The sequence below is a fragment of the Anticarsia gemmatalis genome, chromosome 6 (genome assembly GCF_050436995.1).
Source record: "Anticarsia gemmatalis isolate Benzon Research Colony breed Stoneville strain chromosome 6, ilAntGemm2 primary, whole genome shotgun sequence".
In the NCBI taxonomy this organism is placed as follows: Eukaryota; Metazoa; Arthropoda; class Insecta; order Lepidoptera; family Erebidae; genus Anticarsia; species Anticarsia gemmatalis.
In genome coordinates, this window is record NC_134750.1 from 5,331,412 (window position 1) to 5,392,359 (window position 60,948).

Genomic DNA, 60,948 nt, shown 5'->3' on the forward strand with positions numbered 1-60,948 from the left:
CTGATTACCACAACAAAGAGTTAAGAAGTGTGCTCACAGACACGCACACGAATAACAATATAATTGTACCCCGCGTGGTAGTTGGCAAGATTCGAACCATTTACCTGAAAAGCTCTTTCCTCAAACGAGGTTCTGGCAAATATCCGACAACTTGAAAAGTGACAACCTCCCTGGAGAAAACTCAACAGACGACATAATAAAAAAATGTATAACGCAAGGTCCTTGAAAAGGGTACGAGTGTATGTAAAACTTTGGAATCTGTCGAGAAAGAGTACACAAAAACTAACATAAAATATGTATTGTGAACGAAAATATTTTTTAAAGTCAAAGTTTATAAGAAAACGCACAAAACAAATCTATAGTCAGTGTGAGCACATCTGTTTTTTGTTGAATTGCGTTGTGAAACAATTATTTTTGAACAAAGGGCGTTTATGTGGAATGTAATTTGCAGCGTAACAGTTTCTTATTAGAACGATACAAAAGTTGTTAATAGTATTTAGATCTAAATCGAAATCTGAAGAACGTGAAAATATAAAAAAGTAATTGAAAATCAGGGGTCACCAACATACCTTAGTGAGTCTTTTAAAAGTGTTTGTGTAAATATGTGAAGGATGTCTTAAACCACATGCATAGAGTGAGGTAGACGTACCCGTTATCTGAAAGAATCAAGTCTCGCGACAGTTTATGAGCAAGACTAATACAATATCACAGGGTCACAGGAATATCTACTGAAAAATCTGAAGAAAAATATAGAAGCTGAGTAACTAATCAAGTCCTTGTATATAAGAAACCAATTTATATACACTGAAACCTTGATACTGTACGTTTTTGTTTGAGTCAAAAATACATTTATGCAAGACCGTACCTAAGCCGGCTAAAATATTGTAACAAGTCTTTTATAGCGATTGCATCGATATCATTCTTAAGCATACGTATTAGCAAGCTATTCCTCAAGACCTAACACCACCCTCATTACGGGAGGAGACCTTTGTCAGCAGTAGATCATTAATGGGTTAAATTTAAATATTTTATTATCACAATTTTAAACAAATGTAATATACATTTTTACATATAACGTGCCATAGTCGTAAGAAAATAATAAATTATTTCAGTGATACAACTTTCTATCTCTATAAAAAGCAACACCTGCGTTACCGGATTACATAACGTCTATTTTCTTTTTACAAAACCAAAAACCTTTATCTGAACTGAAACACCTTTTAGACAATATAAATGCTAAAGTAACTTCAATCAGACAATTCGGTTTCGTCGGAATAAAACAATTAGGCTTAGAGCTCAGTTCGGCCTTCGCTTTAGTGTACACTGTCTAACCACCGGCGTTTATGAGATAAGTTTCCGACCTGTTTACAAAGTACTTGTGACGTAAATACCTTAATGCGTATTTCCGACGATTGACCGACGATGAAAGTCAATCAAAATAAAATAATCGGTGCCAAAATCAATTACTGAAGTATTTCAATGATGGTGTAGCTATTTTTATTGATAGCCAATACAATAATAGGAAGAGTGTTCGTGAAAATATGATTGAGTGTCGGTATTTTATTTGTAACTCTCCGCCAATTTTTCAATATAGGTTGGGCAGAGGCGTAACAAGACGCCTACACAAGCTCGCATTTTTTGGTTTATATTTCATTCCGTGTGTGATGATCAAATACCATACTACTATGACAAACGTGGTACGCAACGGACTACTCTTGTCATTCGTGCTGAACCGGGACTCGATCCTTCAATGTCATAAAGCGTAGTAGCACGATTCTCTACCACTATCGACAACCGGCTAACTACCGAATAATGTTGTAAGAAAATCTAATCAGCCTCTCTAGGGGATGCCATAGGAACTATTTTTGGAAAACATTTAAATGTCAAACTGTCGGGAACTCGATAGTACCGACTGTACGGAACTGATAATCCTCCTAAAGCACTAAAACATGATTTACTCCATCAAATTATTCAACATGCTAAAAAATTTCAGAGATGGCAAGCACGGTTGCGACGAATATTTAAACTGTACCGTATGTATATAAAAATTAAGTTCAATGTTGAATAAGACACTGTTTAACGTGGGCGGTACAAGCAAGGTCTGATTTAAGCTTAATAGTGTAACAGATTCTCACAGTCGTTTGCACGTGCATTTGTCCTACTTTTAGTTAGTATGTCTTTGTGAGGACGACATTGTCTTTATAAATACTATTTTGCCTTGTTAGTTTGAGGAAAATTCTATTAATTGTAGTTACGGTAGCTAGCACAATTATGCTAGCTATCTACCCTACCCTTACTTAAATTCTTTCTTTTAACCATTGTTAAAAGTAAGAATAAGAATAAAAAATTAAGATTGTGGTACACTGCAGTGGAATTCTAGCCTGACATGCTGTAGTTAAAGTCATGCCTAAAGAATACTGACTTTCGTCAATTATGAAATCCTATGTGGTTTACACGCGTGAAAAGAGCCGTACATATTTAGCTGGGCACCGAAATTCCATTTCAAACATTTCTTCTTCACGCTGCTATACGAAGAAATACACATTTCTTTAAGTATTTTGTGTTTGGTTCGATTTAAATTCAAAAGATACAATACATAGATATGGATATTAAACGGTCACAGTATTTGACTTGAACCTCGCAGTGAAAGTTTGTGACGGGTTTCATATAAGGACAATATTTGGTAGCCACTTTCATATTCAGTTGTTTCCCTCTCGTCTTCCGATTTGCTTAGGAAATTTAGTTTTGCCATATTTATAAAAAATATCAATTTTCTTTTTAGGAAAGTACACCAATGATTTATACCGGACATTAGACAATTACATCTAAATATGGTGGTAGTGTAAGAATGCACTATTCCCTTAAACATTTTTTTTAATAACGTCTACTTGATAAAACATAGAAACTAATTTCTTCACAAAGTACCACATCGTACCAATACAGAGCAAGTACGTTGAAATAGTTCCATTGCGCCAATTACAATCCAGACTTTATAGTATCTACCTTCACTTGTTTACCTTTCCTTTCTAATACAATTAATTTGTACAAAGAAACTTATTCTACTGTTTCGAAGAATAAAACGTATGAAAATTAAACGTTATGCAAAATGTCTGCAAACTGGGAATTATCAATTTATGAGCAGATTTGCATTTGTGTTATGACTGTGGATAATTGCGTGTCCACACATTAGATTATAATTTTAATTTTTAATGTTCTGAAACTCATGAAAACTTAAACTGATGAAAACACTTAAGCCGTATCCCCAAGGAAACATTTTTTGCATTCATTCATAAAAAAACAACACATCAAAAATACGCAACAAATACTATGATCAAGGAATCGTACGCCTTGCCACTTTTAACTAGTAGCGCGATTCTGTACAGTTGGTACTGTCGAGTATCGATGTTTTGACATTTAGATCGTACTGCCAAAATGTTTCCTACGACACCCGTCAGAGGCGCTGATCGGATTTTCATACAAAACTTCTCGATGACAGGTCGGTTGTCGGCAGTCAATAGCAGCAGAGAATTGAGCAACAGTAATCAAAGTCGAATGACATCTACAGAAATGCACACGTATGCTACGAACACCCAGCTACGACGTAGGCAACACGTAGGAGCGTAGACAAGCGGTTATAGTTACCGCCCTAATCCATAGCTCTTTAGAAACCCCCACACCCAATACACAGTTTTAGACTGAAGACAATTGCAGGAATTTCACCACATCTTAAGTAAATTTAGATCTACGTGTGGGTGATATATTTTAGTTCCACTTAAAGTATTAAGTGAAAAGTAAAGGCAATCATAAATATAACTAAAATTGCAGTGTAAGATCAAACTATCAAAATCCGTGTATCGGCTAAATATGTACGTACATGTATAAAACTGTATGCAACTTGAATCTACCAATCGACCAATGCCGATAGGAGCGCAATATGATACGCTCAAACTCACTGAACTAACTGGCCCGACTTCAGTTGATTCGTTTCTGTGGAAATCTCAATAACTCTATGTTTCTGACTTCACAGACTACTTAAGAATTGCAGTTCAGACACGTATTTGTATCAAGAATCTTTACCTAATAAAATACAGGCCTAGCCACGTGTGGGGACAAGCAGAGAGAAAGGAATACAGCTAATGACTTCTTAATAAAAATAATTAATTAACATTCGTGTCATATATGCCTGTTACAAAACAAACTCAATTTAGTTCTATATAAAGTAAAAAGCTAAATACTTAATACACCTACAAACTGTGTGGGTAGACACAGACTCATAATTGAAGTTTTAAATTCAGACGGCCACTAGGCGCCTGTAATACACGAACTCTTTAATATAACATGTTCCATTAAAGAGCACGGTTACCGCGGCCCCTCAACACCTATTTTGTTTCTTAAACACTCATACATCATATTTGATGTGCGTAAGTAAGATTTATGTTTTTGGAAGTACCTTTCACCCAATTAAGGTTATATTTAGATGACGAAGCTCTGACGCACATTCTCAAATCGCACACATTATATAGTTTCTACCTTCAAAGTTCGTAAAAAAAGTATCCTTTTCCACAGGCTATAAAACCGGTATAAAAAGTGCGTGCTGAATTTCATCAAAATTCGTTTACAGTTTTTAGTAAAAAATAATAAACATCCATCCAGGGTAACCAAACTTTAGCTTTTATAAAGGTACCAACAGTACATAAATATTCGCATGAACGCGAGTAAGTCTACAAAACAGCTCATTACTACAATGTTTAAAAGAATATAGCAAAGTTCGACAGTCACGTTACTATCTAAATTATGTTTAAAGCCTAAATTAAGAAAAAAACCTTCGAATAACAACGCTTTCCCAACTTTCATTCCATTACTAAGACTAATGACTAATTGGTTAATGCTACTAAGCTTACTAATCAACAAAATTTAATTACTAATCTTAAAATTATCGCTCATTAAAATATTATAACTGGAGATAAAAAGTGAAAAAATTTACATCAGTTTAAGAGCCTTAAAACTGAGAGAGCCCCTAATATTCGATTACAAGGTTATTGAATTAATTTTACTAGCACTAACGACAAGACTTAGAAACTGAAAAATCCTACTAATATAAAAAAGCGAAAGTTTTTGAGAAAGTATGTATGTATTTATGGATGTTTGTTACTCTTTCACGCAAATACTACTGAACCGATTACGATGAATTTAGTATATAGGGAACTGAAGACCCAGAATAACACAGAAGCTACTTTTTATCCCGGAGTTCTCGAGGGATCGGGATGTACACAGAATGGTTTCCACGCGGACGAAGTCGCGAGCGGTATTTCATATTATTAAATAGATACTAGTTTTACCGATGAACATAACCGTGATTAATTAAATCCACACTAGTATAAGTTGACCCGAAGGTCTGTCTGTCGCCTGTCTCTCTATTCTTCTAAACTACTAAACCAATTTTAGTGAAATTTTGCGGAGACATCGCTGGAAATCCAGGATCAAATATAGACAACGTACTTTTGTTCTCTGTCTAATTAGACGCTAGCGATGTCGCACGTTTTGTTAGTATAATATAAATAATGTACTTTAAGTCCATAAAGTCGCGCTATACACCCTACAAATATATCTTAACTAACGATTGTTTGTGTCAACACTTCTAAAACGAAAATAGTTCTGAACGTGGCATTTGAGCAGTAGGAGTCATCTATTCTTAAACAAGCGATTGATTTAAACACTTTCAACCTCTCTACTAACTAATTATTTACTCTTGCACTACTAGTATGTATTTTTCGTGTGTACGCCCTACGCGTTTATTAACCACAGAAATGTCTGTATAGATGCTTATTTAATACAAACAATATCAAAAATTATGAAGTTAAAGTCTACTGCAAACATTTTTTACTCTTAGCCCGTGTTATCCGCGGTAAGAAAATACGGTCACTGTGGCATCTTCACTTTGTCAATGTAACTTTACCAAATCATTTTTTAATTACAAATATGCATAAGTTTAATGATATAGCTGCTAAAACTAAGACTTTTATAAAACATATGACTTATGTAAAGGTACGACTTCACAATAAACACCTCTTGACAAAGACATCGAGTTATTCTCATTAACGTATGCAGTAATATGGAAAAGTTGTCCACCGGGAATGTTCCCGGAATGCTTGCAGCAACCAAGAATTAGTCTTGTATCACGGGACTTTTACAAACATACAAACAACTGAGACAAATGACAGCCAGACTTGGAACTGCAATTTGTAAATCACACAAATATTAATTTCGTTGTCTGAAATGAAACCAGAAATTTCGTATGTCTATCTTAACCATCGCGCCAGTGAAATTATAATGTTTTATCTTTATTTATATGGTCATAAAGTAATAACCGTACGGTATTTGAATAACATTGGCATCAGCCTAGCCGTTCTGACAGCAATGTTGTAGCCGGCTTCTAGTCTCACCGGATACGGCTGAATACCAGTATTTTATATGGAGCGGCTGCCTATCAAACCTCCACAACTGTGAATGAGTTATAACACGATACTCTTCGGTAAGGCTGGTCGTCAGATTTTCAAGCTTCTGACTACTGATACCGACTGTCAAAGATCATCAACCCACATAGTGCCTTCCGAAACAAGGAGGAACTATGTGTGTATGATATGGCTACCAATCCACTGACTGACCAACCTTGGCAAATGTATTTTAACTTGAGAGATTGATCCGCGCGGCGATTTGAATAATAGTCAAGTACAAAAAAAATATGTATTACAAATCACCGCAAATAAAACTCCGATTTTCCCGGAATCGTGATAGTTTATTCGTTGCTGTAAACAATCAATAAGCTTTTAATTTCAAACAATCAGTCTAGCCAGTTATCATTCCTCTTAGTTTCAGATACAAAGGATAACTAGTATTTATGCAATAAAGTTGAAAACGTAAAATACTCTCTGTCTGGATTCTCAGTAGCATCGACATTTTACATACTTTTCTACGAGCAACTAGCCTATTGCATTTTTCTAAGAAATGTTACCCTTTCTAAGCAACGGATTCTTTTATTTTTTCACGAATAACAATATTGTCTACCAACTTTATAACTCTAAAGAAAGTTCTTGAATATTTCTTTATTAAAATTTTGCAACACACATTTTTAATTAGACGTGAAAATTACGTATATTATCCAATGAAATCTGAATATAAATTCGACATTTCAGATAGTTTTAGAACATTATGTAACAAATGCGCGAAATAAAGTGATACGAGAAAATATATTATAGTTGAAAAAAACAGGTTAATGTCTAAATATGAGTAAATAATATTTATTGAATAACTAAGATAATATTAAAATATTAAACTTACCAAGCATATCAATTTGCAGTTGAAACTTTTATTAAGTTTCTCGAAATACTTTCTCGTCCGCACACAAACTAAACAGACACTCAACTTAATTGTTGTTTTCAACGAAGTTTTCACGATAATTTCGTTAAAGTTATAATGATAGTATCTTTAGTCCACTAAACTTTTGATAAAACTAACTTAGAATGTACTAGAGCCACTGGTTTTAGAACGTTTTCATTCATTCACTTTGCGTAGAAGTTGCGAAGTTATACGAGTGGCCGGCTGTTTCAGGTTCGCGCGCGTCGTTCGGCGAATGCGATGATTGTGAGATGAAACTGGCTTTGCTACTCGCGGCACAGCGCATGCCCGCTCAACAAACCATAGTTCCCGTGTCATTTCAACCTATTTTTATAATTAACTAGCTGACCCGCGCAACTTCGCTTGCGTCACATAAGAAAATCATAATTTTCCCCGTTTTTGTAACAATTTTCACTGGTACTCTGCTCCTATTAGTCGTAGCGTGATGATAATATATATACCCTATAACCTTTCTCGATAAATGGGCTATCTAACACTGAAAGAATTTTTCAAATCGGACCAGTAGTTCCCGAGATTAGCGCGTTCAAACAAACAAACAAACAAACTCTTCAGCTTTATAATATTATAGTATATAGTATAGATTTCAGTTTTCAGCATATTCAGGGTTTAAAAGATAAATGTACAGTGATAAACCGAATGCACTACAATTGTACATTTCTGTTTTAAAAGCGAATTGTACACAATCACTACATATACGCTATTTATAGGGACGCTGCCCCCGCCGCCGCGGCCGGCCCGTACCGTGCCGCAATACTAATATCGTGATATCTCCTAAACTATATGTCTAAATAACACACTGTAAACTGCAAAAATAATCTAAATTAAATGCTCGTGATGATGAACTTACTTATTTTGATAAGGATATATGTATTATTGGTTATATCACCAGTTAAACATCACCCAACGAATTAAATGTTTTTTTAATACAGAAAAGTAGTTTTTGTGACTTAAATAAAAAAGCTGGATATATGTCATCGCGGACTTTTTTGTAGAACTAATAAAGACCAATGTTTTTGCTATACATTGTTTTTACTTGTATCCAACGGTATAAGCGGCGCACGCACAAATGCAATCTTCAATTAGATTTTTTTTCTGACTTCTTGGACATAAATCGCTATAACTCAGCTAATATAGTTTCAATGTATTTCAATTATATATAAAAACCTGTCGGAGAAAATACTCTTTCTATTAGTGAAAACCGCATCAAAATCCGTTGCGTAGTTTTAAAGTTTTATGCATACGAAGGGACTACAGACAAAATGGGCGACTTTGTTTTATACTATGTAGTGATATGTACCTTCAAACCCTATGATTATAAGTTGTAGTAAGTATTCGTAAGTTTTGTTTAAAACCTCGTTAAAGCTACAAGTTACTATATTTTTAGACTTCTATATTTGCAAATTCATGTGTAAAAGGTTTTTAATTTAGTAATAAATTTATTGCATTACAACATTTTTATCATCATTCATAAGTAAAATTACATCGAAATTACCACGGGAATGGAATCAACGGGATTAAATTGTACTATACCCGGACGATGTCCGGCCAGTCCGCTAGTAAATATTTTGATCGTTACATCCCACTGTTGCCAGCATAGAAAATTCCTTATCAGGAGTCAATGCATTATATATTACTTTACTATGATACAAATCACCAAATTGATTGATCTATTATCACTAAAACTGCCATCGAGATAACGTACGGATTTGTTTTATCAAGGTCAGCTAGCGTTTTCGTAATCACGCACGAAACTACGCACGATAGGAAAGCATGGATGGATAAAATAGGATTAAGAAGGTTTAATTCAGAAATCAAGGCATTGTTTGCGGCAACGCATATTATTATCATTCCTTGATCGTAAAACCATTCATTACGCTATTTTGCCAAGTACGAGGCTTTTCTTCCGTTCCGCTTATTCGCCGCACGAAAAGATAGATATAGGAAAGATAGAATATAGCATTGATTTATAAATAATGCAATGCTTGGTTTACTTTATCATCACTATAATACGTACGTACATCTTTCGACAACAATCACATCGCAGTTCGAAGCAATGCTGGCTGCATTAACAAGTCAATAACATCGCGAACAGAAGACTTAAAATATTGGTATTTTTCATTTACTGAATATTGTGCTTTGACCTATTCTGAACTAATATAACGGTATCTATTAAATTCTGCCTTTGTGAAGACCGCGCGCAGAGATAGGTATGTCGGGGTAAATAGTATCCTATGTGATAATCTAATCAAAATCCGTTCTGTAGTTTTGGTCTAATTGAGTATATCGGCCTAGCTCTTCTTCCAACCATCTTGGAGTCGGCTTCCAGTCTCATTCCGGAACCCAAAATTTAGCGGGCCTCCCGAAACACGGAGGAATGTACGAATTAGTCTAACTTTTGCATTTATTATATTAGTAAGATAGTAGGTATATAGGTGTAGACGAGACAAAATCTATTTTCATCTCTATAAATACAATTGTATTGTACACCGCAGATGCATTAACGTTAGTGCCTTTGCTCTAGTTGAAGTAATGAATATGCAGAGGATAGAATAAAAAGCTCTCTCCTCTTAGTAATAATATCCGATTATCGTACGCGAACCGTCTGCAATGAAATGGCTGGTATCATGCAAATGCGATAGTAAATATTTCCATTTGGCCAATATTTATTTCGTGCAAATTATGCACGAATATCGTTTGAGGCGGCATATTTTTGTATTGCGACTGCTGTGGTCATTTACTTTGGTAAATGCCGCTCGTAGCCGGCTACCGTCACCAATCACACGATTTAATGGTTAAACAACCTTAGCGCGGTCATTTCATAGATGGGTGACCGTCAGTGGTACTTGTACTGGGCGTCGAACTTCGGAGGAAAAAAACATTTTGATTTAATCTTCAGAAATTACTAATCTTTTGATCTCCTAAAAATATCTACTTCAGCTCGAAAGACAAAAGCTGAACCTTCGAAACAGAATTACCATTATACTAAAAGCGGAGATTTGCTTCCTTGATTCCGATTTTAGCTATAATTGTGAACATTCCAATGCTATTAAGATCTACAAAATGGAAAAAGGATCCTGATAATTATTTTACAAATTTGACAAAAACCAGTCCACTCAGAAAGTTTCGATTCTACTTTATTTTCTCATTTTGAGACTGGTATTACTAAGATTTTATTTCAGCAGCAATAGCCTTAGGGCTAACGACGGAGTACGGATGCCCGAAATCAAATTGATTAGTTTATTTCTGAAAGGAAAATAAATTTACTACTATATTCTCAATTTTATTGTTGTTTAGGACCAGGCATACATATAGAATGTTGTTTTTGTCACAGTTGCTAAATCTTTTCTTTCGCGTACCCCCGTACAAAATAAAATCTTTTTTCTTTAGATTTTTTTCTTTTGGAAATCTATCACTATACATAATATTAGAATATATTTCGGAAGTAAGTAGAAACGCCGGGAGGGGACATACACTTATCATATCGTTGATGTAATGCAAAAGGTACTTGTAATCAGCGGTCTTGTATGACAAGATGTATGGATAATAATATGAATGAAACAATCAAAGTTTGTGAGGATCAAATCGAGTGGTTATGACTCTGCCTACCCGTATCGGAACAAGGCGTGATTTTAATTATGTACGTATGTGCATAATATTATAACGTGACCTATTCACATACAGGTTGTGATTAAAACAGTTTACCAGACCTTTAATCCAAAAGATTATCCTACTGTATCTGACTGATCTTGTCATTATGTCTGACAGATATTTTTACAACGACACAAACGTAACTGTTTTGTTTACAAAAAACAAAAACAACATGATGTATGTTCCCTTTGAGTGTATCATTTTTCGTTTGTTTGTGTTTTCTTGCGTGCGTAATCAACCTCGTGATGAAGCTAATGTACTTACTTACTCGTATACCTACGTGTATCTTCATGCATATTTTATATCATTTATTCTTGTATGTACTTTTCTTATTTTTTTCTTTTGCAAGTGCGTTTCTTCCCCTTTATGGTGTTCTAACAGAAATAAGCACATATTATTTATAGAAGTCCCCACTTGGTCAGCGTGGTGGACTCAAGCCCTAGGCCCTCCTTCATTACAAGACGCGAGCTTTGCCCAGCAGTAGCACAGTAATGGGTTATATTTATTTATAGGGTGTCCGGTGGCAGAATTTGGATTTCAAAATCAGATAATAAGAAAACTACAAAATATTTATTTTTATTTCAATGACAATAATAAAGCAGGGAAGTGCGGGTTTTATTTCTTAAAAATTATGTCGTCCAAATGTTGACCGTTACGACGGACACACTCTTGGAATCGTGCTTCAGTATTCCGCGCCACTCGCTGGAGAAGAGACGTCGGGATGCCATTCACCTCGCGAACGATATTTTCTTTTAATGCTGAGATGGTCGGCGGGGCTGACCTTTACTTTTGAGGTACCCCCACAGAAAAAAGTCCATCGGAGTAAGATCTGGCGACCTGGTGGGGGGTGGGGTGGGGGTACCTCAAAAGTAAAGTTTATGAAACAGCCCCGACCATCTCAGCATTAAAAGAAAATATCGTTCGCGAGGTGAATGGCATCCCGACGTCTCTTCTCCAGCGAGTGGCGCGGAATACTGAAGCACGATTCCAAGAATGTGTCCGTCGTAACGGTCAACATTTGGACGACATAATTTTTAAGAAATAAAACCCGCACTTCCCTGCTTTATTACTGTCATTGAAATAAAAATAAATATTTTGTAGTTTTCTTATTATCTGATTTTGAAATCCAAATTCTGCCACCGGACACCCTATATTTATACAGAGTAGGTTTGTGAATGACTATCTTTTGCCACCAGCAAATAGGTATGAAGCAAGATAAATGATTTTCGATTTAAAATCATTCTGTAGTTATACTCCAAATTATAAACTATTTATGTATGTAACAAATTTGATCCATTTAGCTATTTTGTTTAAAAGAGTAACAACCACACCTTCAAAAATTTATACATTCTCACGAACATTCCTGTTTATATTAGTATATAGTATACACACACACATAGTAGTGTAGTAGAATACCTAGCCATAGATATAGGAATATTTATGTGATACTAACAGATGCTGATACGTCTACGATAGGGTGAACGACCTCAGAGCTCTTTATTGAATGGCGTTCTACGTAACCAATATTTCTCTGAAGTCTCAATTGACATAATAGTTGTTAAAAACCTTATTATAAGGTTTAAAGTACTAGGAATTCATTTTAACATAAAATGCAGCGAGAATGACACAAAGGAATTTTTTAACCGACTGCAAAAATAGAGGGAGGAAATTCTTATCCGTATTTTTTTACGTTTGTTAATAAATTATTAGTGGATCAATTTCGATGACTCTATTTTTTTGAAAGGTTAGCTCAGTCAGTTAGCTTTGATTCAGGTTTGACGAGTATTTCTTTAAATATTCTGGTATATCCCAAGAAAGGTTTAAGTTTTTTGAGGCTAAAAGCTTAATATGAATAACTTATACTGAGACGCTTCACATTTTTTTATTTCTTATGATATTCGAAACTCTGTCTACACGAATGGTAAACGATTTGATCATTCTTCGTATTGCTTACAATGTGACAATTTGTACTACATATACATTATATTTAATACATTAAGTTAATATATATGACATACCTACATAATAACATAGCTATTATGTATTTTATTATGAAAATACAAGTATATCTTTCGTTTTTTTATCATTGTATGTTACTCATTTTTATTTGACATAAAATATTTCACAGAGATTGCTTTTCTACTTTTATTCATTTGAAAAAATCAAGCCGGTTTAGTACCTTTTTAGCCATTCGGTAAATTGCTTTTGCTTTTTTAAGAAGAAATTCGAAGACTAAAAATGATTTACTAGATCGTTCATTTATTTATCAATACAACTCTTGTAGTAAATAAAGTCTTCTTGATTAAAAACAACGTGATTTTTACGGTACATCTACGAATAATGAAAAAAAAATACTTACTCATTTACTCATTAAAATGTATGAAAAAATTTCTATAGTTTTTTACCCGTCCCGTCGCGTCGTGTACTTTGCTATTTTAGTAATGTAATTTTAAATGGTAATATAGATATGTGGTACCTCATCTATAAAAATTGAATTACCGTATAAACTCTTTACATATTCCGATGTACCGGCATCACTTACCGGTTTTATACTTTAACTTTTTCACGAAGAAACTACTTGACGGATTTTGATGAAATTTGGCACAGAGATAGTTTTTAACCAAGATTAAGGCATACTTTTCACTTCAGGAAATACTTTCACGCGGACGCAGTCGTGGGCAAAAGCTAGTATGTACATAATGGGGTAATTCCTCCAAATATTATAAAGCTCAAATATCAGTCGGCTACACAAAACACATAAGTACGTTAATGGAACTTACAGGCTGCAAAGAGGCTTGAAATAGGATAATGAGTGACTGCTGTTACCTTACATAATGAGTTATTTTCAACCTGTACGCAATATGCTAATAATTATAACATTATTAATTAAATACGTCATGTTATTGAATCGGTTACGTCGAAGTTGTGAAGTGGCTTTTCTTCGCTCACAAGTTGTATCGCGACAAATTCTTTAGTACAAATTAGTACTTATAATATGAAACTTTGTAGTCTATTTATATTATAATGATAAATGCGATATTTTGGATTATTGGATGAATGTATTTTAATGAAATTCAGTACACAAAAGTTTATAAGCTGAATTAACACTTATTTCTGTTGACTTTTTCCCAGGGAAATCTTTTTACGTGGACGAAGTCACGGGCTGACACTAGTTTTATTTTGTCTAATTTAGCCTTTTAGCAAAATAGTCAAGCTGTTTACAATTTTAGATTCGTACAACTTTCTACGATTGAACTACATACGTACTTTTTCATATTATTTGGAGGCAAATTAATTTAATAAATACGATTCTATTAAGAGTAAAAAATCACACAATTTACACTCATAATAATATCAATATAAACCCTAAAGGCTGTTGAAATTATTCAATATATTTGTCTCAATTTATTGATATAGAACCAACAACTTTATCTGGTTTATCAAATGTTGACTTAATATGTGCGCCAAAATTACATGTTCGTTTACTATACATATATAATATCCACCTGTATTTGTTTTATACTCTACATACACTCGTATGCTCTATATAAGCAGACAAATAATTGAGTAACAGAACCTTTATTAAATGTAGTATTTAGTTTAGTCTCTTCTTGAAAATTTTGCTTTTTTATAAGACTTTTAAGGAGAATTAATTTTATTACCATTTCAAACCAAAAGCACTAGTTATGGTTCGAAAACCGTTCCTCGATGTCTTATTGATAAAAAGTCAATGGGTTTTACAGTTCCAGCCTTGTCTAATCTTACTCATGGAATTTCGTGTTTTCCTGTTCAAAGTCATTAACAAAACATTTTCTTACCTCTAAAATGCCAGCGGTTACGGAACCACTAACCGAAAGGAAAATCACGAACACCGATTTGTGCTATTACCAATTCCTTACTTCTATCTTTTCTAATAAATCAGTCTGGTGAAGTATGCGGGTAAAATACAACGACAGGAGCTAAAATACGAAATGTAGAGAAAGGGACTGATTGGAATTGAGCTGCGAAATTGAGCTACGACTCTGACAATGAAATACAACGTGCCTTTCGACTGTAGCGGAAAGGAACCCTAATAATTTTGCCAAGACAAGAATGATCTTCACTTGCGGTGGAATGTGACGTAATATCACGCACGAGACGTCACAAGAGGCTTGAGGCCCGGACTAAATATAACATTGTTTACAATCGTAAAATATTTAAAGAAATAACCTATTTTTCTGCGTATCTGCCTACGTAGCGCAGTGGTTAATGTCGCCACGCCGCTACCATTACGTCGGAAGGTCGTGGGTTTGATTCCCACACGAAACAATTATTTGAGCGGTCCGCAGATAGTTGTTTTGAGTCTGGTTGTATTAGGGTTCATTTTCTTAGTGCCGGAGTACCTAGTCTTTTTTTATAAATAATAACAAAAATCTAGGCAGCTAGATCCTCAGTCATGTTTTTTGATAGAATTAGTAGTAGAGGTATATGTTATTTATTAAGGAATACCTACAATAATTAATTTCAAATCTATGAACATTAATTATGAACCATAAATCTCTTGGTACGTCGCCTAAATCCGCCTTTGATTACGTTAATCGCCGTCTCGCATTCAGTTAATAGGAACGCCTTATAAATTATGTTCTAATAATTACATTGAGATAATAATGCGTTAATGGAATGCTTACTTCTGAAGCACTTAAGCATCTGAAGAACACTTTAGAGCTGCACTTGAACTATTCCTCTTTGATACCTGTTGTGGAGGTCCCGCGATGGTATAACGGGAATTATAAAGTAAGTGGACTGTATAAAGATTTATTGATGTACTCAACAAGTACTGTACATGAACTCGATTTGTTAACCGCGAATTATATAATTTAAATATTTGCGAGAGCGTGCGATACGAGTATGCGTCGTAGGCTTGAACAGCTGACTGGTCTCGAATCACGGAGGTCGATGGCCTGAGCGGTGACGGCGCGCGCGCCCCTCCGTCGCACCTCTGTCGCACCGCTGCCGCGCCCTGCGGGCGCCGTGCCGAGTGTGTGTTAAGATGAATGTCTTAACATACTCCCCCCGTTGAAGTGTCTTCAACATTGCTGGTGGTGTCAACTGGAAGGGGACAAATTGTGTTAAAAGCCCGCCGAAGGACTCCCTTGCGCGTGCGGATGTCTGCGACCCTTGCGATGCCATCTTTGCCAGGTAGCACCCGAACTATGCGACCCAGAAGCCACATCAAGGGCGGCAAGCCCTTGTCCTTTATGACGACAAGTGTTCCTTCCTTCAACTCTCCCGTACTACTACGCCATTTCGTTCTCTCCTGTAGCCATAGGACGTAATCATTAGAGAACCGTGTCCAAAAATGCTGCTTCAACTGCTCGATGCGGCGAAATCGTTGTAGATTCGTGATCTTGAGGTGCTCAATCTGTGGATGTGGCGGCATGATTAAAGATCGTCCAATTAAAAAGTGGGCAGGAGTCAGAGGTGTTAGGTCAGTAGGGTCATGGGACAAAGGAGTAAGGGGTCTAGAGTTGAGAACGGCTTCAACTTGTATTAGGCATGTAGTCATCTCCTCAAAAGTTAAGTGAGTTAAACCTAAAATACGCCTGAGGTGGTGCTTTGTGGATTTTACTGCGGATTCCCACAATCCACCGAAGTGTGGGGTATAAGCAGGTATAAATGAGAAGTTGATGCCTGGATCAACATCGTGAAAGTTAAAATCTTGTGAAAGGAGGTTTGACAATTCATTGAAAGCGCCGACAAATGTAGTACCGTTGTCGGAGAAAATGTTACGAGGTTTACCTCTGCGAGCAATAAACCTACTTAAAGCTGCTATGAATGCCTCTTTTGTGAGGTCTGAGACGAGTTCCAAGTGGATGGCTCTCGTTGCTAAACACACGAACACGCAAATAAAACATTTTATTAGTCTACAGCCCCTCCCCTTTCGGTCAGCAATCAGGATTGGTCCAGCATAATCAACCCCTGTATCTAAAAAGGGAAATTCTAAATGTAGTCTCTGCTCTGGAAGGTTGCCCATGACAGGCTGAATAGTGCTAGCCTTTATTCTACAGCATTTGACGCACTGATGAACAACCCTTTTGGCTAAGTTTCTACCGCCGAGAGTATAATAATTATGACGAATCGTGGCGAGTAAGAGCTGTGGACCAGCATGTAAAAGACGAACATGAAACATTTGAAACAAACGGTTACAAATGGTGTGTTTACTGGATAATAGAATGGGGTGTTTAACATTGTAGTCGTAGAATGAATTGTCCAGTCTACCACCCACACGAATTAGGTCACTAGAAGTATCCATAAACGGAGATAGCGCTAAAAGCTTATTTTTTGAGGGCAATGGTTTGCCGAATAATAGTAATTTGTATTCTTCAGGAAATGATTCCTGTTGACTTAATCGTAACAAAAGATTTAATGAGTTGTCTAGTTCAGTATGTGTGAGTGCGCCACGTTGTGGTGATTGTCCTTTGCAATTGTGTATGAATCTCATGACATATGCCACCACACGCTGTAATTTATTAAAATTAGACAGCCTATTACCCAACAAAGAAATAGGGTTAGTGATAGGTTCTAAAATGTCTGTATGGAAGGCTGATATTATTTCTTGTGAATGTAATTCATTTTCACAATGTGAGTTGGGAAACAGCGGCCACGAGGACGAGTCTCTGTGAAGAAATTCAGGTCCTGTCCACCATATAGAAGAAGTTAATAATTTGTCGGCGCTTAGTCCGCGCGAAGCGAGGTCTGCGGGGTTTTCTTGAGACGGAACATAACGCCAAGGAACTCCTCCTACAGAATCCTGAATCTCAGACACGCGATGACGAACAAAGGTCTTCAGTTGTGTGGGTGGCATCGATAACCAACCTAGAACAATAGTAGAGTCGCTCCACATGAAGACATCATCGATACGTAATGTGAGCGACTGACGAACCTTGACATAAAGCCGTGTACCCAGTAATGCAGCGCATAACTCTAGTCGTGGTATAGTAGTCGGCTTGATGGGAGCTACTTTACTCTTTGCAGTTAAAAGATGTGCATGAACTTTACCGTCCCGAGACACACTGCGAACATACACACAGGCTCCGTAAGCTCTCTCAGAAGCATCAACAAAAACATGCAATTGTAAAGAGCTGGGTGACTCACACGTTATCCATCGAGGTATGTTGAATGTATTCAACATATGTAAAGAAGTTTGAAATATATTCCAAGCGATTTGAATGATTTCTGGGACAGGCTCATCCCAAGAACATTTGGTAAGCCAAAGTTTTTGCATAATAATTTTAGCCTCTACTATGCTAGGGACCACTAGACCAACTGGATCAAAAATTTGAGCTATTGTGGACAATATTTGACGTTTTGTGACTGTGCTACTTTGTGTAATGGGCAAATTAATAACAAATGAAAATGAATCACTTGAGCAGCGCCAATTAAGACCTAGAGTTTTTGACATTTCATCTAGACTCAAATGTACTACGTCAGAGTGATCAGAATCTATACATAAAGCTTGTAATACCTCTGGGGAGTTCGATTGCCACTTCCGCAGATTGTACTGGGCAGAATGAAGAATTTCTACGACTCGACGACATTTTTGCACCACTGCTGAAACAGATACATCACCTGATAAATAGTCGTCAACATAAAAATCATGCTCCAAACTATACCGTTCAACTGGGTCCGAACACTCTTTTGACAATTCAAATAAACATCGAACTGCAAGAAACGGCGCCGACGATGTGCCGTATGTCACCGTATTGAGCGTATAGCACTGCACAGGCAATTCGGGACTGGCTCTCCACAGAATTTTTTGTAGAGTTCGCTGATCTTCTCTAACAAGAGTTTGCCTGTACATTTTCTCAATATCTGCACTAACTACTATCTTGTGTTGACGGAATCGAAGCAGGATGGACAATAAATCGTCTTGAAGTGTCGGGCCAACCATTTGGATGTCGTTGAACGACTTCCCTGAGGTTGTTTTAGCGGAAGCGTCAAATACAACCCGAAGTTTCGTAGTAGAACGAGACTCTTTCAAAACTCCGTGATGGGGTAAGAAATATGAAGGAGTACTTGACTTACCAGAACATATCGACATGTGTCCTAACTTGATGTACTCGTTCATGAAGTCTACATACAGATCTTTATAATGAGAATCTTTGGAAAGACGTCGTTCAAGAGATAGAAATCTTTGTTTAGCCATGATGAGAGAGTCACCTAGTACATCAGGAGACTCTTTGAGCGGGATGTTCACCACAAATCGACCGTCTGGATTGCGAGTGGTGGTGTCCACAAAGGATTGTTCACAGGCTCGCTCCTCAGCTGTAAATTTATGCTTAGAGTCAATTGAATCCAGTTCCCAGAAACGTGTTAACTCAGTATGTAAACTGTCCGTTAACATGCACAACTGTGGGGCTGAACTATGTTGATAATACCCGCCTGATATGAGCCAACCCAACTTTGACTCGAACAAAGTTGGCATGTTTTTACCTAGATCGATACGATTCGCCCCTATAATGCCCCAGAATACCTCCGCGCCTACTAGAATGTCAACTGATGACGGAATGTAGTAATTGGGGTCAGCTAGACGAACGTTCTCAGGTATGTGTATAAGATTGGAATTAACAAAGGTACTTGGAACTGATGATGATACCTTTGGTAGGACAAAGCAGTCAATATCAATCTTAAAATCACTATAAAGCGATTTTAATGAAATTTGACAGCCTAAAGAAGAAGTAGAAGATATTTGATTAATACCTATAACTTTAGAATTGGCATTAAAAGTGGAAATTTGGAGCTTACGTACAAATCCTTCAGAGATGAAGTTTGCCGTACTACCATTGTCCAATAAAATCCGTGCTTGCCGGTGGTTTCCCCTGTCGTCCAGTACCTCCACGAGTGCTGTGGAAAGAAGAACAACTCGAGAAGTAGCGGAGTGATTTGCTGATAGTACAATGTTTTGGATATTAGGGCTAGTATCATGGTCATGTAGTAGAGTGTTGTGTTTTTTAGAACAATACTTGCAATGACCTGATTTACACTTACTGACGTCGTGATCTGATTTTAAGCAATTCACACAAATTTTGTAACTATTGACTTTCTTAAGTCGATCTTGCGGTGAAAGACTTCTGAAGTCTTTACATGAAAATATAAAATGATTTTGCTGACATAAAGGACAGGATATTTGTGTGGATTTATCCTCAGTATGTGTTAAAAAACTTTTACTTTTGGTACCAACACTATGTGTAGAATAGTTAGAGTTTGATGATCTTGACTCTTCAAGAGTTTCAAGCAAGTCAGCTCTACTGCTCAAAAACGTAATAAAAATATTTAGTGTTGGAGGGTCTGTCAGTGTGTTCCTATGCTCTTCCCACTCGCGGTTCGTCACCTGATCGAGTTTACTGGTAACTATATAAATAACAAGAGTATCCCAATGCTGCACCGGTTGACCTAGGGTTGACAATGCCCTGAGATTCTTATTAGTAGTGTCGATAACATAGCGTAATGACTTACTTGATTCATGTTTGATGGGCTGTATATTGAAAAGAGCTTGTACATGATTGTTAACAAGCAGTCTTTTATTGTCGTACCTGTCACACAACAACTTCCAGGCCGCATCATAGTTTTCTGACCTAAAGTCTAGGTTATCTACTACGAGAGAAGCACTACCTTTCAATGAAGCACGTAAATAATGTAATTTATTGATCTTATCGATGCTATCGTTTTTGTGAATAATTGATGTAAAAGTGTCCCTAAATTCTAACCAATCCTGATAACTGCCGGAAAATTTAGGTAAATCAATTTTTGGTAAGCGTATAGTGTTTTGTTTGTGTGTGTGATTAGAACAAGAAACATCGACCTCAGAATCCGTGCGGCGACTCCGAACGCTGCTTATTAGGTGCCGAGCAGAAGCCACCAAACCGTAGTACTGCTTTTCGAATTCCTCGCGTTCAGCATATTGCTCGCTCGGGTCGTCCACTAAAGCTTCCAGGTCCATCTGTAAGGCGTCATATTTTTCGTATAACGTTTCAATTAAGTTAAGGCGATGTTCGACTTCAATGACTTGCACATCACTCAACCGTTCACAAGTTTTTGAAATAAGTAAAAATGCCGAAAATTGCGTAAGCTTAGCTTTAATCGAAGCACGCTTCTTGATTAATGCTTTTGTATCAGACATGTTAATTAAGTATGAAGAATGGAAGTTTAAAGCTTGAAATTTAGAAAAGAAAAAGTATAATGAACCGCTTATATTTGCCTTATGGAAATATACCTATATTAATTTAAGCTAAAAGTGCTTGATTTTAATGAAATCAACGCTTAACAACAGCGAAATGCAGCAGAATACTAGCCTGTGTATTGCAAATATTGACAAATTATCACTACTTACCTGTAATAATAAGCTAAAATGCAAAATTTAATTAAATGGGATGATTAAATGACAGTGAAATCGAGTACTAACTAACTGAATGAACGAATGAATCAATGAAATGTGTCTAATACAAGGTTCAAAGTCCGTGATGACTCAGTTGACAAATGACTTGCAACTTTGACAGAAATGAAATTAGCTGATTCACGTTATAATAACGAAAAATAATGGCACTGATGGGATGAATAAGTGATTGGGTGATAAAATGGGTATGGAATAATGAGAATGAAGGAATTGAAACGATCTTACGGCCTCCTGGAGCAAACCACTATGTAATGTTGATGTGACGCGGAGATGTTGTTGAACTTCTCTTGCACGACGACTATCTGATGTACATAGGTATGTACGTAGATCGCTTCCGATGAGGATTCCTTTGTTCGCAGTCTTGTAATCTTGTCCTAAGTACAGCAACTTCTCGGTAACTCCTTTTCGGTTCAAATTTTGACGGTTGAAGGACCAAAATGTTGTGGAGGTCCCGCGATGGTATAACGGGAATTATAAAGTAAGTGGACTGTATAAAGATTTATTGATGTACTCAACAAGTACTGTACATGAACTCGATTTGTTAACCGCGAATTATATAATTTAAATATTTGCGAGAGCGTGCGATACGAGTATGCGTCGTAGGCTTGAACAGCTGACTGGTCTCGAATCACGGAGGTCGATGGCCTGAGCGGTGACGGCGCGCGCGCCCCTCCGTCGCACCTCTGTCGCACCGCTGCCGCGCCCTGCGGGCGCCGTGCCGAGTGTGTGTTAAGATGAATGTCTTAACAATACCGTTGTCTCAAACTTAAAATAACTGCGGTATTTGGAGCGTTTTCACACGGTCTATTTTCATCCCACAAAAACACGCTCTTTCATGGGTTTCGTTTAATACTATTAGAACACTATTACATTCCAGTAATTTTGTCTGCTTAGTATATATACCCAAGTATATACCTAACTAGAATTTTATTTATTTTTTGATAGCGAGATGGACGCATTTTTCAACGCTTGGTAGAATTATTTCATAGATTGCTTTTTTTGCATTTTGTTTTATAATTGTAAATAGTTGACTCTTGTCTTATTACAGTCCTTCACTATGTTAATTATGAAAAGGTAAACAGTGATGGTTTCGTTTAACTACAAAATATAGTATTTGTTGAACGATAACACTTAATGTAGAATTACGACGTAGTGCGTTTCACAATTACACTTTGAAACTCGACCGGTACAAAGTCGTCCAATTAAAAAATGCTAGACAACCTGATATTTACTCGTAGATATTTTATTACGTTTTCTTCTGTTAGCCCAATTATTTTTAATCGTCTAGTCTGCGCGCTGACCTGAAATCGACACGGTTGGTTACCTCAGCCAGTCATACTCGTAGTAATATAGGGCTAGACTATTCAAACTAAGTGGACTGGTGGAACTTTGTAAACAGCTCTTTAATTAATATTATATGTACCGATAGGTATGTTTGAGGTGAGATGGGACGACCCTGATTAGAATTTATACTAACATGAAAATATATGTGCTTAAAACTATATTCTCTTAAGAAATAAGGAATTTTTAAAGATCTTTGACAGTCTCTACCAGTAGTCAGAAGCTTAGAAAGACTGACAACCAGGTCCAAGGACCAAGGTGGGTGTTGTAACTCAGGTTACTGATTTGTGGAGGTCCGATAGACAGTCGCTTCATGTAAAATACTGGTATTCAGCTGGTTGAGGTAGGCTGATTAAAAAGAAAAAACCAAGTAAAAAAAAAGCTGATTGATTTGACCAACCCAGTTCCGGTCTCGTTTTATCGATAAAGATACGTCTTTATCGATAATACTACGGTAAGATGTGATTTCGGTAAAAAAGTTTGATCCCGGGTCTAGAACTACCTTTATTATTTTCCATGCTGAATTTCATCAAATTCAGTTAAGTGTTTCGAATGTGCATTAAACGTAATACTTTCACATTTATGAGTTACGAATGTATGTCCATAAAAAAAATATTGTCATTCGTGTTAGCTAGGCTAGAGTAAAGTTAAATCAATGAATACATTTTAAAGAAAATGCTCCTGATATTTATAATGAAGTTTAAGTTGAAGCGAAATATCATCTTAATATATATAATACAAGTCAACGGCTTACTGCACAATCGTAGCAAGTAAATAGTCATTAATGTCTTCGTTTGACAACTAGATGTAACAGAGTAACACAGTTCAAAACTTCTAACTAATAAAACATCAAGTTCCTGGAACCTTTCATCAAGGAGTACTAGAAAACTTGAAGGAGAAAAAGACTTGGTTTTAATTAAAGAGGCTGCAAACGTTCTACAAGCATAGTGGTTCGATGAAAGTCTGTCGCTTCGTAATGTTCAATAAACGCTAATCAGATTTTCGTGAGAGATTTGTAAAAGATCGAAAAAATGTTGTAATGTCTTCTAATTTAAGAAAAAATGGCTTTAAAATTGTAACGAAGTGTGTCTTTAAACATTTTTTTAGGTCAATCACTTGATATCTGATCATTAATTTTACTGTGCATTAAATCTTATAACACTCTGAACCTATTTAGTCAATTTCAACGTTGGCTTTAATACTTTATTGTAGACTAGCTGACTCGCGCAACTTCGCTTGCGTCATATAAGAGAGAATGGGTCAAAATTTTCCCCGTTTTTGTGACATTTTTTACTGTTACTCTGCTCCTATTGGTCGTAGCGTGATGATATAGAGCCTATAGCCTTCCTCGATAAATGGAATATCTAACACTGTTTTTTTTAAATCGGACAAGTAGTTCCCGACATTAGCGCGTTCAAACAAACAAACTCTTCAGCTTTATAATATTAGTATGGATTTCTCTAGTCGTTTCAGATTATTGGAATTTCTTCCAGACATTTCTATAATATTCGGCGCTCAATTTTCCCACTATCACTATCTGAAAAACTATTAACATTTTACTGATTACATTCACGAAACCTTATTACCAAAATGTCTTTTACGGTAACTTTTACCTTAATAATAGGACATTGGTTTCAATCTGCAATGAAGTTTATTTCTAGAACATTTTACGATCATACGTCGTAATAAATTTTACTTTAAATGTTCAATACCCTTTTAAAATACATGTGGCAAGTCTGTATCAGTAATACGTAGATTTATAGTTAGTTGTTTTAGATACGATTCTTTGGCATTTATTTACGATGTTTGTAATCATTTAGCGGATGTTTTATTGCATTATGTATGACGTGTTATCAAATATGTTCATCTCAAAGGTTGGTCTATTGAGTTGATAAATAGACAATGATTACGCGGTAGTCTGACAACATAGCAGAGAGTTATTTTTCAGCCTCCGTGGCGTAGTGGTTAAGATGGTCGCCAAGCCACAACCATTTCGTCAGGAGGTCGTTGGTTCGATTTTTACATGACGCAATTAGTTGATCTAAAAATAGTTATTGGTAGGGTCTGGTTGGCTTGTTACTTTGTGTCCGATGTTTGTATGTTTGTAAAAGTCTCCAACTAACTTTTTACAAAAAAAATGTACAAATGAAATTTATATTAAGTACACACACTATACATATGTTCTATTGTACTCTTATATTTCACGTGTTTGTTTTACCTGTATAAGTAAACTAGCTGACCCGCGCAACTTCGCTTGCGTCTGATAAGAGAGAATGGGCCATAATTTTCCTAGTTTTTGTAACATTTTCACTGTTATTGTGCTCCTATTGGTCGTAGCGTGATAATATATAGCCTATAACCTTCGCCGATAAATGGGCTATCTAACACTGAAATAATTTTTCAAATCGGACCAGTAGTTTCTGAGATCAAACAAACAAACAAACTCTTCAGCTTTATAATAATAGTATAGATAAATTAAGTAGAATCAGTATGAATAGACAATACTCGTACGCTAACGATATTAACCTCAGTCGTGCTCTTAGCCCGGGTTAAGTATCGCTCTTTAGACGTAGGAAAATACACGCTTCATATTGTTAGGTACATTCGTGTATTAGACCGCGTAGTTGCGTGTATTCTCTCATTAAGATCACTATTGTTCTCCGTACGTGAAAGTCAGCGGGCTCTCATTAATTTCAATGCTAGATTTTGCTCTTAGGATTCTATTTTCTCGTGTTCTTAGTGTAGTAATGTTTATTATTATTAATGTAAAGTTGATGAGAGTAGTGATAGCCGAGTAGTAATTATAAGCTTTTGCCTCCCACGAGGTCGAGTCGAGGTTACAAACCCAATGGTGAAACGAAGTAATGCAAAGTATCCAACTAGCACTAGGCGCAGCGGACTGAAAGTCAAGCTCTTCTTTCAGTCCGGGAGGAGATTTAGGAACAAGTTAAATTTAGTCGTTCATGCAGTTGCTCAAAAATTTTGGATTAGCGCCTCTAGCGGGTGCCATAATCACCATTCTAGATGTCAATCTCTCGATACTCCATAGTTCCAACTTTAATTAAAAAGCCCTTCTGTTTAAATATACCATCAAAAAGACAAGTTAGATGTGAAATGCATCTTCTAATGTCTAAAGCAAACATTCCATTTCTAAAGTGAATTCATAGTCGCTACCAATATATTTCGGTGTACAAATATTATTGGTATCTATTACTTACATTCTATCGGTTTGAATTCATGCGGAACTACTCACCTGTTGATAAAATCTAGTTATTATACTGATATAACTGCTAAAGTTAAAAAAGTTTAGCAAACTTTATAAAAAAACCTATAGGTATCAGAATAAATCTTTAACAAGTTTAATTGAGTTCTATGTGAAGTACCATTCAATTATTCTTATCTAATGAATTTAAACGAGTGTTTTAAACTTTAAATGACTTACAAAATAATAAATGGAGAAATCGTTACATTTGACTTCTCTAAATGTCGTGATATCGCAATGATATGAACATTGTCATTATCATAATTTCTAACTTAAAAATCAAATTGACACAAAAACTATATGAAACACTCTAACAGTTTCAGAAACTATAAGAAAATCTGTATTGCGATCAGACGCGACAAAGAAACGCTTTGTATAAAAAAGTGCCTATTATCCCACATGAAATAATGTCAAACAATGGAACAACTTCATTTATTTTCGTTCCGTAAAACTTCAGTTACCTTGGACATTGAAAACCTTTGTATTTATTCTCTGAAGGGAAATACAAACATATTTGTATTGTTGTAGTCCACCCACATACTGTCACTTATTACATTTATTCTGATGAAGATGTGCCCGAAAGACAGTCAGTTTGTGAGACATTATACAAGTGACAAGTTTATACAAATCAGCAAACACATAGATCTGGGAAAGTGGGAAGTCACTTAATTCATTTTAGCGGCAGATGTCACGTTATCTCATGAGACATTTTCACAGATTTATCGAGGTATTTACAAGAAACGATACTTCACGCGAAATTTCCGAGGATTCTTACCACCATTTCATTCTATTCCCAAATTCGTGACGATACCAAAAATCGATTCAGACAAGTAATTTGTTTAACCACCGAAAATAACATATCGCGTACCTACACTTTCTTTGTATAAAAGGATACTGCACTTTTCGTCTGAAGAAAGTTGTCAGAAGCTAGTTCCTGATATGAAGGCCCATATTTCCATAGTATCAATAGAGCTTTGTTACGGTTCACAACCTCTAAACAAAATGTAGTAAATACTATTAACAGGCGGTCATCAAACCATTTTACCATCCATCGACGGCCTTTTGTTTAGTGTAACGATACATATAGAATAAGAAAATTCTTTGAAACTCTACAAGCCTTTGTAAATTCTATACAACTCTCATGACACACGCTCAGATTCCGTTAATTCTGTAAATGGAGCTTGCAGGCTTTTAGCGCTAGAAATATGTTTATCCTAAAACAAAAACTCTCGGGTAAACACTTATCCGTACATAATATTACCATATTACAATGTAACGTAAATATTCACAACCTATTAAATAAAAGTACCTACCTTCGGTATTCGGTGTGCTGTAAAATTTTATATCGAAGGTTTTGTGAGCTTCCTCATCCTAGGGTGTTGAAACAAACGTTTTGGAAATACAAAAAAGCAAGTAGTAAGAATTTATGTATTCACGAAAGTATCAAAGGCAATATTATAATGTTTTATCGTATAGTACTAATACTTATCCACTCGTTTCTGTCCACGACTTGGTTCACGTCTAAAGCTTTCCGAAAAAATATCGCGACGAATTGAGAACCTCCTCCTTTTTTTGAAGTCGGATAATAAAAGCTTTCGGGTCTATCCCACTAGTCCCGTTGAGTTGTCCCGTGACGGGACAACTGGCACTATTTTGTCCCACTTGTCCCGTGGCGGGACAAGTGACACTGTTTTGGTGCCAGTTGTCCCGTTGCAGAAAAATCACGGGACTAATGGGACAGACGGAAGGGTCAAAACAACTGGTTCCATTGAGTTGTTGTGTGACAACAGGTACTTGGTACTTTGGTAAGATAGCAGACGTTATACAAACTAGTACATTTTAACAAGGGTAGATATCTCAAATGGAATATGCACTATACTTGTGTAGATAAATTGTAAAACCAAAGGTATTTAAATGCTAGTAAAAATACTCAAAGTGTACCTACACAGGGATAGTTACCGGATTGTGTCCCATTACATCTTTGTTATACTAAAACTGTCTAAAAGGGTCTCTGCGAGTTTGCTTACTATACAAGCCTAAATGGTAGAAAAAACTCTTTGTGAATTTAAAGTTTACATAGATAAGCGTACAATAATTCATCATCTGCTATCTTACCAAAGTACATACCATGTACCTGTTGTCACACAACAACTCAATGGAACCAGTAGTTTTGACCCTTCCGTCTGTCCCATTAGTCCCGTTGATTTTTCTGCAACGGGACAACTGGCACCAAAACAGTGTCACTTGTCCCGCCACGGGACAAGTGGTACAAAATAGTGCCAGTTGTCCCGTCACGGGACAACTCAACGGGACTAGTGGGATAGACCCAAGCTTTCCATGGCTTTTACTATCTATATTTAAATCTATTGAATAGTTTTAGGTTATAAGCATCCAACCAATGATTCAAACTCTCGCATTCATAATATTATAAGCACGAAAAAATAATTTAGTTTATAAACATTACTATATGCAAAGGTGATTATGAAAATGGCCACAGAATCCCAAGTTAGTCAGATAAGAGAGGTCAATCACCCTACGAGTGCCTAACTTTTGAATGTCCACATCAGCCGTAACTTCTGAATACACTGAGTAATTTTTTGAACATTTTTATGAACTGTATAAATAGAGAAAAAAATATGAAGTATATTACCATAATTTTAAAATATCTTACTCAGTGCAAACAATAACAATATAGTGTTTGTATACAACACTTGTATACATTAATCAATATAACCCTTTCACGGAGTCTGATGTTTTGACACTTTTTTTTCATGTCTACTATCCACCATCTTAAAATTAAACGTTTCCCGTAGCACAATTCTCGACGAACGATACAATCGAGTATCGAGTTTAACATTTAAAATGTACTGCAAAAATAGTTCCAATGGCGCCCGTTAGAGACGCTGATCAAATTTTCATACAATTTTTTCGATAGCTCGACAGAATTGTGCTACATTAACAGCGCTCATATTTATTGTACGCTGCATAGTACATGCTGCCGTCTAACGTAATTCTTTATAGCAGCCGAATGATAGCAGCAGCAGGGCATGAAATACCTTATTACTAAGTGAGTGATCGTCTTTGTAAGGTTATTTTCTTCTTTCGTTTCTAATAAATACGATACAATTCTACGGAAACAACTTATAAGTCTTGATCCACTTACACACCACATGCACACCGCCGTTTGCAAAGCTCTCGACAGGCTACGTCAGACAGTTCCGAGAAAATCACATGAAACAAGCGAACAGAGTACTTTTATAAGTGATTTTAAGTCCGATAATTTTAGTTTCTACTCGTGTAGTTTCTACTTGCCTCAGAATGTACATAATAATATTATCTTAAAACATAATACATAGTTATAAGTATCTGAATGTTTAGACAAAACTTTATGAGAGACCTATTTTTCGTAGTAGTTCTGTTTTTCTGTAATCTGTAATATTAGGAGAATATACTATTTTGGATCTCATGGAGAAACAAACATTCATATCATATTTTTAATAAATATAGTCTACATCAACTTTATTATATTCAGGTAAATAACTCGTGTGTGTGTGTAGTGAGAAGCTCGTGGCTAAGTAACAACAGATGTGGGGATCGATCTCTCAGCGTGTGTGACCAATAAATGCAGTGGATGGGTGACCAAATACCAGGTAGATACCGCTAATTTTCGGTGGCTACCAGTATTCAGAAGCTTAAAAGCCTGACCATCAGTCTTAACGAGTGGTATCGTGTTCAAGCCCAGGTAACTAGGTTGTAGAGGTCCGATAGGCAGTTGCTCCATGTAAAATACTGGTATTCAGCTGCATCTAGTGAGACAGGGAGACGACTACAACATAGTTGGAGGAAAGGCTATTCTGATAATGATGATGGATATATTCTAATTCACTAACTGCTTCGTTCTAATCCACTTATACAAATACGACGCGCCCACTTATTTATGTACAGTAGAGTGTTTACCTATAATTTATTGTTCGGAGTGATGATAAATTACACTGGAAACATAATAATTAATGCATCACGATAACAGCATCCGCATTCTCGTTATCACTCCCAAACATTATGTAATCGGACATTGACTCCTTAATATTCTAGAGGCGTCACGATAAGAAAAAATAATAATGATTTGTTTTTTGTGATTGCTGCAGTTGCTGCTGAGCGGGAAGAATTTTTTTTAGGAATACTTTTTCTAGAACCTCGGTTTACTTATTTATACAGATAATTAAAAAATCAACAACAATGCATTTAATACACGGTTTCACCTTCTAAATAGATTTTGGTTTCGTACAGGTGGATTTCGACGGTTGTTTTCATACATCAATGAACACTATCAACAGTAGGGCTAGGTTATCTCATACTCATTATTAAGCTGTAAAATTGGCCCAAACTTCTGTGTTAATCGGGTTAGTAATTTAGAAAGGTAACTGTTTATATTAGGTCGGGGAAAAAGCCTTTTCGCATTATAGTATGTATGAACTTGTAATATTACACTGCGTAGAAAACTGATAATAATCGTTCTGAGATAGGTTTTATTTATGATCTAGAATTCATTCTAGATATAATTTACATTTAGACAAATATAACCGTATGATGTATGACCAAAATAACTTATCTATACTAATATTATAAAGCTGAAGAGTTTGTTTGTTTGTTCGATTGTTTGTTTGTTTGTTTGAACGCGCTAATCTCAGGAACTAATGGTCCGATTTGAAAAATTCTTTCAGTGTTAGATAGCCCATTTATCGAGGAAGGCTATAGGCTATATATCATCACGCTACGACCAATAGGAGCAGAGTACCAGTGAAAAATGTTACAAAAACGGGGAAAATTATGTCTCTCTTATCTCACGCAAGCGAAGTTGCGCGGGTCAGCTAGTCTATTATACAGATCTCTATTACACGTGGTCCATGACCTTTTACTTTTATTACATTTGATACGCAAATAATATCTATCTTTACAGAAAATAAGGTAAATATTTAGAGCAATATATTAAACAGTCAGACATTAAGCGTAAATAAAATGATAAATCAAATTGAAAATAATTTAACGTAACATTTATGTGGAGAAAACAACAAGATACAAAAATAAATAATTTAGCATTTCTTCGGCAATGCCATGGTCACTGTTTTTACTTCCAAGTAGGCATTCACGCAATCGAAACCACTGAAACAAAAGCAAATTAATTAGTATAAATTGTATGAAATGATCATTCAATATGTGACGCTCTGTAGCGCAATTCTCTTCAGTCAAAACGATCCAGTTTTGTTTGATTTTTAAAATGTACTGCTATAATAGTACCTATGGTGCTCGCTAGAGGCGAGGAGATCATCCATTTTGGCATAGCGATCCTACCGGTTTCGTGCCATACTAACTATTGCTTCAAATGGCTAGCTCTATCGATACATGCCACTTTTTTTTTATTGGCCGGCACTTTGAAAAAAGGCCCAAAAATGTATGGAGCCTGGATGATCTCCTTTATCTATAGCTAGCCGGTTGTCGATAGCCGATAGTGGTAGAGGATCGCGTTGCAATCCAAATTTGGGGCGCTCAACGCCACTTGCGCTCACTAGTCGGTAAACGATCGATGGGTTAAGCAACCCTTTTCGTTGTCATTTCGTAGATGGATGACCGTAATTGGTATTTTGGAGGTCACGTTAAAAGTCAGCCCGGGTTGTTATCAATTCAGATAACAGTCGTTAAGTCATGTCAAAGGCCTTAAGGGGCTTGAACATCTTTGACAGCAAGTTGACTTCTAACAATACGATAACATAATAATAATAGAGGGGGTGATTTCCTTCAACAATCGAAAACCGACTGGATCGATTAGTTTTGAATGAAAAACTATTTTTCTTTAAGGGATTTCACTTCGAGGAACACGTGTGGTATGAAACACGTAGTTTGGGGAAAATACATCTTTTTGGAGCTAAAATTTTTATCACCAGCGGGAAATAACTACTGTCAGAAATGTCCACCCACATTATGTGTTCGGTAACTACTAGAAATAATTCCTTTTAGACATCTACGAGAATTGATTACAGTGACAGCAATAAATATTGAGGAAACTAAAAGTTTATTTTATCACTTACTTTTCACGTCCCAGGCCGGATCCCTTGAAACCTCCGAACGGCGCGTGGACACTCGTTGCCAAGTAGGTGTTTACCCTGAAACCAAATAAAGAAAAAATAAACAAAATAAAACTACGAAACTAGATATCTTAAGAGGTTATTTTTTATCTCGTAAAGACGGCTACAATATATTGCTCGTAGTAAATCACCGTTTATAATCAATTTTAAGTTAATATGACTAACCTTAACATCGTTCGTTGTTGCTTAAATGGAATGGACTGAACCCAAGACCTCCCGACGCAATAGTATAGTAGCGTCACCACCATCTTAACGACTCCGCCACGGAGGTCGTCAACGGAGACTCGGCTTTTAAGTTTAGTTTAGAACAAAGTTTGTATAAATATCTCACCATACTACTCCAGCTTCGACGTGTTTGCTGAACTGCAAAGCATTTTCAACGTTACTTGTGAAAATGCCCGCGGCGAGACCGAAGTCGGTCGCGTTGGCACGATCGATCACCTCCTCCAAAGTGTCGAACTTCAGAATATTTTGTACTGGTCCAAATATCTGTAGGTGCAAACAAACAACTTATATAGCTTTACGTTTATGTATTTCGATAAAAAAGTAGTAAATAATATTATTACTACACTCGGAACACAACAAATGTGTGAGCTATGGGGAGTTCCATACGATATGTGATCGACCGAAAGGATTCGATTCTAATGAGATGATTAGATGACGTAATTCGCACGTTTGTAATGGTCCGAGTATAATTGTATCGTTGATATTACCCTACACCTAGAAGTAAGTAAAACCATTCCATAGTTTCATTCATCAATGACAAAAAGTTTTAAATTTAATTTCCTAAATGTCCTTGTCGTTCAAAGTTGTTAGGACTCACAATAAATGTCATAATCACTATTGTATTTCATGGAACAGTTATTAATAGAACGTGGCATTTAAATCTTATTCTATTTTAAGGTTTAATTTTGAGGAAATGACTTAGAAAATCCATAACAACAAGGATTTTGTTTTAATAACCCATTTGTGTCCCATTGCCGGGCAATAGTCTCCTCCCTAACGAGGGGGAGGGGTTAGGCCTTACAAGGATTATAATAATAATTAATTATTTATCTGTGGGGCGTTCGGTAGTGTATCCGAAAGTCTCGGCAGCTCGGGTTCGATTCCCGATAAATGGCGAAATCGTCACCTCTGCTTGTGCTTTCGCGTAATATAACCGTGATATTATGTATGTATTTATTTATTTGCTTATACTAACCTCCTCCTTAGCGATGGTCATGTCATCCTTGACATCGACAAAGATCGTGGGCTCAATGTAATAGCCAGTGTTGCCAATACGTTTACCACCTGTGACGAGCTTTGCACCTTCTTGTTTGCCCTTCTCGATGTAGCCCATCACTTTCTCCAACATGGATTTGTCGATCTGTATGAAAAACATACACGTAGTTACATTTTTAGGCATAGTAATATAGACAACATCTGTAAACCCGTAAATCCAAGAATCATAGATATAAAATGATATCGTTCCAAAATATTTTAACTATTTTTAACCCTATTTAAAAATGATTGAACACGTATGTATATATATACCTACCTACGTATTCTAGATATCAGTAGGCACATAACAACTACGCTTATACAAAAAAAGATAAAAGCAATATCGATAAATACCTAGAATTCATTGTACTTTGGCCTGGGATATTTTAAATGAGGTGTAAAATGCTCTAGAAGCTTTCACTCGTAATAACAATTTTATTACCTGTGGTCCTTGCGTAGATTTAGGGTCTTTAGGGTCACCAACTTTGATGGTCTTTGCGTACTCAATAGCCGCTGCAATGAACTTGTCGTATATCTTCGAATGGACGTACAGTCGTGATGCGGCGATACATATCTGCCCTTGATGGGTGAACACACCGAATGCGGCGAAGGGTACAGCCTGGTTCACTGAAAACAGAATTTATTATGAGCAGTGTTCGATATAATCTTCTGTACTAATTTTGTACGGTTATATTGTTATTGAATTTGAAGGTTTTAAACGAAGTAACTTACGATCCGCATCGTCCATTATAACAAGCGGACTTTTGCCGCCGAGCTCAAGAGTGACGCGCTTCAGATTATTCGCTCCCGCTGCTTGCTGAATCAGCTTGCCGACCTGCATACAAACAACAAATATGTCAACACTTCCTAATGTTAATGAGCTGCGTTGCGTAAAGAATAGAAAGATTTTTTAATCTATAACAAAATGAACAGAAATAAACTACGGGCCGACTAATAAGAGTCTCAACTTAAAAAAATAAATCTTTAGTCCCTTTTCCAGAGCGCTTAATTTATCAAGGGCTCATTACTTAATTACATTACCTTATGATAGAATTAAAAGTTATTAGTTCTCACTTCATGGGATCCAGTGAATGATATCTTCGCCACATCGGGGTGGTGAGTAAGAGCGACTCCAGCAGTTTCTCCATAGCCATTGACAACATTGATAACACCTTTAGGAAGACCTGCTTCGACTAAGAGCGCAGTCAGGTACAACGCGGTCAGTGGTGTCTGCTCTGCTGGCTTTACTACCACGGTGCAACCTAATAAAAAGATAGTACATGAATAGATTACAATCGTCTGTAATATAATTAAGTATACTGTCTTTGTAATTGAAACAAATTTCTTAAACTGACACTGTAGCAAGATCGATAATTTTGACTTGTTCTTATGACTAAAGTAGCTCGATTTTATAAAACTATCGACTTACGAGAACAGGCTAGCTATCGATAAATTTTACTCGAAAATCTGTTTAGCGCCTCTAGTGGGCTCCGTTAGAACTATTTCGTCTTTACATTTTGAATGTCAAGCTACTACTCTGATACTCGACAGTACCGACTGTAGAGCATTGCGTTAAAGCTGTGTAATCTTCCGTACAATAATCGGCAGCACTCGATAACAGTATCAGCTGTTGTTTAGCCCCTTCTGGTTTAACAAACAAAGTTTTAACCGTATTATAAGTTGAGAATTAACTTACCCGCAGCCAGTGCTGTTATGACTTTGCTGGCAAACATCAGAACTGGTACATTCCACGGCAGGATAAGTCCACACACGCCGACTGGTTGCTTGAGCGTGTATGAAAACAAATCACCATCTGTGGAAATATTTAATTTGTACTCTATGTATGTATGTATAAGGCTTAAACTTTCCCTTAAATGGATAATGTTGTTTTTAAACAACATAATAAACATCACAGATAAAATTGACCTTCTATTAATGTTTTGTTATTTTTGACAACTAGTTCTTATTTCTGAACGAATTATGTACTTTTTTTAATGTTTGCACTATCCAATATTTTTATGCATCTGAAAAAAAGGTAATGTCAAATGTCACTTTGAAAAAAAGTTTCGCTTCGCTTTTCAGCATGCTGCGATTACTAGAAAGCGAAATTACAAAATATTTAGAAACTTGCCCTTGTTTAAGACATCGCAGCGCCTACTAAAAATCCGTTTTGACCTTGAAGGAACAACCCGATCGGCATAAATAAAAAACTAAGTTAATAGTTATTACGGGTCTAAATCGAATCGAATGATTTGTTGAACCAAATGAATAATCCGATCGGCACCAGCCAATCAAGTGTAGATAAATATGGCCAAACCGGTGCCGACCCGAATATGTCTAGCAAGCCTAAGTGATAATAAGCAGTCAAACACTATAAAAATATTAATAGAAAATGTCTATGTTTTAAGTTCAAAGTCCAATATTGCACCATCACAATACGGAAATACCCACATTATGTTAGTAAGCATACTGAGTATTGTGCTAGGTCCGTATTTAGCTACCATCAAACAATCTTATTTTAATAACATAATGTGACCGACATAACAATGACTGTGTTGGTACATAAACACGGTGGCTCATTATTATCCGCGACTGGTAATTACGTACCACATCATTAGTCTGGCATTACGAGCTTACAATATGAAATTAGAAGCATACTCTGAGGATAATGTTACAATGACTTGCTTTATATTATTACGTCTGTGACTGGTTTTGTAGCTCGGTCGGTAGACTATGCTTTTGCTGCGCGAACGACTCGGCTTCGAATCTCGAGTCAGGCCAATAATTTGTTTCCTAGTCAGTTCCGTGTTAGTTTTTCTGTTAAGTATTTCTTAGTTATTGTTCGAGTTATGCAGTTTATGTCATAGACTTTAGTAACTGGTCACTGATTGTGTTTATAAATATGAGAGCGATGGAATAGAGAGTACCTGTATATTGTGCATACACATACACTTGGACACTATAAACAAAGTTTTTTGTTAAAAAGGACAACTCCCGCACTAAAAATTGCTCTTGTGTCGCGGGGACTTTTACAAACATACAAACAACGGACACAAAGTACAACCAGACACAAAACAATTGTTTGTGGATCGCACAAATAATTGTCCCGTGTGAGAATCGAACCCACAACCTCCCGACGCAATGGTAACGGCGTGGTGACCTAAACCACTTCGCGACGGAGTTAGTCGTTACAGCTAGCCAATTGAAATGACACTGGACACCGTAGACTGACAATATTCATATTATTCTTACCCACAGGGATGGTGCTTCCTTGAATCTTGTCAGCTAAACTGGCGATATACCGAATGGAATTGTCACAGCTTCCAATGAACCTGTGTGCTAGATTCATGACCATGCCGTTGTTATAAGACTCCAACTCTGCGATGTACTCCGAGTCTCTCTTCACCAGGTCTGCGAACTTGGTGAGGATCCTCACACGTTGTGATGCGTCCATCAGCCGCCATTCTGAATTGCGGTGGAAAGCGCGCTTCGCTGCGGCCACTGCCAAGTCAATATCTGCCTAATGACCGAAATAAAAATCTGATAAAAGGTTTTTTCTAAACGTTTAATGTTAGAACGATTTATCTTCACGATGATTGAATTGCTGGAACTTGTAGAAAAAGCAAAACTGGTTGAAATCATTTACAATGTGTAAAAAATGTTTGCGTATAAGAAAACCAGTAAAGTAATTTTGTATAGTCTAGAACATTCTTGTAATCCAAAGTATTCCGTTTAGCAGAAATCTTGCTATATCATCATAACTTTAAAATTTTACATTGCATGACTTTATCTAAAATTACATGAAGCTATGCAACTTGCGACAACACACTACGCAACTTGGTCGCATTGTTAAGCAATCCAATGTACTTAAATAAAACACGATCACGATCAAACACGGTATTCTTTTTGTAATTTTAAATCATTACGTTCTGAGTAATAAACGTCGTGCAAACTCTAATTAATTAAATAATGTTTTGCCTTTTCACATATGCACAGTAGCGCGATTCTCTACAATCGGTTCCAACGAATATCAAGAATTTGACATTCAAAATATACTGCAAAAATAGTTCCTACGGCGCCTGCTAAAGGCGCTGATCGGATTTTCCTTCAAAATTTCTTGATAGCTAGCCGATTGTAAGTAGTCGATGGTAGGTACTAAAGAATCCTGGTATATTCCTCAAATTGATCGAAAAGTTACAAAACACTGTAAAACACTCAGAGCAATCAGACAATCAGAGCGCACACGACCTTTATCAGTTAGATAGTAAATATTTTATTATATACCCAATGCTCTTGTATTCTTAATTCTATTCAAGAATAAATTTTCTTAGAAATATTAAGTCTTACCAAGTTAGATCGGGATTCGCTTACCTTATCTCCTTCAGCGACGGATGCAATCACGGAGCCATCGTGTGGATTATAAGTATCGAACGTTTTACCGCTCTGGGAGTCCACCCATTCGTTGTCGATGAACAACTGAAACAAAAACATTATTCAATAAAAATATCCAAAAAATCTCAATATTTATATTTAGACGAAGTTATTTTAATTATGCTGAATCATTACTTGTGTATCAACAAATTATAACGCGGAGTGGGTGTTGCCAACGAGCTTTTTGTTGCAATTAGTTGCTAACTCATCAAAGATATGAGGAGGAAACATACAAAGTAATAATATTGCCCTAGCCGGTATCCGGCTACAGCGGTCAGTCTCATTGAAACTGGCCAACGGTGCAGGACTTGGTTTATAGTGTCCGAGTGTGTGCACAATACACATGTACACTCTCTATTCCTTCACTCTCATAGCCCGGTGAGACGGATAACCGACACAACCAGTGAGAGGTCAAGCACAGGCTTTACGTGCTCTCCGAGGTCTTCGACCTCATCTTCCTGACTCCGGGCAATTTCTAAGAAATTGTTAACAGAAATCTCAGAAAAGACTTTTTGGCCCGAACAGGGATTCGAACCCGCGACCTCTTGTGCGGCAGTAGTGCACACTACCGACCGCGTCACAGAGGCAGTCAGAAGCAAAGTAATGCAGTAAATACAACCTTGTACCGAAGTACAAAGTACTCTCCAATATTATGTATTCCTATTAATTAGTAAACACTTAAAACTTAACTCAAATAAGTAAATGAATACGGAAGATATGCTCAGACCACACAAACACTCAATTCAAGTATTGTGATTAGATTATACTATTTACTTAGATAAAACAACATAAAACTCGACAAATGATAGAGGTATATTTATTGTAGAAATTAATGAAATTATCAAGCGTTTGTTTATTAAATATAAATAATATTAAATAAATATTATTGGACAACTCACACACGGTCATTTGATTCCAAACTAAGCAGAGCTTGTACTATGGTAACCAAATAACTGATAACATACTTATATACTTCTAAATACATACTTATATAGATACATTAACATCCAGGCTCAGAACAAATACTCGTGCTCATCACACAAAGATTTGTCCTGGGTGGGATTCGAACCCACCACACGCGGCGCTACGGTTGTTGCGGCGAGGTGACCACTTAAACCACTGCGCCAAACTAATTATTGGAAACTACCTAAGTAGGCACATACGATATAATATCGGAGAATTTTACTTTTTCGGACTTTGACCAATAGGCATGTCTCAACAAGTTTCCGTCGAACAAATAATGTTTCTTACACATATTTGCTTATGTTAATGTCTTTACATCTTTCTTAACAACTTGTTTTCAACGTCAAGCATATGTTTTTTTGATTTATTCCATCCTTCACAAAACAAATAATTAAAATTATATTTAATTAGATTTTAGATTTAGAGCAGTGATAGCCGAGTGGTATAAGTTGACACCTCCCACGCAAGTGGTCGCAGGTTCGAACCCGAGGCAACACACCAATGACTTTTCGAAGTTATGTGTGTATTAGAAATAATTATCACATGCTCCAACGGTGAAGGAAAACATCGTGAGGAAACCTTGCATGCCTAAAATTTGTTTAATACATTTATTGAGGGCATGCAAAGTCCCCAACCCGCACTTGGCCAGCGTGGTGGACTCAAGGCCTAACCCCTCCCTCATTACGGGAGGAGACCCTTGCCCAGCAGTGGGACAGTAATGGGTTAAATTTATTTATTATTTATTATATTTAATTGTAGTAACTAGTAACATAAAACTCGGCCAAGTGCGAGACGGACTCGCGCACGAAGGGTTCCGTACATCATCTATAATAGAAAATCACGTTTGTTGTTGGTATACTAGTCTTTTATGACTTAATAACCTGTTTATTTAGATCGAGTAAATTAAGTAATTGCTGAGATGCAGCCTGGAGACAGACAGACAGACAGCGGAGGCTTAGTAATAGGGTCCTGTTTTATCCTTTGGATACGGAACCCTAAAAATTAATACAATCTTTTACTAATAGGTCCCTAGGCTACTTAATGATCCTTAAAATCAAAAATACTCACTGTGTGGTGTGGCACGCATACGAGTACTTTTGTAAATTCGATCCCAGCTCAAGCTTAAATAGATTCGCAAATGACTAAAAGGGTGTTATGTACTGTGAGGTCTTTACATTCAAAGGCTTGGAATGGTGTCCGTTGTAATTAATAATTAATCGACCAATTGTCAATATTTGGCAAATTGTGAATAAATAAATAACCATTATAAACTGACGTGATTTAACGTATTTATAATAATTAAAACTAGTTATTGATATTATTTGATAGTTTGTGAACAAATAATTTAATATCATTGATTGTTATCAGTATGTAGAAATATCAGTTTCCGGATTATCACTATCACAAATCATCATCAACACTTGTGACAATCACTATTGTAAATTGTATAAAACGATGTCTTCTATTAATATCGTCAATCCTACATATTATGCTATGGCGTCCCTATAGGTACTATGTTCTCTGTTCATAAATCATAATGTATTAATAGTGAAGATTCTCTGTTTGTGAGAATAAGATGCTCTCATATGTTTTGTAAATGGAAATATGAAGAAAAAGTTAAATGAGACTGCGAAAATCTTTTAATTTAAATATCTTTACTTATGTATTCTAAAATAACAAAATCAAAACATACTGTAGGCTGTGATGTGTAAATGTTTATATTTATCTATTATTAGCAATAAATATGTTGTTTATTCGTTATATGTCTATTAATACTTGTATATTGACATGCAAACAGCAATGTGTAAATTGACTGTCTCTGTGGTCTGAGTGTATGCAACTATTGATCACAAGACAGGCATTGCTATTCAGATTTTCGTATTAAAATATTGTCCCGAAGTTTGATAGTGTACCTTGTAACTAGCAATAAAGTCGTATTTCTATTACATGAGACCATAAAGAATCAAATGCAAGCAAGTGATTGATGAATTTAATTCAGGTAAACATACAGGGTGTAAAGCCAACGCACCCGAAAACAAAATCTGCAGATAATGGTTATACAATGCTGTTAATACATGAAGTTTAAAAAATAATTAAAATGCCTTTTCTTTATCGCCTTTTTAATGGCATCGCTATCAAAATCCCTGCCAGTAACATTATTTTCTCCTGCCGGTACAATTGACTACTGAGTAAGCAAGAATTTGACATTTCAAATTACTCTAGGAATAGCTCTTGTGACAGGCGCTCAGGGCGCTGGCTGATCAGTTTTTCATCTTAAATTTGTCAATAGTACCGAGAATAGAAAACCGCGCTACATTTTTTTGTATTAGGGAGCGGTTCCCTTACACTCTGTTTATTTTTACCTGAAGGGCAAAGGTGTAAATATAAAACTGTTTAAATATTACCTTGGTGTATTTAATTTGCGGTGCCATCGTCAACACAGTCCAAAAGCCACAACAACACTGAGATAATAATGTGCGTACGCCTTATATTATCTACACACCGTTACGTCATGGAGATTAGAATAACAATACTATCAAGTGTTTGGACATTAAAGATGGTATGATGATAGTGCGGATTTTATAAAAGTTTATTATCCACAAGTGCATATACTTAGTTGATATTATGAATTAAAATTACTGGTTTTGAGTGGTATCAATTAAGTGTTACGAAGCACTCAATGCAAAATAATATTATTAGCATTAGAAGATTTGATCTCATGTTAGAATAACTGTTCTACTAAACATACAAAAGTCAGTTTTAAAATTTCCCGAATCTGTGAAAATTGTTATTTGAGTGATACGTAGGTTTTAAATTTGATACGTAGGTAGCTGAAGACCCAGAATTACACTGGCTACTTTTTATATCGGAATTCCCGAGGGATCGGGATTTACAAGGGAAGAGTTTCCACGCGGACAAAGTCGCGGGCGGCCTTTAGTGTATAATACTAGCTTGTGTCTGCTTCGGCAGCAGTAGTTTTCAAGGATTAAAATCGGTATTGAATAAATAGGTATCAAATGTAGTGATCACGTTCTAAAACCGTACAATGCAAAAAACCCTGTACTGCATGATTCGCACAAACACAAATTAGTAAACATTATGACACCAATAATAATAATGATACTCATGCATTTTCATGAATAAAAAGGATTAAGATTTAATAACGGATAACGTTGTTTGACGACATTATCAGCTGATATTCAGGGAAAATAAAATTATCCTTTACACCCATTCAATATTTTTTTATAAAAACAACAAGGTTTTCACTACGACTTTGTACGCGTGAAGAAAAGTGTATGGGTCCAAAATATACTTCATGTTAAACCAGGTTGTAGAGCTTATGTATTTCATAAGAATCCGTTCAGTAGTTTTAGCGTTAACGTACCAAACGTACTAACATACACACTCATGAACTTTTGCCTTAAAAACATTAATTGTATTGAATGCATGCGTGACATAATATATTGAATTAAACTGATATATTGTTATCGATAAGTAACGATAATTATAGCTACTTATCAATAAGTGATTGTCATAATGTTTACACTTTTCTGTTTCGACTAATCATGCCAGTCAGCCAAAATGACATGTTTTGGAACATATTTATGTAACATTCCTATCAAATATTTATAGGTGACGGGAAATTACGCTAATTTCGATGGTGTGTAGAATCAAGTTATTAAAATATGGGACCAGAAAGCAACTAGTCTGGGTCGATAAAAAAAGAATGAAAAAATCCGATCAGAAATCTCGGTGTAATCATACAATATGAATTTAGTTTGTTGCTTTATAAAACTTACTACTGAGATTATTTTAAAACCAAAAGTCTTACCAAACGCCTACATAAGCATTTGATCAGCGAATTTTTGCAAAAAAAATTATGAGCATCTTTTGGAAAACATCGGTGATACAAAACTAGACAATACAAATTTAAATAAAAATCATGTTTCAAATAATCATAAATTTATTTTAACAATTAATAATAAACAAAAGAGACATGGGTTAAAAAAAACATAAATTACAATTAGAATTTTTTCGCCACCGCCATAGCGACAGTCTTAACTTCCAAGTAGTGCTCCACGCAATCCATGCCACTGAAATATAATAAATTAATTAGTATTACAAATTAACTATACAATCAGTTTTGAAATGCGCTTTCGGCCTTACCGTTCACGACCCAGTCCGGATCCCTTGAATCCTCCGAATGGCGCTTGGATGCTTGTGCCCAGGTAAGTGTTCACCCTGAAACAAAAATAGTTTTGTAAATTCAACCCAATAAATTTGACCCATTAATGCCCCATTGCTGGGCAAGGGTCGCCTCGCTTATTGTACGAAAATCTGCGCAGCGCCTGTAGCGAGTGCCGTGAGAACTATTTTTGCAGTATATTTAAAATATCAAACTCTCGATAATACTGACTGCAGAGAACGGCGCTATTGCTTCGCAATTTTTAACTCGTTGTTTAATGTTTGTGGGACCCACAAATAGTTGTTTCTGGTCTGGTTATACTTTACGTCCGTTGTTTGTATGTTTGTGATAGTTACCGCGACACGAACAGTTCTAAGTGCGGGAGTTGTCTTTTAAAGAAAAAGTAAAAATATATCTTACCAGACAACTCCAGATTCTACGTGTTTGGTGAACTGCAAAGCGTTATTCACGTCATTGGTGAAAATGCCTGCGGCTAGACCGAACTCAGTCGCGTTGGCACGATCGATCACCTCTTCCAAAGTGTCAAACTTCAGAATGCTTTGTACGGGTCCAAATATCTAGGAACAAAATAAAATATTTCGTTTGAAAGAAAAAAACGATACTTCGCCAACTACTTCATGTTGTCTTGAGACCTCGTGCTCGCACTTTCATAACTTATGGAACTGGCCTAATACTGACATTCATATGACTTTTAAATCCGAAGTAGTTCGCACGTTTACAACAGCCCGAGCATTAGTCTACTACGGAGTAAATTTGAAGTGACAGATCAGAAACATCTGGTAAAAAAAAAGAATACTAACCTCTTCCTTGGCGATGGTCATGTCATCTTTGACATCAACGAAGATCGTGGGTTCCAAGTAATAGCCAGAGGTACCAATTCGTTTACCACCGGTGACGAGCTTTGCACCTTCTTGTTTACCCTTCTCGATGTATCCCAATACTTTCTCCATCATGCCTTTATCGATCTGCATAAAAAATAAGGTGTAATATTTCCTTTATTTGGATCTAAAGCCAGGATACACTAAAGGACTAATGTCGACCTTGTCCGACTTCGCTCGAAGCCTGCTCTTTGCTTGTTGCCACGGAAGGTAAAGTAACGACAATGCGTGCTAAAGATACTTATGTCAAAAAATGACGCCCGCTTCGCTTGACATATCTTTAACACACATTGTTGTGGAAAATTGGTCCCCTATTGTATAGGTAGCTTAACAGACTCACTATACTTAGCTGATTGTCTCAGAAATTCCTTCCTAGATCTTAAATACTATTAGTGTAGTGGATTATTTCTAATACTAATACTACTAGTAGTGAATTATTTCTACAATCTTCTTTTCTACTCTACACCTAACATAACACAAACGAATCCAATGTTTAGTTAAACACCGTTTTCTTACAGGCCAATAATTGTCAAAATCAAATTCACATGAACCTGAAGTTTGAACTGATTACCTGAGGTCCTTGCATCGTTGTAGGCTCTCTTGGGTCACCGACTTTAATTCTCTTTGCGTGCTCAATCGCTGCTGCGATGAACTTATCATATATTTTTGAGTGGACGTAAAGTCGTGATGCAGCGATACATATCTGCCCTTGATTGCTGAACACTCCGGCAGCAGCGACGGGCACTGCCACATTCACTGAAGAAAGAAATAAGAATTGATATCGAGTATTCAATTACTAATATGGGAAGTGAAAAGCCATGACACAATCACTTGTAAAATCCCAAATCTGCCCAAAATTCACTAGTCGATCTTTAAAGCATTATTTTAATGTCTATAAAATCTAAATCGTATATTATAGTTCGAAAGTATTTATAACTTAGTAAAATAAGAATGTTCCAGTGGATCCGTATAAAACCTAACAACACTGATATATTCTAAAAGTACAACAACCTTAGGTTATGCGAAAATCCTTGAAGATCTTATCTTAGCCGCACAAGCGCCCGGACATACAAATAGGCTTTAAATAAAGTAACTTACGATCCGCATCGTCCATTATAACAAGCGGACTTTTGCCGCCAAGTTCAAGAGTGACGCGCTTCAGATTATTCGCTCCCGCTGCTTGCTGAATCAGCTTGCCGACCTGCATACAAACAAATATCAATTAACTAGTATCAGGTCAAGCTAAAGTCAATATACCGTAAATAAATCAATTAATATAATCTGAGTAGGGTCAAAAAAACTTCGATTGTTAAATTATCAGCTTGTTTATAGAAATGCTTCTTATCGGTAAATAAATATCATATTACAGACGCATAAGGTGCTCTTAAATAAAATCTCCCGAGCCTTGTTGCGAGCGCTTGTTCTAAGTGTTGCTCTAACAATAACTTATACTAACGTATTTTTAGTAATATGATAATATCTATCACTAGCTGACTCGCGAAACTTCGTTGCGTCATATAAGAAATGGGTCAAAATTTTCCCCGTTTTCGTAACATTTTTACTGGTACTTTATTCCTACTGGTCGTAGTGTGATGATATATAGCCTATAGCCTTCCTCCATAAATGGGCTATCTAACACTGAAATAATTTTTCGCGTCTCACGTTCAAACAAACAAACTCTTCAGTTTTATAATACTAGCTGACCCGCGCAACTTCGCTTGCGTCACATAAGAGAGAATGGGTCATATTTTCCCCGTTTTCGTAACATTTTTCGTTGCTACTCCGCTCCTAATGGCCGTAGCGTGATGTTATATAGCCTATAACCTTCCTCGATGAATGGACTATCTAACACTGAAAGAATTTTTCAAATCGGACCAGTAGTTCCTGAGATTAGCGCGTTCAAACAAACAAACAAACAAACAAACAAACAAACAAACTCTTCAGCTTTATAATATTAGTATAGATTAGTAAAGATTACTTACTTCATGGGATCCAGTGAATGATATCTTCGCCACATCGGGGTGGTGAGTGAGAGCGACTCCAGCAGTTTCTCCATAGCCATTGACAACATTGATGACACCTTTAGGAAGACCTGCTTCGACTAAGAGCGCAGTCAGGTACAACGCGGTCAATGGTGTCTGCTCTGCTGGCTTTACCACCACAGTACATCCTGTCATAATATTCCTTATATCAGTAAATTCTGATCGCGTGATGATGACTTATCGAAAGAGCAGTAGCTCGGTTCTCTACCACTATCGACTATCGACTAAATTTGTATGAGAAACTGAGAAGCGCCTCTAACGGGCGTCGTATGAACTATTTTGGCAGTACATTTAAAATGTCAAACTTCCGATTATCGACGGTTCCGATTGTAGAGAATTGCGCTACTGGTGTAAATTGACTTACCCGCACTCAAGGCTGTAGTAATTTTGTGAAGATACATCAGAGCAGGCGCGTTCCATGGTAGAATGAGTCCGCACACTCCAACTGGTTGTTTAAGGGTGTATGCAAACATATCCCCATCTGCAGAAGAATCGATTTAAGGAATAAGAAATATACTGAAAGATGTACTGTTGTCTGTTTCATCTCCAGTCTTAACTAGACACCGTTTGCAATATCGATAACTGTAATATTATTCATTCTTGCGTGTGTGCGGATATCCTCCGCCCATGCACAATGCATATTTGTGCTATTACATACTGGACACGCTGTGTGAGTAAATACAGAAACTTATTATCCAAATCTAGTAATTAATTACCACATTACTATTTCTAAACAACGACTTAATACAAGTAGCAAGCTGAATGGTCTGCTGTAACTTACCAACGGGGATGGTGCTTCCTTGAATCTTGTCAGCCAAACTGGCGATGTACCGAATGTGATCATCACTGCTTGCAATTAATGTTTGTGCCATTCTCATTACCATGCCATTGTTAAGAGACTCCAACTCTGCGATGTACTGGGCGTCTCTCGTCACTAGGTCTGCGAATTTGTTCAGGATCTTTACACGCTGTGAGGCGTCTAATAGACGCCATTCCGAGTTGCGGTGGAAAGCGCGTTTTGCAGCGGCCACTGCCAAGTCTACATCTGCCTATAAGCGAAAATAATAGTAAAAATCGCATTATTGTATGAATAGCTAAATTAAGTATTAGTTATATTACCTAGGTACATACTAAGTAGATATTTTGTTGCTGTTATTGTTGTTTTGGCCATGGTTTTACAAAAACGCAACCATAAAAAATAGATAAATTTGTTGTTGTAGGTAATGGCGTGCACTATGTGAGTAAAGATAATAAGTATATAATTGAAGATTAGTATAATCGGCTTAATATAAAATGCTATATCTTCTTCATAATTCTTTATTTGGTTAAAAAATATGTTGTTCGATCGGAAATCGCTTACCTTATCTCCTTCAGCGACAGATGCAATCACGGAACCATCGTGCGGATTATAAGTATCGAACGTTTTACCGCTCTGGGAGTCCACCCATTCATTGTCAATGAACAACTAGAATAAAAAATATTATTTTTATAGAACAACCACATTTTTTTGATCCACTCCTATTAACCGCTCCAGCTCATACGTTTATTTCACAAATTACTATATTAGGTTACGGCAATAATACAATGGGTACGACTCAAAATCTAAGCCCAAGCTCCTTAGTTGATGCCAAGCAACTGCAATTGCCAGGATTTGCTACGCTTGGTACTACTAGAAATTGTAGCTACAAGCGTTTTTCTTATATTGACCTAAAACAGCCACCTTAATCTAATTGTTAAACTATTTTAAACCATCATTTTTTATTCATGCGGACTAACATTGGGCAATAGATTTTTATATCTAAAGATAATAATGTATGTTTTACCTTAGTGTATTTTATCTGAGGAGCCATCGTCAACACGGTCCAATAACCACAACAATAATACGAGATAAAAATCCTCGCGTGCCTTATATCTACAGTTTTCGTTCGGTCACCTTATAAAAACAAAGCATGATATCACTCTGTTTGGCCATTTGACGATAGTGTGATGAAATTGCATAATAATATTTTGTAAAAGTCTATATGACAAATAAGATTTAATTGAATTAAATGTCGTATGAATTAAAATTATCGCGGAGAAATTGATAATAGGGCTAGGGGCAACATACGAATATTTGTAAATATCCATCTAGTTACCTACCTACATATATTGGCAAACTAAAGACTTTCTACCTTTCGATGTGCTCATTAATACTCCTTACCAATAGGAGTGAATGTGAGAAAACGGTACAAGATGTATGTACCTGGTGCAAAGTGGTCTGTTCAAATCCCGCATCGCAACAGACACTTCCAAAGTTACAGAGATTGTTTAAATTACTGAAATTAGTGTCGCTCAACATCCCTTCAAGCAGTGAGAACAATATTATCAAGAGTCTAGCTATTTTAGATACACCTGACGATAAAAAACTCGGGATTAAGATAGTTTTAGACACTGTTACCATAAATAATTTGTATGGTAACAGTGTGCACGTGTAACAATCATTATTTTCTATAAATATTAGCTGATAAAATCAAACAACGATTATTCGATATATCACATCTAAATCTTTTTTTATTCGTGGATTGCATGAGTAGCACAATTGAGTTTACTTATATCTGTTTGTGCGAATCATGCAATATGGACAAGTTTTTTGAACTGTTTTAGAACATGATTATGTAGGTGCAACATTAGTTATCTATCATACGCCAGTAAATGTTACGCAATTTCATGCCTTCATTACTAATATATTAGGCACATCCACACCAAAACGCGTTTCTCTACTAATATCGACTACCGACAATCAGTTTGTCATCGAGAAATGTTGTATGAAAATCTGTGCAGCGCCTCTGACGGCTGTCGTAGGAATTATTTTGCCAGTAAATTTTAAATGTCAAACTTTCGATACTCGACAGTACCGACTGTACAGAATCGCGCTACTGATCGCGTTTAGAAGCAGGGTGGTGAAGACGTACCGCGCGCGATGCAAAAAACAACGTAGAAGCGCCATCAATCCACATTCCATGACCCATGGTCCTTGGATCGTATGCTACGAGATGGCCGATCCAAGATAAATAGTTTCGTGTGGATTTGGACATGGACATTTTGACAGGTAAAGTCTGGAAAAGTAGTACTTTCGAAATTCATACAAAATTCCCCGATAGCTATATAAGCTAATCGTTGTCAGTAGTCAATAGGTAATTGCGTCTTTACACAGTTTCATATGATGACTGCCTCTGTGGTGCATTCGGTAGCGTATGCGATTGTGGCTACCAAGTCTTAGTCGGTCGAATCCTGGGGCGGGCCAAAAAATCTTTCTTGATAGTAATTTCTCAGAGATTGCCTAGAGTTAAGAAATTGCGGTTGTAGACCTCCGTGAATGGTAGAGCACGTAAAACCGTCGGTCACGCGCCTGACTTTCCCCACCTGACCATGAGAGTAAGGGAATAAAGAGTGACCTTGAGTATTGTGCACACACTTCGACACTATAAACAAAATCCTACACAGTTGGCTGGGTTTCAACTGTCCCCTGTAGCCCAATATCGGCCAGGAGGACACATTATTTACAACGTGTGTTACATTCGCGGCGCATCCACCGCGCCCTTGACAGATCCTAGTGCACACGTACAACATAATAAAACCCAATGATAATATTATTTATTTTATTAACAATACACTTAAAAGTATAAAATATGTATAACAAGTACTTAAATCACAAATAATGCTTTTTATTGTGTAACGTATAGTTGAACACAACACAGGAGACAAGTCATTTATTTATATTGTCTTGGGCAAATCAATGATCACGCTCTTGACCTCCATATATTCCATGAGAGCTTCCAAACCACTGAAACAATAATTTCCATATTATTATCTGTAGCACGATCCTCTACAGTTAGTACCGTCGAGTATCGAAACTTTGACGTTTAAAATGTACTGCCAAAATAGTTGCTACGACGCCCGTTAGAGGCGCTGAACCGATTGTGATTCAACATTTTTCGACAGCTAGCCGGTTGTCGGTAGTCGATATTGGTAGGTAGAGAATCGAGGTACCTACCAAAAATTTAAGGAAGATAATTTAAAAAAACTCTTTTCGTCCTACACACTTTTTTCTACTTATAATCTACCAATTTACCTGCCAGTTCCAATAGACCACAATTGAACAGAAAAATAAAAAAGGCTAAGACAGCACTTAGAGTTGTCTAAACAAAAAAGAAACAAACTCAAAGAGAGTTTCATAAATTAAAGTCAATAAAACTTTCTATCAAAACAAATTGCATTCGTACTCAGATTCTTCAGCCGTGGCCATTCTATGCAATGTCCTTTAGAAAGTTTTCAAAGTTGTTCGAAAACCCTCGACGTACATGCATCTAACTTTGAACTCTCATAGTGAAGTATGTGATGCGCTATTCAACGTTTTTATATCTAAAGATATATGTGACGCGCAATTCAAATTCAATTCTAAAATATATCCTTACAATAAGCTAAAAATCTAAAAATTTACCAGATTACTCTAAACTGTATTAAGAAATTAGTGCAAGTAATGACACGCAAAAGTTGTAGCAAATTAAAATGTGCCGCAAATTACTTAGTGCAAGGCCGCAAGGGTAAGTACAAAATGGGTGCAGCTCTCTAAAACTAATCGTCATTGGAGTATTATAATATCAAAATACGTAAGGTAGATTCAGTAGATTGTTTAAAAAGTACGGTTTTCCCCCAACCAAAATGTCGTAAGCGCCATGATTTTATGCATTTAATACAATGACTTGTTGCTGATTGGTATTATAACCAGTCATATCTAAATATAGTTGAACATAAAAGATTAAAGAACAACTAACTATCAACAATCTATTTCCACATTATAAACTAAGATAAACGGCCCGATATCTAACGATCTGTTAAGATTAATGAATTAAAATTAAGTGACGAGCATTATACTAATAAATAATACTAACCCTTCACGACCAATTCCTGAATCTTTGAATCCTCCAAACGGCATGAATGAACTTTTGAAGTATGAGTTCACCCTGTGAATACAAAAAGAAAAGATTAAGTTGTCCTTAAATTAAAGTCACATTTTGATTATGAATGAAAAACTATAGTGTTGCCTTCGTATTAAACTTGAAGAAACTATGTTATGAATTACGCAAAAGGTGCTGATCAATTTATCTTTATATATATAATTCTTCTGTAAGTGTGTATGTCACTGAACTTCTCTTAAACAACAGGACCGATTTTGATGAAATTTTTTGTGTGGGTTCAAGGGGATCTGAGAATGGTTTAGATTCACAATTTTGTCCGCTGGACAATGTTTTTTTAATTATTTTTTAATTTATTAGACAGGACAACGTCTGTCGGGTCCGCTAGTATATTATAATACTCGAAGAGAGTTAGTAAATAATCTTTCCTCGCCTCGAAAGAATTACTATGGCGGCAATAATTATGAAGACTATGTTTTAAAATGTGTTACAAAATTGGTATAAGTCTCTCACCAAACAGTGCCGGCTTCAACTAGTTTGGTGAATTGCAGAGCTGTAGTGACGTTGGTAGTAAAGATTCCAGCCGCTAAGCCGTAGTTTGTATCGTTGGCGCGGTCGATCACCTCCTCAAATGTTTCGAACTTGAATATACTCTGCACTGGGCCGAAGATCTGGCAAGAAGAATAAAAGCCATCTAGTTTAAGAATATAAGTCCAGTCGTTGACTCCTACCACTTTTCTACCATTAAAAAACATGTCAATGAATGAGAAATCGTGTCTGGGGAACATTTGACATTCAAAATTACTCAAAGAAAATAGTAGCGCAAATCTCTACCACCATCGATTATCGACAACCTATAGCTATCAAGAAATATTGTTTTTGCAGTACATTTTAAACGTTTAACTCTCTATACTCGTTAGTACCGAGTGTAAAGAGTCGCTTTACAGTTTTTTCATCATACGCCCGGCGCACTGCGCAGATTTTCATTCATTTATAGCTGTATTTTCTCTATACAATGTGAATTTGTATGATCATTTTTAAATTAAAAAGAACAATTATATTTAAGATTCAAAGTAGAAACCGAAAGCTTTATTACTCCAGAAACAAACAGTATAAATAACTAGCCTGTTTATCCGTTATTGCGTGAGACTAAAGCCTATATTACCAAATCGGTAGTCTGCATCAGTAGTAACAACCAAGAGAGCTATGTAACCACAGCAAAAGGCATGAACATCAGTACTACTCTGATTTTCAGTGCGAATTCTACCGATTTTGCGGTTACACCAAAATACGATATTCTCGTTTGTATTTACATTTACCTCTCAACAGTATTTGCGCATCTCTCTTGGGGTTTTATGATACACAAGCAAAAGTAACTAGGAAATCTTAACACATTAACAGAAATGAAAGCTTTCAGATCCTTTTGATAACATTTGTCGCAATATTTCAACTGATAAGAGTTCTCATTCCATTTTCCAAGAAAACATTTCTGCTAACGAGTTTTCGACTCAAGATATTCTGTTCCCTTATTTACGATCACAAGTACCATTCACACACGGCTGTAAACCACTAGCAGTACGTATGTATTTTGTGCTTTAGACCTAAATAACCGTAAAGGGCCCTTAAAAAGCTAATATTTATTTCGTACATGTGTATAAAGCATTTTTTATATTTTTGTAGAACAGCGATAATAGTCAAAATCGTATCCATTTCGTGAGTGCTGTTGTGTGTTGACAGTTAAAAGTAAATATGAACGTAGCCATTATTTTGATTAATTTGCCCTTTTAAGGATTAATTGGCCTTAATGTGTTTATAGGCATAAACTAATGTTGTAGACCTAAGTGCTTAATAAACATAATATGGAAAAAAATATTACATTATTCAGTAGCGATTCTCTAGAATCGGAACCATCGAGTATCGTGAGTTTGGCATTTAAAATGTACTGCCAAAATAGTTTATACGACGTAAGCTAGAGGCGCTGATCAGGTCTTCAAAAAAAATACTCGATAGCTAGCCGGTTGTCGGTAGTCGATAGTGGTATAAAATCAAGCACAGATTATATAGATAAGAAGACATTTGACAGATTCTCTACGTAAAATCTGTCTGCAAACAAAATAGTAGAATAGACTTATCTAAGGACGTAAAATCTGCACAAATGTGATCAAATGATTACCTCTTCCCTAGCAATGGTCATATCATCGGTCACGTTGACAAACACGGTGGGTTCAATATAGTATCCCTTAGTACCGACTGGCTTGCCTCCCGTCACACACTTGGCACCTTCTTGTTTACCCTTCTCGATGTAACCCAATACTTTCTTGAACATAACTTCGTCTATCTGTGAAAATAAAATGTAATTTTTGATAAGAATATGTCACTTGTGAATCTCTCGTGGGAATTAGGCTTAAATTCCTCTTACGCCGAATCGAAACCGTTATACAGGGTCGTCTTATAAAAGCTGGTGATATTTTGCTAGGCGAATGGCGATACTTCCCGTGCATCTGATCACGATTCCGCTTCTATTGGGTTATACAGGTTGTAAAACATGGTGTACCAAAAAATTGCTTGGTATTTTTGTGACACAAATTGTGTTATATCTATAGAGATAAAACTAAATTGATATATTGAAAATTCTGCCTAGGCTATCGTATGTATGCGTCAGCGTATACCCGACGGGCAGCAATCCTAAAGGGAGGGTATAAGGAATATTTAGTAATAAGCCTATCCAGAAACATTAATCACTAACTAACCCCCGGCTTCTGAGGTATATTTAGCGGTAGTTTATCTATTCAATAGCGTTTTTTTATGTGAGTTTAAACGTTATTGAATAGATAAACTACCGGTAAATGTACTCAGAAACCGGGGGTAAGGCACTTCACGACAGTACTGACGGATATGTAAAAAAACACTCGTTTTACGTAAATGTTCACACTGTCACGTGCCTCTGCTGGTGTGCCTTTACAATTCGATTTACTAACTGTGATGTGCCAGCCAATGCCAAAATTACCATAAATTTAACGTTGTACAGTACGAAGTAAAATAAATTGCATTACATCACTGTCATGCGTTTTTTGTTATGTCAAAGGTCTTATACCAGCTGTATAGTCCTTAAATAACATCTAAGAGAACTCTTAAACTCTACTTCTACAGTATTCTAAAGAAACTAATACTTGAGCACGCGGAGCAACCTTATCCACCAAATAATTTATAATCTGCCAGTATCATTTAGTCATCGTTTCATACTAATACCATTGGTAATATAGGAGACAATAAACTCTGAATCAATATTGTTATTGTTCTAGAAAATTCTAGATTTTCCTCGTCTGTGATGTCTTGAACTCAATATACGGATAAATTAATGAATTTTACTGAAATGTACTATAATGACGTGCTGAGAATGTTGTGCTCAGAAGGCGTATATTGCTTTATAGAAAACTAATTCAATATCATCAAATAATTAAAACTCAAGTGGTACTGGGAATCGGTATTTCGTTATGTAAACAAATAATCATTTTACTGAAACCATAAAACGAAGTACTGAATAATTCACCGGCAAATATAAAACGAAATCTGTAAAACTCGTTAAAACGTTACGTTTTTAACCGACGTTGGCGAAATTAAAAACGGGCTGACGAAATGACACGTCATAAAAAAGGTGCACAGATGTTTTGAGCGTGACACGAAGCTTCAAAGTTATAATAACTAGGTTTAAAAACATAATTTACCTGTGGTCCGTGTTGCGTGGTTGGGTCAGCCGGGTTGCCTATCTTAAGGCTCTGAGCATGTTTGACAATCCCTTCAACAAACTTGTCGTAGATGCCAGATTGCACAAACACACGGGACCCCGCTATACATATTTGTCCTTGATGGAAGAATATTGCGTTTGCAGCGTGCGGGATCGCAAGGCTCACTAGAAGATTAAAAAGTATATTGAATTGCAGCAATATGTCACTGCAGCAGCTGTGTCTTACAAATTAATGTTTAACGTACTTATAGAAAGATATAAATGGGAATTCTGTCCTTTAAAGTAAAAATTACTTGCTTATTTCAATCGCGAATAGAGGCACCCTAAACAACTTTGATACAATATTTTAATGTCAATATAATTGCATAATAACTTACGATCGGCATCATTCATTATGACTAGGGGACTCTTGCCACCAAGCTCTAGACACACTCGCTTCAGATTGTTCACACCAGCCGCTTGCTGAATCAATTTTCCGACCTGTAATAAAATACTTCACTGTATTTGTTTGTACAATGGCCTTTGTCTAAGGTCAGTTCCAACTACTACAAAATGTGGTTAATTAGAAATGCCTGCAAACATCCTTGGGTAACTTCAAAGTTTGGGATAGTTGGAAACTGTTGCTTGAATAAAGTATTTCAATGTCGAAACTGAGTTTAAGCGATGATTTCAAAGACGGAGCGATAATAATAATTCAGATTATTTATATTGTATTCCTTCTTGAACTTACTTCGACAGATCCTGTAAAAGATATCTTGATGACGTCAGGGTGGTGTGAGAGAGCAGATCCGGCAGTTTCACCAAATCCATTGACGACATTGACAACGCCTTTGGGAACGCCAGCCTCCATCAATAAAGCTGCTAGTGCGAGGGCCGTCAATGGAGTTTGTTCCGCAGGTTTGACAACTACCGTGCAGCCTGAAACAGAAATAGTCTAGTTTTAATTGTTTTTATTTTTTAAATGTTTTATTACAAAATAATTCCCGATTAGATTTCGGTTTTTCTGGCGACTATGGTTACCGATACTTTTTGGTTCGCCAACCTTAATTTTTTTTATGAAAATCGAAGAGATACCATGTCCACGCTCTATCCCTGCCTTAAGTTCCATCTGACTTGCACCTAAGGATTAGTTGTCTGCTCGTGCCGTTACCAATTTTAATCCGATAAGTCCTGTCTGCTTCTTCAAAGCATGTGAAAATAAAACTTCTACGAATATTGGCGAAATTGTTCCAATTTATCTTAGGCTATATTTAACTCACAAAGATAGAAGAGAATCATTACAAACTTTCCCGTAGTACTTTAGTTATTGTTGTAATTTATTAGTTCTCATTCGAACTTTATAACCGATAAATTATTTCATGCGATATTTGCTGTTAAGTTAATATCTCGGTGCTATAAATATTCGTTATAGCGGCCCGTCATGGCTGCGCACGGGTGGACATTTATTTTTTTCTTGCGATTAAACTAGCCTATACCAGTGATAGTGTAATATTTATTTGATTAAGGATTTTTTCAATCGGTCCAGTACTCTCTCGGCCAATTAGTTTCTATAATATTATAATAATAAAAAATAGTATATATGTTACTGTAAAAGCCCGAACTATGGTAAATCTTAGGTTTTACCGGAAAATCTTAGGATTTACCACCGTTCGGGCTTTTACAGTAACATATATAGTATAGATTAAACTGCCTCTGTGGCGCGGTCGGTAGTGTATGCGGCTGCCGTGCGAGAGGTCTCGGGTTCGAATCCTGGGTCGGGCCAAAAAGTCTTTTCTGAGATTTTCTGTTAAGAATTTCTTAGAGATTGCCCGGAGTTGGGAAGTTGAGGTCGAAGACCTCCGTGCCTCGGAGAGCATGTAAAGCCGTCGGTCCTGCGCCTGACCTCTCACTGGTCGTGTCGGTTATCCGTCCCACCGGGCTATGAGAGTGATGGAATAGAGAGTGTACCTGTGTATTGTACACACACTTGGACACTATAAACAAAGTCCTGCATAGATGGCCCGTTTCAATGAAACTGACCGCCGTAGCCGTATATCGGCTAGGAGGAGGACATTATTATACATAGATTAAACCTTACCAGCAGCCAAAGCAGTACAGACTTTGTTGATGAAAATGAACATAGGACCATTCCACGGAAGGATCAGACCAGCAACGCCCATTGGCTGCTTCAAAGTATAGGAAAATGAATCACCATCTGCAAAGAATACAATATTTTATTCGTTTTCTGTGTGTATATCATAGAATTTAGTATTGTATTCTTTTTAAATACGTAGCGAAGATAGTTCTTTTAAAATCCATCGTACTGGTAATGACTGATTAAGTTGTCTTATAAAATAATTCTAAATCAGATAGAAATTTCTATTTTAATGACAAATAAGTAAAGTTTGAAAATCGACTCCAATCTTATTTCGTAACATATTTATACCTGGAGGATAGTATCACCAAGAGTCTTATTCGCACAGCTGGCAAGATACCGTATGTTCCTGGTTATCATCGGTAGGAACATTTTTAATCCATTGAGTACCATGCCGTTGTTTAATGACTCCAGTTCGCTGAGGTACTTCACGTCTCTTTCCACCAGGTCGGCAAACTTGTTGAGTAGCTCTCCTCGTTGCGTCGCGTCTAGTTGACGCCATGGTGAATTCCGGTGAAATGCGCGCTTTGCAGCTGCTACAGCCAGGTCTATGTCCGCCTACAAAGTGCATAAAAAAATTAACTGATGTTGGCGTGTGCAAAGGCTAAAGTGTCAAAATCCTAGCCATAATGGCTATTACACACAGTGCCGCCGGCACAAGTCGCGCAGAGCAGTCAGTGCCCAGCATTACCGCTCGAATGCTAGAAACAAATGACGCCGGCAAGCCGCGTAACCCGCTGGCAGATGCGGTCACCATGCCTGGCGGATCGGCCTCCGGCACTGTGTGTAGTAGACCGAGAATGCATTATTATTTTTGAGACTTTTGCTGTAAATGAAACAATAGGCAAATCAGAGCGGCGATTCCTTACTATTCGACTTATCGACGAGAATCGCGCTCCAGGATATGACCGAATTTAGAAGACCCAGCGCATCTTACATACTATAACGATTTTTACCCGTAGTAGTACCTCCTACTAATAGCTTGCCTGCCGCTTCATTAACTAGTCCCTATTTCGCACAATAACAGTCTCAAGACTTAATAATTAATTAGGTAAATAAAGCACAGTAGTTAATATTCAGGTTAGGATATTTACGGCTATGTACTTTGTTTATATAGGTATATAACTGCTACATATTATTTTCCCCATCACGAACGTTTTTTCTATAAATACCTACATATAGTTTCCTGTTTACTACTAGGCAGAAGAATATTGTCAGCTACTACCAATTTAAAAAAAAATCCATGTGTGTTTTCATTAACAACTGAGCAATATTTTCACTGTCTCCGTGGCGCAGTGGTTTATTAAGGTCGCCACGCCAATACCACTGCGTCGGGAGGTTGTGGGTTCGATTCCCACACGGAACAATTATTGCTATCCACAAATAATTATTTCGGGTCTGGTTGTACTTTGTGTCCGTTGTTTGTATGTTTGTAAAAGACACGCGACACAAGTGGAATAAATTCTTAGTGGGGGAGTTGTCGATTAAAAAAAATCGTTCGATTCGGCAGTATTTATCGAACAACAAATCGACTAAAAGCAATTACTGTATTTGTTCGATTCCGATCATCACAATTCGTTTTAAACATTTAGGCGCGGCGATGTTGAGCCGATTAATGCCGAACCGAATATGTGGGTAGCAAGTGTAAAGTTTAATTACTTGTATCCAAAACAATATTAATGATGTCTACATCAGACCGAAATTCGCGGTCTATCTTATTTTATACGTAGATATACCAATACCGGTTGTCTGTCTACATTCCTTTATGGCCTCTTGCTGTTTTGATGATAGAAATACATATACATCAACTTTTTTCATAGCAGCAAACAGCGCCGAGGTCAGCGCAGTATTTATTTTAATTGTGTTGTTTAGGTACCGACTAGACATTGATTGCAATGTTACAAAGTCCTTTTAGAGCTATTTTCGATAAAACTGACCAACAGAACTATAATAAATTGGGATAATATTTTTAAAGATTTCAATAATATGCTTGTATTTATGCAGTAAATAATGTAACCAAATCAAATAAATGTTTTTTTTTTCGATAATTGAATTATTGTTGTAAGCGCAATTCATAGGATTGTTGATTGTTACTATCTAATCTGACGTGACTTCAAAATATCAGTTAGAAAATATATTCGATCTATAGAGACCTACCAATATGTGGTATAACTGGTTCATATTGGTAGATTCATCTAGCTTCAACTCACTGCTTTTTGTAAAAAACCATAATTTTTCATACCTTATCTCCTTCAGCAACTGAGGCGATGACAGATCCATCGTGAGGGGTGCGAGTTTCAAAAGTTTTGCCGCTCTTCGAATCCACCCATTCGTTATCGATGAACAACTACAAATAGAAACATTCATTTTATATAACCAGTATTTCGAATTTACATTTACTGAGCATGCAAAGTCCCCAACCCGCACTTGCCCAGCGTGGCGAATTCGAAACCCTTCACCAGCAGTGGGACAGTAATGGGTCTTGCGGTCGTGACTAACTTAAGAAATGCTGTAATGCAAGTTGCACATAATATGTGCAAAATTCGTCAACTAGGTTTTTGTAAAATTATATACTATATTAAGAATGCAGTATATGTACTGTAACTAGTCTTGGAACTATATTTTGCTGTCGAACTATTAACTTACATATTATTTTAAGGTGGTATTATGAGGACAAATAACTTGTTTTTACTTTGTCTTCTTCGATCACATTTGAAGCTATACATGAGTGAAAAGGACCAAGCAGTATGTAACTTACGTTTATTTGTAAGGAAGTTAGTAACTCAGTATTCAAGTTAATGCTCTGTTATGTAAATAGTGCTAGACAGGATGCCAATTAATAGTCAATAGAGTCATTTTTGTATTTTTCCGTTGGAGTAGACGCTTAACAATATTGTATAGGTAGGTAGATACCTAGACGATTATCTTTTATTGCGGTATAATAACATATTTGCTAAGTTAAGGATATATGCTTAACTTAAAAAAGGGTTTACCAAAATTTTCCAATACTTATTTACTCTTAATTTATTGTCAATAGTTGTGGAATTATGTAGGTAACTTATATGAATAATTTAGAGACCGGTATTTATATAAATGTATTCAAACATTTCAAAACGAATCAAACAAAATATAACAAAAGCTGAGCATAAATAATAATATGTTTACCTAATAATTAACCTGCCAAATCTAAATTCGTGATTGTTTTGAGAAAGTAAAATGAAAGAATATTAATAAAGCAATTATCAAGGCAAGTAAAGAGAGTCATTATTCGATAAGAATGTGTTATAATTTGTATGGATACAATAGCACATATCTTACATTATTTTTGTATGAGGTAATATTACTTATAAATTCTTATATGGTTTTACCTTAGTATATTTAATTTGTGGAGCCATTTTAAACACAAAAACACCGGCGCAATAACAAGTTAAAACCTCGACTGCGAGTATAGCGTTGATAGCATGTTATATTATTATGTTTACTTACGCACACATACACGTAGATGTATGTCCATGAATGAGCACGCACTTACACATGGACAGCACAAATAAGATGACTTCACAATGACGGTTACTTTTTTATTAGGTGTAGGTATATACTACGGGATGTAAAGTTTATTGCATAATACGTGTATCTATACTAATATTATAAAGCTGAAGAGTTTGTTTGTTTGAATGTTTGTTAGTTTGTTAGTTAGTTAGTTTGTTTGTTTGTTTGTTTCTTTGAACGCGCTAATCTCAGGAACTACTGGTCCGATTTGAAAAAATCTTTCAGTGTTAAGCAGCCCATTTATTGAGTAAGGCTATATATCATCACGCTACGACCAATAGGAGCAGAGTACCAGTAAGAAATGTTACAAAAACGGGGAAAAATTTCACCCATTGTCTCTTATGTGACGCAGGCGAAGTTGCGCGGGTCAGCTGGTACAATAACAATGTGTAACAATTTGTTGACCGCTCGTCCTGTAGTTCGAGCTGCATAGTACACGCCTGTGAGTAAAGCGGTCTCGAGTTTGCTTTTAAGTAGTTCATTGCGTTAGTGCATTGCTCAAACCAGTCGGAAGATTGATCCTGAAAATATAAATTATTCGTTGA

At 36.4% G+C, this 60,948-nt stretch overlaps 3 protein-coding genes and 1 pseudogene across 14 annotated transcripts; all 4 read right to left on the reverse strand.

Annotated features, from left to right (window-relative positions):
• Nucleotides 1-15,842: 15,842 nt before the first annotated feature.
• On the reverse strand, nucleotides 15,843-22,238 carry LOC142973574 (uncharacterized). 12 transcript variants are annotated; one of them, XM_076115419.1, is made up of 5 exons: nucleotides 21,434-22,238; nucleotides 19,849-21,043; nucleotides 19,129-19,368; nucleotides 18,569-18,654; nucleotides 15,843-16,465 (listed from the first exon to the last, which is right to left on the reverse strand). In XM_076115419.1, the coding sequence occupies exons 2-5, from the start codon at nucleotides 21,041-21,043 to the stop codon at nucleotides 16,103-16,105; spliced, it is 1,884 nt and encodes a 627-aa protein (XP_075971534.1). In that variant the 5' UTR covers nucleotides 21,434-22,238; the 3' UTR covers nucleotides 15,843-16,102. The 12 variants fall into 12 exon arrangements, 9 of the variants coding, with proteins under 9 accessions (XP_075971534.1, XP_075971538.1, XP_075971533.1 ...); XM_076115423.1 differs by having other exon boundaries at nucleotides 19,853-22,238; XM_076115418.1 differs by having other exon boundaries at nucleotides 18,569-18,651; nucleotides 19,264-19,368; nucleotides 19,849-22,238.
• An 8,890-nt stretch (nucleotides 22,239-31,128) lies between these two features.
• LOC142973577 (aldehyde dehydrogenase 1A1-like) lies at nucleotides 31,129-41,430 on the reverse strand. Its single transcript, XM_076115425.1, has 11 exons — nucleotides 41,299-41,430; nucleotides 37,871-37,975; nucleotides 36,752-37,019; nucleotides 35,196-35,312; nucleotides 34,574-34,761; nucleotides 34,232-34,334; nucleotides 33,942-34,126; nucleotides 33,441-33,605; nucleotides 32,571-32,728; nucleotides 32,183-32,257; nucleotides 31,129-31,259 (listed from the first exon to the last, which is right to left on the reverse strand). The coding sequence occupies exons 1-11, from the start codon at nucleotides 41,323-41,325 to the stop codon at nucleotides 31,190-31,192; spliced, it is 1,461 nt and encodes a 486-aa protein (XP_075971540.1). The 5' UTR covers nucleotides 41,326-41,430; the 3' UTR covers nucleotides 31,129-31,189.
• A 1,409-nt stretch (nucleotides 41,431-42,839) lies between these two features.
• On the reverse strand, nucleotides 42,840-47,961 carry LOC142973578 (aldehyde dehydrogenase, cytosolic 1-like). Its single transcript, XM_076115426.1, has 11 exons — nucleotides 47,844-47,961; nucleotides 47,381-47,485; nucleotides 46,802-47,069; nucleotides 46,385-46,501; nucleotides 45,961-46,148; nucleotides 45,077-45,179; nucleotides 44,550-44,734; nucleotides 43,901-44,065; nucleotides 43,500-43,657; nucleotides 43,061-43,135; nucleotides 42,840-42,987 (listed from the first exon to the last, which is right to left on the reverse strand). The coding sequence occupies exons 1-11, from the start codon at nucleotides 47,868-47,870 to the stop codon at nucleotides 42,918-42,920; spliced, it is 1,461 nt and encodes a 486-aa protein (XP_075971541.1). The 5' UTR covers nucleotides 47,871-47,961; the 3' UTR covers nucleotides 42,840-42,917.
• Nucleotides 47,962-49,645: 1,684 nt separating this feature from the next.
• LOC142973579 (aldehyde dehydrogenase 1A1-like) lies at nucleotides 49,646-60,289 on the reverse strand (annotated as a pseudogene).
• Between the last annotated feature and the right edge of the window lie 659 nt (nucleotides 60,290-60,948).

What these genes read in the sequence shown, in the direction of transcription:
- LOC142973574 (XM_076115415.1), bottom strand. Translation starts at nt 21,223, where the DNA reads ATGTCTGATACAAAAGCATTAATCAAGAAGCGTGCTTCGATTAAAGCT. An exon ending in ACACATGTCGATATGTTCTG is followed by an intron (nt 18,655 to 19,128) that starts GTAAGTCAAGTA and finishes TATCTGTTTCAG; the next exon opens with CAGTGGTGCAAAAATGTCGT. An exon ending in GGCAATCGAACTCCCCAGAG is followed by an intron (nt 16,466 to 18,568) that starts GTATTACAAGCT and finishes CCACATCCACAG; the next exon opens with ATTGAGCACCTCAAGATCAC.
- LOC142973577 (XM_076115425.1), bottom strand. Translation starts at nt 41,325, where the DNA reads ATGGCACCGCAAATTAAATACACCAAG. An exon ending in CGCAAATTAAATACACCAAG is followed by an intron (nt 37,976 to 41,298) that starts GTAATATTTAAA and finishes TTTTTGTTTCAG; the next exon opens with TTGTTCATCGACAACGAATG. An exon ending in TCCGGCCTGGGACGTGAAAA is followed by an intron (nt 31,260 to 32,182) that starts GTAAGTGATAAA and finishes CTTTTGTTTCAG; the next exon opens with TGGTTTCGATTGCGTGAATG.
- LOC142973578 (XM_076115426.1), bottom strand. Translation starts at nt 47,870, where the DNA reads ATGGCTCCTCAGATAAAATACACTAAG. An exon ending in CTCAGATAAAATACACTAAG is followed by an intron (nt 47,486 to 47,843) that starts GTAAAACATACA and finishes TTTTTATTCTAG; the next exon opens with TTGTTCATTGACAATGAATG. An exon ending in TATAATGGACGATGCGGATC is followed by an intron (nt 44,735 to 45,076) that starts GTAAGTTACTTT and finishes TTCTTTCTTCAG; the next exon opens with TGAATGTGGCAGTGCCCGTC.